The following is a 72,089-nucleotide window of genomic DNA, read 5'->3' on the forward strand; positions in this document are numbered from 1 at the left end:
CTCGCAGGCGGAGGGTGGGGTGCTGGGGCCAGTGCACACAAGGCCTTTGCAGACCCCATCCGCCTTCTCCATGAAGGAGAGCACGTTTGGAGGTGGTTTCCAGCTCCGGTGACCCTCAGCCAAGCAGCGGCGCACAGGGAACAAGAGGCAGCCCAGACCCTCCTCGGCCGAAGGGAGAGCACAGGCCTAGGGGCGAAACCGGCAAGCGCTGCTTTGCTGAGCAAACACGCACTGGGGCTGAGCTTGCTTTCCCGAGGAGAGTTTCCCTTTCGAGAAGGCAGCTCCCAGAAGCTCGTTTTGTGCCCTCTCTGAGATGGGCCCTAGGTGGGTCCCTCCCTCGCAGGCGGAGGGTGGGGTGCTGGGGCCAGTGCACACAAGGCCTTTTCAGACCCCATCCGCCTTCTCCCTGAAGGAGAGCACGTTTGGAGGTGGTTTCCAGCTCCGGTGACCCTCGGCCAAGCAGCGGCGCACAGGGAACGAGAGGCAGCCCAGACCCTCCTCGGCCGAAGGGCGAGCACAGGCCTAGGGGCGAAACCGGCAAGCGCTGCTTTGCTGAGCACACACGCACTGGGGCTGAGCTTGCTTTCCCGAGGAGAGTTTCCCTTTTGAGAAGGCAGCTCCCAGAAGCTCGTTTTGTGCCCTTTCTGAGATGGGCCCTAGGTGGGTCCCTCCCGAGCAGGCGGAGTGTGGGGTGCTGGGGCCAGTGCACACAAGGCCTTTTCAGACCCCATCCGCCTTCTCCCTGAAGGAGAGCACGTTTGGAGGTGGTTTCCAGCTCCGGTGACCCTCGGCCAAGCACCGGTGCACAGGGAGCGTGAGGCAGCCCAGACCCTCCTAGGCCGAAGGGCGAGCACAGGCCTAGGGGCGAAACCGGCAAGCGCTGCTTTGCTGAGCACACACGCACTGGGGCTGAGCTTGCTTTCCCGAGGAGAGTTTCCCTTTCGAGAAGGCAGCTCCCAGAAGCTCGTTTTGTGCCCTTTCTGAGATGGGCCCTAGGTGGGTCCCTCCCTCGCAGGCGGAGGGTGGGGTGCTGGGGCCAGTGCACACAAGGCCTTTTCAGACCCCATCCGCCTTCTCCCTGAAGGAGAGCACGTTTGGAGGTGGTTTCCAGCTCCGGTGACCCTCAGCCAAGCAGCGGCGCACAGGGAACAAGAGGCAGCCCAGACCCTCCTCGGCCGAAGGGAGAGCACAGGCCTAGGGGCGAAACCGGCAAGCGCTGCTTTGCTGAGCAAACACGCACTGGGGCTGAGCTTGCTTTCCCGAGGAGAGTTTCCCTTTCGAGAAGGCAGCTCCCAGAAGCTCGTTTTGTGCCCTTTCTGAGATGGGCCCTAGGTGGGTCCCTCCCTAGCAGGCGGAGGGTGGGGTGCTGGGGCCAGTGCACACAAGGCCTTTTCAGACCCCATCCGCCTTCTCCCTGAAGGAGAGCACGTTTGGAGGTGGTTTCCAGCTCCGGTGACCCTCGGCCAAGCACCGGTGCACAGGGAGCGTGAGGCAGCCGAGACCCTCCTAGGCATAAGGGCGAGCACAGGCCTAGGGGCGAAACCGGCAAGCGCTGCTTTGCTGAGCACACACGCACTGGGGCTGAGCTTGCTTTCCCGAGGAGAGTTTCCCTTTCGAGAAGGCAGCTCCCAGAAGCTCGTTTTGTGCCCTTTCTGAGATGGGCCCTAGGTGGGTCCCTCCCTCGCAGGCGGAGGGTGGGGTGCTGGGGCCAGTGCACACAAGGCCTTTGCAGACCCCATCCGCCTTCTCCATGAAGGAGAGCACGTTTGGAGGTGGTTTCCAGCTCCGGTGACCCTCAGCCAAGCAGCGGCGCACAGGGAACAAGAGGCAGCCCAGACCCTCCTCGGCCGAAGGGAGAGCACAGGCCTAGGGGCGAAACCGGCAAGCGCTGCTTTGCTGAGCACACACGCACTGGGGCTGAGCTTGCTTTCCCGAGGAGAGTTTCCCTTTCGAGAAGGCAGCTCCCAGAAGCTCGTTTTGTGCCCTTTCTGAGATGGGCCCTAGGTGGGTCCCTCCCTAGCAGGCGGAGGGTGGGGTGCTGGGGCCAGTGCACACAAGGCCTTTTCAGACCCCATCCGCCTTCTCCCTGAAGGAGAGCACGTTTGGAGGTGGTTTCCAGCTCCGGTGACCCTCGGCCAAGCAGCGGCGCACAGGGAACGAGAGGCAGCCCAGACCCTCCTCGGCCGAAGGGCGAGCACAGGCCTAGGGGCGAAACCGGCAAGCGCTGCTTTGCTGAGCAAACACGCACTGGGGCTGAGCTTGCTTTCCCGAGGAGAGTTTCCCTTTTGAGAAGGCAGCTCCCAGAAGCTCGTTTTGTGCCCTTTCTGAGATGGGCCCTAGGTGGGTCCCTCCCGAGCAGGCGGAGTGTGGGTTGCTGGGGCCAGTGCACACAAGGCCTTTTCAGACCCCATCCGCCTTCTCCCTGAAGGAGAGCACGTTTGGAGGTGGTTTCCAGCTCCGGTGACCCTCGGCCAAGCACCGGTGCACAGGGAGCGTGAGGCAGCCCAGACCCTCCTAGGCCGAAGGGCGAGCACAGGCCTAGGGGCGAAACCGGCAAGCGCTGCTTTGCTGAGCACACACGCACTGGGGCTGAGCTTGCTTTCCCGAGGAGAGTTTCCCTTTCGAGAAGGCAGCTCCCAGAAGCTCGTTTTGTGCCCTTTCTGAGATGGGCCCTAGGTGGGTCCCTCCCTCGCAGGCGGAGGGTGGGGTGCTGGGGCCAGTGCACACAAGGCCTTTTCAGACCCCATCCGCCTTCTCCCTGAAGGAGAGCACGTTTGGAGGTGGTTTCCAGCTCCGGTGACCCTCGGCCAAGCACCGGCGCACAGGGAGCGGGAGGCAGCCCAGACCCTCCTAGGCCGAAGGGCGAGCACAGGCCTAGGGGCGAAACCGGCAAGCGCTGCTTTGCTGAGCAAACACGCACTGGGGCTGAGCTTGCTTTCCCGAGGAGAGTTTCCCTTTCGAGAAGGCAGCTCCCAGAAGCTCGTTTTGTGCCCTCTCTGAGATGGGCCCTAGGTGGGTCCCTCCCTCGCAGGCGGAGGGTGGGGTGCTGGGGCCAGTGCACACAAGGCCTTTTCAGACCCCATCCGCCTTCTCCCTGAAGGAGAGCACGTTTGGAGGTGGTTTCCAGCTCCCTTGACCCTCGGCCAAGCACCGGCGCACAGGGAGCGGGAGGCAGCCCAGACCCTCCTAGGCCGAAGGGCGAGCACAGGCCTAGGGGCGAAACCGGCAAGCGCTGCTTTGCTGAGCAAACACGCACTGGGGCTGAGCTTGCTTTCCCGAGGAGAGTTTCCCTTTCGAGAAGGCAGCTCCCAGAAGCTCGTTTTGTGCCCTTTCTGAGATGGGCCCTAGGTGGGTCCCTCCCTAGCAGGCGAAGGGTGGGGTGCTGGGGCCAGTGCACACAAGGCCTTTTCAGACCCCATCCGCCTTCTCCCTGAAGGAGAGCACGTTTGGAGGTGGTTTCCAGCTCCGGTGACCCTCGGCCAAGCACCGGCGCACAGGGAGCGGGAGGCAGCCCAGACCCTCCTAGGCCGAAGGGCGAGCACAGGCCTAGGGGCGAAACCGGCAAGCGCTGCTTTGCTGAGCAAACACGCACTGGGGCTGAGCTTGCTTTCCCGAGGAGAGTTTCCCTTTCGAGAAGGCAGCTCCCAGAAGCTCGTTTTGTGCCCTTTCTGAGATGGGCCCTAGGTGGGTCCCTCCCTAGCAGGCGGAGGGTGGGGTGCTGGGGCCAGTGCACACAAGGCCTTTTCAGACCCCATCCGCCTTCTCCCTGAAGGAGAGCACGTTTGGAGGTGGTTTCCAGCTCCGGTGACCCTCGGCCAAGCACCGGCGCACAGGGAGCGGGAGGCAGCCCAGACCCTCCTAGGCCGAAGGGCGAGCACAGGCCTAGGGGCGAAACCGGCAAGCGCTGCTTTGCTGAGCACACACGCACTGGGGCTGAGCTTGCTTTCCCGAGGAGAGTTTCCCTTTTGAGAAGGCAGCTCCCAGAAGCTCGTTTTGTGCCCTCTCTGAGATGGGCCCTAGGTGGGTCCCTCCCTCGCAGGCGGAGGGTGGGGTGGTGGGGCCAGTGCACACAAGGCCTTTGCAGACCCCATCTGCCTTCTCCCTGAAGGAGAGCACGTTTGGAGGTGGTTTCCAGCTCCGGTGACCCTCAGCCAAGCAGCGGCGCACAGGGAACAAGAGGCAGCCCAGACCCTCCTCGGCCGAAGGGCGAGCACAGGACTAGGGGCGAAACCGGCAAGCGCTGCTTTGCTGAGCACACACGCACTGGGGCTGAGCTTGCTTTCCCGAGGAGAGTTTCCCTTTCGAGAAGGCAGCTCCCAGAAGCTCGTTTTGTGCCCTTTCTGAGATGGGCCCTAGGTGGGTCCCTCCCGAGCAGGCGGAGGGTGGGGTGCTGGGGCCAGTGCACACAAGGCCTTTGCAGACCCCATCCGCCTTCTCCCTGAAGGAGAGCACGTTTGGAGGTGGTTTCCAGCTCCGGTGACCCTCAGCCAAGCAGCGGCGCACAGGGAACAAGAGGCAGCCCAGACCCTCCTCGGCCGAAGGGCGAGCACAGGCCTAGGGGCGAAACCGGCAAGCGCTGCTTTGCTGAGCACACACGCACTGGGGCTGAGCTTGCTTTCCCGAGGAGAGTTTCCCTTTCGAGAAGGCAGCTCCCAGAAGCTCGTTTTGTGCCCTTTCTGAGATGGGCCCTAGGTGGGTCCCTCCCTCGCAGGCGGAGGGTGGGGTGCTGGGGCCAGTGCACACAAGGCCTTTTCAGACCCCATCCGCCTTCTCCCTGAAGGAGAGCACGTTTGGAGGTGGTTTCCAGCTCCGGTGACAATCAGCTAAGCAGCGGCGCACAGGGAACGAGAGGCAGCCCAGACCCTCCTCGGCCGAAGGGCGAGCACAGGCCTAGGGGCGAAACCGGCAAGCGCTGCTTTGCTGAGCAAACACGCACTGGGGCTGAGCTTGCTTTCCCGTGGAGAGTTTCCCTTTCGAGAAGGCAGCTCCCAGAAGCTCGTTTGGTGCCCTTTCTGAGATGGGCCCTAGGTGGGTCTCTCCCTAGCAGGCGAAGGATGGGGTGCTGGGGCCAGTGCACACAAGGCCTTTGCAGACCCCATCCGCCTTCTCCCTGAAGGAGAGCACGTTTGGAGGTGGTTTCCAGCTCCGGTGACCCTCGGCCAAGCAGCAGCGCACAGGGAACAAGAGGCAGCCCAGACCCTCCTCGGCCAAAGGGAGAGCACAGGCCTAGGGGCGAAACCCGCAAGCGCTGCTTTGCTGAGCAAACACGCACTGGGGCTGAGCTTGCTTTCCCGAGGAGAGTTTCCCTTTCGAGAAGGCAGCTCCCAGAAGCTCGTTTTGTGCCCTTTCTGAGATGGGCCCTAGGTGGGTCCCTCCCTCGCAGGCGGAGGGTGGGGTGCTGGGGCCAGTGCACACAAGGCCTTTGCAGACCCCATCCGCCTTCTCCCTGAAGGAGAGCACGTTTGGAGGTGGTTTCCAGCTCCTGTGACCCTCGGCCAAGCACCGGCGCACAGGGAACGAGAGGCAGCCCAGACCTCCTAGGCCGAAGGGCGAGCACAGGCCTAGGGGCGAAACCGGCAAGCGCTGCTTTGCTGAGCACACACGCACTGGGGCTGAGCTTGCTTTCCCGAGGAGAGTTTCCCTTTCGAGAAGGCAGCTCCCAGAAGCTCGTTTTGTGCCCTCTCTGAGATGGGCCCTAGGTGGGTCCCTCCCTCGCAGGCGGAGGGTGGGGTGCTGGGGCCAGTGCACACAAGGCCTTTTCAGACCCCATCCGCCTTCTCCCTGAAGGAGAGCACGTTTGGAGGTGGTTTCCAGCTCCGGTGACAATCAGCTAAGCAGCGGCGCACAGGGAACGAGAGGCAGCCCAGACCCTCCTCGGCCGAAGGGCGAGCACAGGCCTAGGGGCGAAACCGGCAAGCGCTGCTTTGCTGAGCAAACACGCACTGGGGCTGAGCTTGCTTTCCCGAGGAGAGTTTCCCTTTCGAGAAGGCAGCTCCCAGAAGCTCGTTTTGTGCCCTTTCTGAGATGGGCCCTAGGTGGGTCCCTCCCGAGCAGGCGGAGTGTGGGGTGCTGGGGCCAGTGCACACAAGGCCTTTTCAGACCCCATCCGCCTTCTCCCTGAAGGAGAGCACGTTTGGAGGTGGTTTCCACCTCCGGTGTCCCTCGGCCAAGCACCGGTGCACAGGGAGCGTGAGGCAGCCCAGACCCTCCTAGGCCGAATGGCGAGCACAGGCCTAGGGGCGAAACCGGCAAGCGCTGCTTTGCTGAGCACACACGCACTGGGGCTGAGCTTGCTTTCCCGAGGAGAGTTTCCCTTTCGAGAAGGCAGCTCCCAGAAGCTCGTTTTGTGCCCTCTCTGAGATGGGCCCTAGGTGGGTCCCTCCCTCGCAGGCGGAGGGTGGGGTGCTGGGGCTAGTGCACACAAGGCCTTTTCAGACCCCATCCGCCTTCTCCCTGAAGGAGAGCACGTTTGGAGGTGGTTTCCAGCTCCGGTGACCCTCAGCCAAGCAGCGGCGCACAGGGATCGGGAGGCAGCCCAGACCCTCCTAGGCCGAAGGGCGAGCACAGGCCTAGGGGCGAAACCGGCAAGCGCTGCTTTGCTGAGCAAACACGCACTGGGGCTGAGCTTGCTTTCCCGAGGAGAGTTTCCCTTTCGAGAAGGCAGCTCCCAGAAGCTCGTTTTGTGCCCTCTCTGAGATGGGCCCTAGGTGGGTCCCTCCCTCGCAGGCGGAGGGTGGGGTGCTGGGGCCAGTGCACACAAGGCCTTTTCAGACCCCATCCGCCTTCTCCCTGAAGGAGAGCACGTTTGGAGGTGGTTTCCAGCTCCGGTGACAATCAGCTAAGCAGCGGCGCACAGGGAACGAGAGGCAGCCCAGACCCTCCTCGGCCGAAGGGCGAGCACAGGCCTAGGGGCGAAACCGGCAAGCGCTGCTTTGCTGAGCAAACACGCACTGGGGCTGAGCTTGCTTTCCCGAGGAGAGTTTCCCTTTCGAGAAGGCAGCTCCCAGAAGCTCGTTTTGTGCCCTTTCTGAGATGGGCCCTAGGTGGGTCCCTCCCGAGCAGGCGGAGTGTGGGGTGCTGGGGCCAGTGCACACAAGGCCTTTTCAGACCCCATCCGCCTTCTCCCTGAAGGAGAGCACGTTTGGAGGTGGTTTCCACCTCCGGTGTCCCTCGGCCAAGCACCGGTGCACAGGGAGCGTGAGGCAGCCCAGACCCTCCTAGGCCGAATGGCGAGCACAGGCCTAGGGGCGAAACCGGCAAGCGCTGCTTTGCTGAGCACACACGCACTGGGGCTGAGCTTGCTTTCCCGAGGAGAGTTTCCCTTTCGAGAAGGCAGCTCCCAGAAGCTCGTTTTGTGCCCTCTCTGAGATGGGCCCTAGGTGGGTCCCTCCCTCGCAGGCGGAGGGTGGGGTGCTGGGGCTAGTGCACACAAGGCCTTTTCAGACCCCATCCGCCTTCTCCCTGAAGGAGAGCACGTTTGGAGGTGTTTTCCAGCTCCGGTGACCCTCAGCCAAGCAGCGGCGCACAGGGATCGGGAGGCAGCCCAGACCCTCCTAGGCCGAAGGGCGAGCACAGGCCTAGGGGCGAAACCGGCAAGCGCTGCTTTGCTGAGCAAACACGCACTGGGGCTGAGCTTGCTTTCCCGAGGAGAGTTTCCCTTTCGAGAAGGCAGCTCCCAGAAGCTCGTTTTGTGCCCTTTCTGAGATGGGCCCTAGCTGGGTCCCTCCCTCGCAGGCGGAGTGTGGGGTGCTGGGGCCAGTGCACACAAGGCCTTTTCAGACCCCATCTGCCTTCTCCCTGAAGGAGAGCACGTTTGGAGGTGGTTTCCAGCTCCGGTGACCGTCAGCCAAGCAGCGGCGCACAGGGAACAAGAGGCAGCCCAGACCCTCCTCGGCCGAATGGAGAGCACAGGCCTAGGGGCGAAACCGGCAAGCGCTGCTTTGCTGAGCAAACACGCACTGGGGCTGAGCTTGCTTTCCCGTGGAGAGTTTCCCTTTCGAGAAGGCAGCTCCCAGAAGCTCGTTTGGTGCCCTTTCTGAGATGGGCCCTAGGTGGGTCCCTCCCTCGCAGGCGAAGGATGGGGTGCTGGGGCCAGTGCACACAAGGCCTTTGCAGACCCCATCCGCCTTCTCCCTGAAGGAGAGCACGTTTGGAGTTCTAATCTATTCTATTCTATTCTATTCTATTCTATTCTATTCTATTCTATTCTATTCTGTTCTATTCTTTTCTATTCTATTCTATTCTATTCCATTCTATTCCATTCTATTCTATTCTATTCTATTCTATTCTATTCTATTCTATTCTATTCTATTCTATTCTATTCTATTCTATTCTATTCTATTCTGTTTTATTCTTTTCTAGTCAATTCTATTCTGTTCTGTTTTATTTTATTCTATTCAATTCTATTCTGTTCTATTCTATTCGGTTCTATTCTGTTCTATTCTATTCTATTCTGTTCTGTTTTATTCTATTCTATTCTGTTCTATTATATTCTATTCTGTTCTGTTCTATTCTATTCTATTCTATTCTATTCTATTCTATTCTATTCTATTCTATTCTGTTCTATTCTATTCTAGTCCATTCTATTCTATTCTGTTCTATTCTATTCTGTTCTATTCTATTCTGTTCTATTCTATTCTATTCTGTTCTATTCTGTTCTGTTCTATTCTGTTCTATTCTATTCTATTCTGTTCTGTTCTGTTCTGTTCTGTTCTGTTCTATTCGGTTCTGTTCTGTTCTATTCTATTCTATTCTATTCTGTTCTATTCTGTTCTTTTCTATTCTATTCTATTCTATTCTATTCTGTTCTGTTTTATTCTATTCTATTCTATTCTGTTCTGTTCTATTCTATTCTATTCTGTTCTATTATATTCTATTTTGTTCTGTTCTATTCTATTCTATTCTATTCTGTTCTATTCTATTCTAGTCCATTCTATACTATTCTGTTCTATTCTATTCTGTTCTATTCTATTCTGTTCTATTCTATTTTATTCTGTTCTATTCTGTTCTGTTCTATTCTGTTCTATTCTATTCTATTCTGTTCTGTTCTGTTCTGTTCTGTTCTATTCGGTTCTGTTCTGTTCTATTCTATTCTATTCTATTCTGTTCTATTCTGTTCTTTTCTATTCTATTCTATTCTATTCTATTCTATTCTATTCTATTCTATTCTATTCTATTCTATTCTGTTCTGTTCTGTTCTATTCTATTCTATTCTGTTCTGTTCTGTTCTATTCTATTCTATTCTATTCTATTCTGTTCTATTCTGTTCTTTTCTATTCTACTCTATTCTATTCTATTCTATTCTGTTCTATTGTATTCTGTTCAATTCTGTTCTGTTCTATTCTATTCTATTCTATTCTGTTCTATTCTATTCTAGTCCATTTTATTCTATTCTGTTCTATTCTATTCTGTTCTGTTCTATTCTGTTCTATACTATACTATTCTGTTCTGTTCTGTTCTGTTCTGTTCTGTTCTGTTCTGTTCTATTCTGTTCTGTTCTGTTCTGTTCTATTCTATTCTATTCTATTCTATTCTATTCTATTCTATTCTGTTCTATTCTATTGTATTCTATTCTGTTCTGTTCTATTCCATTCTATTCTTTTGTTGTATTTTCTTCTGTTCTGTTCTTTTCTGTTGTGTTCTATTGCATTCTATTCTATTCTTTTCTATTCTGTTCTATTCTACTCTGCTCTATTCTGTTCTATTGTATTCTATTCTATTCTGTTCTGTTCTATTCTGTTCTATTCTATTCTATTCTATTCTATTCTAATCTATTCTATTCTATTCTGTTCTGTTCTATTCCATTCTGTTCTGTTCTATTCTGTTCTATTCTATTCTACTCTATTCTAGTCTCTTCTATTCTGTTCTACTCTGTTCTGTTCTGTTCTATTCTATTCTGTTGTATTCTATTGTATTCTATTCTATTCTATTCTATTATGTTCTTTTCTGTTCTATCCTATTCTATTCTTTTCTGTCCTATTCTATTCTATTCTGTTCTATTCTATTCTATTCTTTCAATTCTATTCAGTTCTATTCTATTCTATTTTTTTCTAATCTATTCTACTCTGTTCGTTTCTATTCTATTCTATTCTATTCAATCTGTTCTGTTCTATTCTATTCTATTCTATTCTATTCTATTCTATTCTATTCTATTCTATTCTATTCTATTCTATTCTATTCTATTCTATTCTATTCTGTTCTATTCTATTCTATTCTGTTCTATTCTTTTCTATTCTATTCTCTTCTGTTCTGTTCTATTCTATTCTATTCTTTTGTTTTATTTTCTTCTGTTCTGTTCTTTTCTGTTCTGTTCTATTCCATTGTATTCTATTCTATTCTATTCTATTCTGTTCTATTCTACTCTGCTCTATTCTGTTCTATTCTATTCTATTCTATTCTGTTCTATTCTATTCTGTTCTATTCTATTCTATTCTATTCTATTCTATTCTATTCTATTCTATTCTGTTCTGTTCTATTCCATTCTGTTCTGTTCTATTCTGTTCTATTCTATTCTACTCTATTCTAGTCTCTTCTATTCTGTTCTACTCTGTTCTGTTCTGTTCTATTCTATTCTGTTGTATTCTATTGTATTCTATTCTATTATGTTCTTTTCTGTTCTATCATATTCTAATCTTTTCTGTCCTATTCTATTCTATTCTGTTCTATTCTATTCTATTCTTTCAATTCTATGCTGTTCTATTCTATTCTATTCTTTTCTAATCTATTCTACTCTGTTCGTTTCTATTCTATTCTATTCTCTTCTGTTCTATTCTGTTGTGTTCTATTCTATTCTATTCTATTCTATTCTATTCTATTCTGTTCTATTCTTTTCTATTCTATTCTCTTCTGTTGTGTTCTATTCTGTTGTATTCTATTCTATTCTATTCTATTCTGTTCTGTTCTATTCTATTCTATTCTATTCTATTCTGTTCTGTTCTATTCTATTCTATTATATTCAATTCTGTTCCATTCTATTCTATTCTGTTGTATTCTATGTTATTCTATTCTGTTCTATTCTGTTCTTTTCTATTCTATTCTATTCTATTCTATTCTATTCTATTCTATTCTATTCTCTTCTGTTCTATTCTATTCTAGTCAATTCTATTCTGTTCTGTTTTATTCTATTCTATTCAATTATATTCTATTCTATTCTGGTCTGTTCTATTCTATTCTATTCTAACCTATTCTATTCTGTTCTGTTCTAATCTATTCTATTCTGATCCATTCTATTTTGTTCTGTTCTATTCTATTCTATTATGTTCTGTTCTATCCTATTCTATTCTGTTCTATTCTATTCTGTTCTGTTCCCTTCTGTTCTATTCTGTTCTGTTCTATTCTATTCTATTCTATTCTATTCTGTTCTGTTCTATTCTATTCTATTCTGCTCTATTCTATTCTATTCTGATTTATTCTGTTCTATTCTATTCTATTCTGTTCTGTTCTATTCTATTCTATTCTGTTCTGTTCTATTCTACTCTATTCTGTTCTGTTCTATTCTATTCTATTCTATTCTATTATGTTCTATTCTATTCTGGTCCATTCTATTCTTTTCTGTTCTATTCTATTCTGTTCTATTCTATTCTATTCTGTTCTATTCTGTTCTGTTCTATTCTGTTCTATTCTATTCTATTCTGTTCTGTTCTGTTTTGCTCTGTTCTATTCGGTTCTGTTCTGTTCTATTCTTTTCTATTCTATTCTGTTCTATTCTGTTCTTTTCTATTCTATTCTATTCTATTCTATTCTATTCTATTCTATTCTATTCTATTCTATTCTATTCTGTTATGTTCTATTCTATTCTATTCTGTTCTGTTCTATTCTATTCTATTCTGTTCTATTCTGTTCTTTTCTATTCTACTCTATTCTATTCTATTCTATTCTGTTCTATTGTATTCTCTTCTATTCTGTTCTGTTCTATTCTATTCTATTCTATTCTATTCTATTCTATTCTATTCTGTTCTATTCTATTCTAGTCCATTTTATTCTATTCTGTTCTATTCTATTCTGTTCGATTCTCTTCTATTTTGTTCTATTCTGTTCTTTTCTATTCTGTTCTATACTATTCTATTCTGTTCTGTTCTGTTCTGTTCTGTTCTGTTCTATTCTGTTCTGTTCTGTTCTATTCTATTCTATTCTATTCTATTCTATTCTATTCTATTCTATTCTGTTCTGTTCTATTCCATTCTATTCTTTTGTTGTATGTTCTTCTGTTCTGTTCTTTTCTGTTGTGTTCTATTGCATTCTATTCTATTCTATTCTATTCTGTTCTATTCTACTCTGCTCTATTCTGTTCTATTGTATTCTATTGTATTCTGTTCTGTTCTATTCCGTTATATTCTATTCTATTCTATTCTATTCTATTCTATTCTATTCTATTCTATTCTGTTCTGTTCTATTCCATTCTGTTCTGTTCTACTCTGTTCTATTCTATTCTGTTCTATTCTTTTCTATTCTGTTCCATTCTATTCTGGTCTGTTCTATTCTATTCTATTCTAACCTATTCTATTCTGTTCTGTTCTAATCTATTCTATTTTGTTCTACTCTGTTCTACTCTGTTCTGTTCTGTTCTATTCTATTCTGTTGTATTCTATTGTATTCTATTCTATTCTATTCTATTATGTTCTTTTCTGTTCTATCCTATTCTATTCTTTTCTGTCCTATTCTATTCTATTCTGTTCTATTCTATTCTATTTTTTCAATTCTATTCAGTTATATTCTATTCTATTTTTTTCTAATCTATTCTACTCTGTTCGTTTCTATTCTATTCTATTCTATTCTATCTGATCTGTTCTATTTTATTCTATTCTATTCTATTCTATTCTATTCTATTCTATTCTATTCTGTTCTGTTCTATTCTATTCTATTCTGTTCTATTCTTTTCTATTCTATTCTCTTCTGTTCTGTTCTATTCTATTCTATTCTATTCTTTTGTTTTATTTTCTTCTGTTCTGTTCTTTTCTGTTCTGTTCTATTCCATTCTATTCTATTCTATTCTATTCTGTTCTATTCTACTCTGCTCTATTCTGTTCTATTCTATTCTATTCTATTCTGTTCTGTTCTATTCTATTCTATTCTGTTCTATTCTTTTCTATTCTATTCTCTTCTGTTGTGTTCTATTCTGTTGTATTCTATTCTATTCTGTTCTATTCTATTCTATTCTATTCTATTCTATTCCGTTCTGTTCTATTCTATTCTATTATATTCAATTCTGTTCCATTCTATTCTATTCTGTTGTATTCTGTGTTATTCTATTCTGTTCTATTCTGTTCTTTTATATTCTATTCCATTCTATTCTATTCTATTCTATTCTATTCTATTCTATTCTATTCTCTTCTGTTCTATTCTATTCTAGTCAATTCTATTCTGTTCTGTTTTATTCTATTCTATTTAATTCTATTCTGTTCTATTCTATTCTGTTCTATTCTGTTCTTTTCTATTCTATTCTATTCTATTCTATTCTATTCTATTCTCTTCTGTTCTATTCTTCTAGTCAATTCTATTCTAGTCAATTCTATTCTGTTCTGTTTTATTCTATTCTATTCAATTCTGTTCTGTTCTATTCTATTCTGTTCTATTCTGTTTTATTCTATTCTATTCTGTTTTATTCTACTCCGTTCTATTCTATTCTGTTCTATTCTATTCTATTCTGTTTTATTCTATTCTGGTCTGTTCTATTCTATTCTATTCTAACCTATTCTATTCTGTTCTGTTCTAATCTATTCTATTCTGATCCATTCTATTTTGTTCTGTTCTATTCTATTCTATTATGTTCTGTTCTATCCTATTCTATTCTGTTCTATTCTATTCTGTTCTGTTCCCTTCTGTTCTATTCTATTCTATTCTATTCTGTTCTGTTCTATTCTATTCTATTCTGCTCATTCTATTCTATTCTATTCTGTTCTGTTCTATTCTATTCTATTCTGTTCTGTTCTATTCTACTCTATTCTGTTCTGTTCTATTCTATTCTATTCTATTCTATTATGTTCTATTCTATTCTAGTCCATTCAATTCTATTCTGTTCTATTCTATTCTGTTCTATTCTATTCTGTTCTATTCTATTCTATTCTGTTCTATTCTGTTCTGTTCTATTCTGTTCTATTCTATTCTATTCTGTTCTGTTCTGTTCTGCTCTGTTCTATTCGGTTCTGTTCTGTTCTATTCTATTCTATTCTATTCTGTTCTATTCTGTTCTTTTCTATTCTATTCTATTCTATTCTATTCTATTCTATTCTATTCTATTCTATTCTATTCTATTCTATTCTATTCTAGTCCATTTTATTCTATTCTGTTCTATTCTATTCTCTTCTATTCTCTTTTATTTTGTTCTATTCTGTTCTTTTCTATTCTGTTCTGTTCCTTTCTGTTTTGTTCTGTTCTATTCTGTTCTGTTCTGTTCTATTCTATTCTATTCTATTCTATTCTATTCTATTCTATTCTATTCTATTCTATTCTATTCTATTCTATTGTATTCTATTCTATTCTGTTCTGTTCTATTCCATTCTATTCTTTTGTTGTATTTTCTTCTGTTCTTTTCTTTTCTGTTGTGTTCTATTGCATTCTATTCTATTCTATTCTATTCTGTTCTATTCTACTCTGCTCTATTCTGTTCTATTGTATTCTATTGTATTCTGTTCTGTTCTATTCTGTTCTATTCTATTTTATTCTATTCTATTCTATTCTGTTCTGTTCTATTCCATTCTGTTCTGTTCTATTCTGTTCTATTCTACTCTACTCTATTCTAGTCTCTTCTATTCTGTTCTACTCTGTTCTGTTCTGTTCTATTCTATTCTGTTGTATTCTATTCTATTCTATTCTATTATGTTCTTTTCTCTTCTATCCTATTCTATTCTTTTCTGTCCTATTCTATTCTATTCTATTTTTTCAATTCTATTCAGTTCTATTCTATTCTATTTTTTTCTAATCTATTCTACTCTGTTCGTTTTCATTCTATTCTATTCTATTCTATTCTATCTGTTCTGTTCTATTCTATTCTATTCTATTCTATTCTATTCTATTCTATTCTATTCTATTCTGTTCTGTTCTGTTCTGTTCTATTCTATTCTATTCTGTTCTATTCTTTTCTATTCTATTCTCTTCTGTTCTGTTCTATTCTATTCTATTCTATTCTTTTGTTTTATTTTCTTCTGTTCTGTTCTTTTCTGTTCTGTTCTATTCCATTCTATTCTATTCTATTCTATTCTGTTCCATTCTACTCTGCTCTATTCTGTTCTATTCTATTCTATTCTATTCTGTTCTGTTCTATTCTATTCTATTCAGTTCTATTCTTTTCTATTCTATTCTCTTCTGTTGTGTTCTATTCTGTTGTATTCTATTCTATTCTATTCTATTCTGTTCTGTTCTATTCTATTCTATTCTATTCTATTCCGTTCTGTTCTATTCTATTCTATTATATTCAATTCTGTTCCATTCTATTCTATTCTGTTGTATTCTATGTTATTCTATTCTGTTCTATTCTGTTCTTTTCTATTCTATTCTATTCCATTCTATTCTATTCTATTCTATTCTATTCTCTTCTGTTCTATTCTATTCTAGTCAATTCTATTCTGTTCTGTTTTATTCTATTCTATTTAATTCTATTCTGTTCTATTCTATTCTGTTCTATTCTGTTCTTTTCTATTCTATTCTATTCTATTCTATTCTATTCTATTCTATTCTATTCTATTCTATTCTCTTCTGTTCTATTCTTCTAGGCAATTCTATTCTAGTCAATTCTATTCTGTTCTGTTTTATTCTATTCTATTCAATTCTGTTCTGTTCTATTCTATTCTGTTCTATTCTGTTCTATTCTATTCTATTCTGTTTTATTCTATTCTAGTCCATTCTATTCTATTCTGTACTATTCTATTCTGTTCTATTCTATTCTGTTCGTTTCTCTTCTATTTTGTTCTATTCTGTTCTTTTCTATTCTGTTCTATCCTATTCTATTCTATTCTATTCTATTCTATTCTGTTATGTTCTATTCTATTCTGTTCTGTTCTGTTCTTCTCTGTTCTATTCGGTTCTGTTCTGTTCTATTCTATTCTATTCTATTCTGTTCTATTCTGTTCTTTTCTATTCTATTCTATTCTATTCTATTCTATTCTATTCTATTCTATTCTATTCTATTCTATTCTATTCTGTTATGTTCTATTCTATTCTATTCTCTTCTGTTCTATTCTATTCTATTCTGTTCTATTCTGTTCTTTTCTATTCTACTCTATTCTATTCTATTTTATTCTATTCTAATGTATTCTATTCTGTTCTGTTCTATTCCATTCTATTCTTTTGTTGTATTTTCTTCTGTTCTGTTCTTTTCTGTTGTGTTCTATTGCATTCTATTCTATTCTATTCTATTCTATTCTGTTCTATTCTAGTCTGCTCTATTCTGTTCTATTGTATTCTATTGTATTCTATTCTGTTCTATTCTGTTATATTTTATTCTATTCTATTCTATTCTATTCTATTCTATTCTGTTCTGTTCTATTCCATTCTGTTCTGTTCTACTCTGTTCTATTCTATTCTGTTCTATTCTTTTCTATTCTGTTCTATTCTATTCTGGTCTGTTCTATTCTATTCTATTCTAACCTATTCTATTCTGTTCTGTTCTAATCTATTCTATTCTGTTCTACTCTGTTCTGTTCTGTTCTGTTGTATTCTATTGTATTCTATTCTATTCTATTCTATTATGTTCTTTTCTGTTCTATCCTATTCCATTCTTTTCTGTCCTATTCTATTCTATTCTGCTCTATTCTATTCTATTCTTTCAATTCTATTCAGTTCTATTCTATTCTATTTTTTTCTAATCTATTCTACTCTGTTCGTTTCTATTCTATTCTTTTCTATTCTATCTGTTCTGTTCTATTCTATTCTATTCTATTCTATTCTATTCTATTCTATTCTATTCTATTCTATTCTGTTCTGTTCTACACTTTTCTATTCTATTCTCTTCTGTTCTGTTCTATTCTATTCTATTCTTTTCTTTTATTTTCTTCTGTTCTGTTCATTTCTGTTCTGTTCTATTCCATTCTATTCTATTCTATTCTATTCTGTTCTATTCTACTCTGCTCTATTCTGTTCTATTCTATTCTATTCTATTCTGTTCTATTCTATTCTGTTCTATTATATTCTATTCTACTCTATTCTATTCTGTTCTGTTCTATTCCATTCTGTTCTGTTCTATTCTGTTCTATTCTATTCTACTCTATTCTAGTCTCTTCTATTCTGTTCTACTCTGTTCTGTTGTGTTCTATTCTATTCTGTTGTATTCTATTGTATTGTTTTCTATTCTATTCTATTATGTTCTTTTCTGTTCTATCCTATTCTAATCTTTTCTGTCCTATTCTATTCTATTCTGTTCTATTCTATTCTATTCTTTCAATTCTATTCTGTTCTATTCTATTCTATTCTTTTCTAATCTATTCTACTCTGTTCGTTTCTATTCTATTCTATTCTATTCTATTCTATTCTGTTCTGTTCTGTTCTATTCTATTCTATTCTATTCTATTCTATTCTGTTCTGTTCTATTCTATTCTATTCTGTTCTATTCTTTTCTATACTATTCTCTTCTGTTGTGTTCTATTCTATTGTATTCTATTCTATTCTATTCTGTTCTGTTCTATTCTATTCTATTCTATTCTATTCCGTTCTGTTCTATTTTATTCTATTATATTCAATTCTGTTCCATTCTATTCTATTCTGTTGTATTCTATGTTATTCTATTCTGTTCTATTCTGTTCTATTCTATTCTATTCTATTCTATTCTCTTCTGTTCTATTCTATTCTGTTCTATTCTATTCTAGTCAATTCTATTCTGTTCTGTTTTATTCTATTCTATTAAATTCTATTCTGTTCTATTCTATTCTGTTCTATTCTCTTCTATTCTATTCTATTCTGTTTTATTCTACTCTGTTCTATTCTATTCTGTTGTATTCTATTCTATTCTGTTCTATTCTATTCTGGTCTGTTCTATTCTATTCTATTCTAACCTATTCTATTCTGTTCTGTTCTATTCTATTCTATTCTGATCCATTCTATTTTGTTCTGTTCTATTCTATTCTATTATGATCTGTTCTATCCTATTCTATTCTGTACTATTCTATTCTGTTCTGTTCCCTTCTGTTCTATTCTTTTCTGTCCTATTCTATTCTATTCTCTTCTATTCTATTCTATTCTTTTCTAACCTATTCTACTTTGTTCGTTTCTATTCTATTCTATTCTATTCTGTTCTGTTCTGTTCTATTCTATTCTATTCTATTCTATTCTATTCTATTCTATTCTGTTCTATTCTATTCTATTCTATTCTATTCTCTTCTGTTCTATTCTGTTGTGTTCTATTCTATTCTATTCTATTCTATTCTGTTCTGTTCTATTCTATTCTATTCTATTCTATTCTATTCTATTCTATTCTATTCTATTCTATTCTGTTCTATTCTATTCTATTATATTCTATTCTGTTCCATTCTATTCTATTCTGTTGTATTCTATGCTATTCTATTCTGTTCTAATCTATTCTATTCTATTCTGTTCTATTCTATTCTATTCTATTCTATTCTATTCTATTCTATTCTATTCTAAACTATTATATTCTGTTCTATTCTGTTCTTTACTATTCTATTCTATTCTATTCTGTTCTATTCTATTCTATTCTATTCTGTTCTCTTCTATTCTATTCTAGTCCATTCTATTCGGTTCTGTTCTGTTCTATTCTATTCTATTCTGTTCTGTTCTATTCTGTTCTGTTCTATTCTCTTCTATTCTATTCTGTTATGTTCTATTGCATTCTATTTTATTCTCATCTATTGCATTCTGTTCTGTTCTGTTCTGTTCTGTTCTATTGTATTTTGTTCTATTCTCTTCTGTTCTGTTCTGTTCTATTCCATTCTATTCTATTCTATTCTATTTTCTTCTATTCTACTCTGCTCTATTCTGTTCTATTCTATTCTATTCTATTCTGTTCTATTCTATTCTGTTCTATTCTATTCTATTCTATTCTATTCTATTCTATTCTATTCTATTCTATTCTATTCTATTCTATTCTGTTCTGTTTTGTTCTATTCTATTCTATTCTCTTCTATTCTATTCTATTATATTCTGTTCTATTCTGTTCTATTCTATTCTATTCTATTCTATTTTGTTGTTCTGTTTTATTCCATTCAATTCTATTCGTTTCTATTCAATTCGACACTATTCTATTGTATTCTATTCTATTCGACTCTATTCGACTCTATTCGATTCTATTCGATTCTATTCTGTTCTGTGCAGTTCTAGTCTATTCTATTCTGTTCTCTTCTATTCTATTCTATTCTAAACTATTCTATTCTGTTCTATTCTGTTCTTTTCTATTCTATTCTATTCTATTCTATTCTATTCTGTTCTATTCTATTCTATTCTGTTCTGTTCTATTCTATTCTGTTCCATTCTCTTCTGTTCTGTTCTATTCTATTCTATTCTGATCTGTTGTATTCCTTTCTGTTCTATTTTATTCTATTCTGTTCTGTTCTGTTCTGTTCTGTTCTATTCTATTCTATTCTGTTCCATTCTATTTTGTTCTGTTCTATTCTATTCTATTCTGTCTGTTCTATCCTATTATGTTCTATTCTATTCTGTTCTGTTTTGTTCTGTTCTATTCTATTCTATTCTCTTCTATTCTATTCTATTCTATTCTATTCTATTCTATTCTATTCTATTCTATTTTGTTCTATTCTACTCTGCTCTATTCTGTTCTATTCTATTCTATTCTATTCTGTTCTATTCGATTCTGTTCTATTCTATTTTATTCTCTTCTATTCTATTCTGTTCTGTTTTGTTCTATTCTATTCTATTCTGTTATATTCTATTCTATTATATTCTGTTCTATTCTCTTCTATTCTATTCTGTTCTGTTGTTCTGTTTTATTCTATTCAATTCTATTCGATTCTATTCGATTCGACACTATTCTATTGTATTCTATTCTATTCGACTCTATTCGACTCTATTCGATTCTATTCGATTCTATTCTGTTCTGTTCTGTTCTACTCTATTCTATTCTATTCTGATCTATTCTATTCTATTCTATTCTGTTGTGTTCTATTCTATTCTATTCTATTCTGTTCTATTCTATTCTATTCTATTCTATTCTATTCTATTCTATTCTATTCAGTTCTCTTCTATTCTATTCGTTTCTGTTCTATTCTATTCTGTTCTATTCTGTTCTATTCTATTCTATTCTATTCTGTTCTGTTCTAATCTATTCTATTCTGTTCTATTCTATTCTATTCTATTCTGTTCTATTCTGTTCTATTCTATTCTATTCTATTCTCTTCTGTTCTATTCTATTCTATTCTGTTCTGTTCTATTCTATTTTATTCTGTTCTATTCTATTCTATTCTATTCTATTCTATTCTATTCTATTCTATTCTATTCTATTCTATTCTATTCCATTCTGTTCTGTTCTATTCTGTTCTATTCTATTCTACTCTATTCTAGTCTCTTCTATTCTGTTCTACTCTGTTCTGTTCTGTTTTATTCTATTCTGTTGTATTCTATTCTATTCTATATTATTCTATTTTGTTCTTTTGTGTTCTATCCTATTCTATTCTATTCTTTTCTGTCCTATTCTATTCTATTCTGTTCTATTCTATTCTATTCTTTTCTATCCTATTCTACTCTGTTCGTTTCTATTCTATTGTATTCTATTCTGTTCTGTTCTGTTCTATTCTATTCTATTCTATTCTATTCTATTCTATTCTATTCTTTTCTGTTCTGTTCTAATCTGTTGTGTTCTATTGTATTCTATTCTATTCTGTTCTGTTCTGTTCTATTCTATTCTATTCTATTCTATTCTATTCTATTCTATTCTATTCTATTCTGTTCTGTTCTATTCTATTCTATTATATTCTATTCTGTTCCATTCTATTCTATTCTGTTGTATTCTATGCTATTCTATTCTGTTCTAATCTATTCTATTCTATTCTGTTCTATTCTATTCTATTCTATTCTATTCTAAACTCTTATATTCTGTTCTATTCTGTTCTTTACTCTTCTATTCTATTCTATTCTGTTCTATTCTATTCTATTCTATTCTGTCCGCTTCTATTCTATTCTAGTCCATTCTATTCGGTTCTGTTCTGTTCTATTCTATTCTATTCTGTTCTGTTCTATTCTGTTCTGTTCTATTCTATTCTATTTTCTTCTGTTCTGTTCTATTGCATTCTATTTTATTCTCATCTATTGCATTCTGTTCTGTTCTGTTCTGTTCTGTTCTGTTCTGTTCTATTCTATTTTGTTCTATTCTCTTCTGTTCTGTTCTGTTCTATTCCATTCTATTCTATTCTATTCTATTTTGTTCTATTCTATTCTGCTCTTCTGTTCTATTCTATTCTATTCTATTCTGTTCTATTCTATTCTGTTCTATTCTATTTTATTCTATTCTCTTCTATTCTGTTCTGTTTTGTTCTATTCTATTCTATTCTCTTCTATTCTATTCTATTATATTCTCTTCTATTCTGTTCTATTCTATTCTATTCTATTCTGTTCTGTTGTTCTGTTTTATTCTATTCGATTCTATTCAATTCGACACTATTCTATTGTATTCTATTCTATTCGACTCTATTCGATTCTGTTCGATTCTATTCTGTTCTGTGCAGTTCTAGTCTATTCTATTCTGTTCTCTTCTATTCTATTCTATTCTAAACTATTCTATTCTGTTCTATTCTGTTCTTTTCTATTGTATTCTATTGTATTCTATTCTGTTCTATTCTATTCTATTCTGTTCTGTTCTGTTCTATTCTATTCTATTCTGATCTGTTGTATTCCTTTCTGTTCTATTTTATTCTATTCTGTTCTGTTCTGTTCTGTTCTGTTCTGTTCTATTCTATTCTATTCTGTTCCATTCTATTTTGTTCTGTTCTATTCTATTCTATTCTGTCTGTTCTATCCTATTATGTTCTATTCTATTCTGTTCTGTTTTGTTCTGTTCTATTCTATTCTGTTCTATTCCATTCTATTTTATTCTCATGTATTGCATTCTGTTCTGTTCTGTTCTGTTCTGTTCCATTCTATTCTCTTTTGTTCTATTCTCTTCTGTTCTGTTCTGTTCTGTTTTGTTCTATTCCATTCTATTCTATTCTCTTCTATTCTATTCTATTCTATTCTATTCTATTCTATTCTATTCTATTCTATTCTATTCTATTCTATTTTGTTCTATTCTACTCTGCTCTATTCTGTTCTATTCTATTCTATTCTATTCTGTTCTATTCGATTCTGTTCTATTCTAATTTATTCTCTTCTATTCTATTCTGTTCTGTTTTGTTCTATTCTATTCTATTCTGTTATATTCTATTCTATTATATTCTGTTCTATTCTCTTCTATTCTATTCTGTTCTGTTGTTCTGTTTTATTCTATTCAATTCTATTCGATTCTATTCGATTCGACACTATTCTATTGTATTCTATTCTATTCGACTCTATTCGACTCTATTCGATTCTATTCGATTCTATTCTGTTCTGTTCTGTTCTACTCTATTCTATTGTATTCTGAACTATTCTATTCTATTCTATTCTGTTCTGTTCTATTCTATTCTATTCTATTCTGTTCTATTCTATTCTATTCTATTCTATTCTATTCTATTCTATTCTATTCAGTTCTCTTCTATTCTATTCGTTTCTGTTCTATTCTATTCTGTTCTATTCTGTTCTATTCTATTCTATTCTGTTCTGTTCTGTTCTAATCTATTCTATTCTGTTCTATTCTATTCTATTCTATTCTGTTCTATTCTGTTCTATTCTATTCTATTCTATTCTGTTCTGTTCTATTCTATTCTGTTCTATTCTATTCTATTCTATTCTGTTCTGTTCTATTCTATTTTATTCTGTTCTATTCTATTCTATTCTATTCTATTCTATTCTATTCTATTCTATTCTATTCTATTCTATTCTATTCTGTTCTATTCCATTCTGTTCTGTTCTATTCTGTTCTATTCTATTCTACTCTATTCTAGTCTCTTCTATTCTGTTCTACTCTGTTCTGTTCTGTTTTATTCTATTCTGTTGTATTCTATTCTATTCTATACTATTCTATTATGTTCTTTTGTGTTCTATCCTATTCTATTCTATTCTTTTCTGTCCTATTCTATTCTATTCTGTTCTATTCTATTCTATTCTTTTCTAACCTATTCTACTCTGTTCGTTTCTATTCTATTCTATTCTATTCTGTTCTGTTCTGTTCTGTTCTATTCTATTCTATTCTATTCTATTCTATTCTATTCTTTTCTGTTCTGTTCTATTCTGTTGTGTTCTATTGTATTCTATTCTATTCTGTTCTGTTCTATTCTATTCTATTCTATTCTGTTCTGTTCTATTCTATTCTATTATATTCTATTCTGTTCCATTCTATTCTATTCTGTTGTATTCTATGCTATTCTATTCTGTTCTATTCTATTCTATTCTGTTCTGTTCTATTCTGTTCTGTTCTATTCTATTCTATTTTATTCTGTTCTGTTCTATTGCATTCTATTTTATTCTCATCTATTGCATTCTGTTCTGTTCTGTTCTGTTCTGTTCTGTTCTATTCTATTTTGTTCTATTCTCTTCTGTTCTGTTCTGTTCTATTCCATTCTATTCTATTCTATTCTATTTTGTTCTATTCTATTCTGCTCTTCTGTTCTATTCTATTCTATTCTATTCTGTTCTATTCTATTCTGTTCTATTCTATTTTATTCTATTCTCTTCTATTCTGTTCTGTTTTGTTCTATTCTATTCTATTCTCTTCTATTCTATTCTATTATATTCTGTTCTATTCTGTTCTATTCTATTCTATTCTATTCTGTTCTGTTGTTCTGTTTTATTCTATTCGATTCTATTCAATTCGACACTATTCTATTGTATTCTATTCTATTCGACTCTATTCGATTCTATTCGATTCTATTCTGTTCTGTGCAGTTCTAGTCTATTCTATTCTGTTCTCTTCTATTCTATTCTATTCTAAACTATTCTATTCTGTTCTATTCTGTTCTTTTCTATTCTATTCTATTGTATTCTATTCTGTTCTATTCTATTCTATTCTGTTCTGTTCTATTCTATTCTGTTCCATTCTCTTCTGTTCTGTTCTATTCTATTCTATTCTGATCTGTTGTATTCCTTTCTGTTCTATTTTATTCTATTCTGTTCTGTTCTGTTCTGTTCTGTTCTGTTCTATTCTATTCTATTCTGTTCCATTCTATTTTGTTCTGTTCTATTCTATTCTATTCTGTCTGTTCTATCCTATTATGTTCTATTCTATTATGTTCTGTTTTGTTCTGTTCTATTCTATTCTGTTCTATTCCATTCTATTTTATTCTCATGTATTGCATTCTGTTCTGTTCTGTTCTGTTCTGTTCCATTCTATTCTCTTTTGTTCTATTCTCTTCTGTTCTGTTCTGTTCTGTTTTGTTCTATTCCATTCTATTCTATTCTCTTCTATTCTATTCTATTCTATTCTATTCTATTCTATTCTATTCTATTCTATTCTATTCTATTCTATTTTGTTCTATTCTACTCTGCTCTATTCTGTTCTATTCTATTCTATTCTATTCTGTTCTATTCGATTCTGTTCTATTCTAATTTATTCTCTTCTATTCTATTCTGTTCTGTTTTGTTCTATTCTATTCTATTCTGTTATATTCTATTCTATTATATTCTGTTCTATTCTCTTCTATTCTATTCTGTTCTGTTGTTCTGTTTTATTCTATTCAATTCTATTCGATTCTATTCGATTCGACACTATTCTATTGTATTCTATTCTATTCGACTCTATTCGACTCTATTCGATTCTATTCGATTCTATTCTGTTCTGTTCTGTTCTACTCTATTCTATTGTATTCTGAACTATTCTATTCTATTCTATTCTGTTCTGTTCTATTCTATTCTATTCTATTCTGTTCTATTCTATTCTATTCTATTCTATTCTATTCTATTCTATTCTATTCTATTCTATTCTATTCTATTCAGTTCTCTTCTATTCTATTCGTTTCTGTTCTATTCTATTCTGTTCTATTCTGTTCTATTCTATTCTATTCTGTTCTGTTCTGTTCTAATCTATTCTATTCTGTTCTATTCTATTCTATTCTATTCTGTTCTATTCTGTTCTATTCTATTCTATTCTATTCTGTTCTGTTCTATTCTATTCTGTTCTATTCTATTCTATTATATTCTGTTCTGTTCTATTCTATTTTATTCTGTTCTATTCTATTCTATTCTATTCTATTCTATTCTATTCTATTCTATTCTATTCTATTCTATTCTATTCTATTCTGTTCTATTCCATTCTGTTCTGTTCTATTCTGTTCTATTCTATTCTACTCTATTCTAGTCTCTTCTATTCTGTTCTACTCTGTTCTGTTCTGTTTTATTCTATTCTGTTGTATTCTATTCTATTCTATACTATTCTATTATGTTCTTTTGTGTTCTATCCTATTCTATTCTATTCTCTTCTGTCCTATTCTATTCAATTCTGTTCTATTCTATTCTATTCTTTTCTAACCTATTCTACTCTGTTCGTTTCTATTCTATTCTATTCTATTCTGTTCTGTTCTGTTCTGTTCTATTCTATTCTATTCTATTCTATTCTATTCTTTTCTGTTCTGTTCTATTCTGTTGTGTTCTATTGTATTCTATTCTATTCTGTTCTGTTCTATTCTATTCTATTCTATTCTGTTCTGTTCTATTCTATTCTATTATATTCTATTCTGTTCCATTCTATTCTATTCTGTTGTATTCTATGCTATTCTATTCTGTTCTAATCTATTCTATTCTATTCTGTTCTATTCTATTCTATTCTATTCTACTCTAAACTCTTATATTCTGTTCTATTCTGTTCTTTACTCTTCTATTCTATTCTATTCTGTTCTATTCTATTCTGTTCTATTCTGTCCTCTTCTATTCTATTCTAGTCCATTCTATTCGGTTCTGTTCTGTTCTATTCTATTCTATTCTGTTCTGTTCTATTCTGTTCTGTTCTATTCTATTCTATTCTATTCTGTTCTGTTCTATTGCATTCTATTTTATTCTCATCTATTGCATTCTGTTCTGTTCTGTTCTGTTCTGTTCTGTTCTATTCTATTTTGTTCTATTCTCTTCTGTTCTGTTCTGTTCTATTCCATTCTATTCTATTCTATTCTATTTTGTTCTATTCTATTCTGCTCTATTCTGTTCTATTCTATTCTATTCTATTCTATTCTGTTCTGTTCTGTTCTGTTCTATTCTATTTTGTTCTATTCTCTTCTGTTCTGTTCTGTTCTATTCCATTCTATTCTATTCTATTCTATTTTGTTCTATTCTATTCTGCTCTATTCTGTTCTATTCTATTCTATTCTATTCTGTTCTATTCTATTCTGTTCTATTCTATTTTATTCTATTCTCTTCTATTCTGTTCTGTTTTGTTCTATTCTATTCTATTCTCTTCTATTCTATTCTATTATATTCTGTTCTATTCTGTTCTACTCTATTCTATTCTATTCGGTTCTGTTGTTCTGTTTTATTCTATTCGATTCTATTCAATTCGACACTATTCTATTGTATTCTATTCTATTCGACTCTATTCGATTCTATTCGATTCTATTCTGTTCTGTGCAGTTCTAGTCTATTCTATTCTGTTCTCTTCTATTCTATTCTATTCTAAACGATTCTATTCTGTTCTATTCTGTTCTTTTCTATTCTATTCTATTCTATTCTATTCTATTCTATTCTATTCTATTCTATTCTATTCTATTCTATTCTGTTCTGTTCTATTCTATTCTATTCTGTTCTGTTCTATTCTATTCTGTTCCATTCTCTTCTGTTCTGTTCTATTCTATTCTATTCTGATCTGTTGTATTCCTTTCTGTTCTATTTTATTCTATTCTGTTCTGTTCTGTTCTGTTCTGTTCTGTTCTATTCTATTCTATTCTGTTCCATTCTATTTTGTTCTGTTCTATTCTATTCTATTCTGTTCTGTTCTATCCTATTATGTTCTATTCTATTCTGTTCTGTTTTGTTCTGTTCTATTCTATTCTGTTCTATTCCATTCTATTTTATTCTCATGTATTGCATTCTGTTCTGTTCTGTTCTGTTCTGTTCCATTCTATTCTCTTTTGTTCTATTCTCTTCTGTTCTGTTCTGTTCTGTTTTGTTCTATTCCATTCTATTCTATTCTATTCTATTCTATTCTATTCTATTCTATTCTATTCTATTCTATTCTATTCTATTCTATTCTATTCTATTCTATTCTATTCTATTTTGTTCTATTCTACTCTGCTCTATTCTGTTCTATTCTATTCTATTCTATTCTGTTCTATTCGATTCTGTTCTATTCTATTTTATTCTCTTCTATTCCATTCTGTTCTGTTTTGTTCTATTCTATTCTATTCTGTTATATTCTATTCTATTATATCCTGTTCTATTCTCTTCTATTCTATTCTGTTCTGTTGTTCTGTTTTATTCTATTCAATTCTATTCGATTCTATTCGATTCGACACTATTCTATTGTATTCTATTCTATTCGACTCTATTCGATTCTATTCGATTCTATTCTGTTCTGTTCTGTTCTACTCTATTCTATTCTATTCTGATCTATTCTATTCTATTCTATTCTGTTGTGTTCTATTCTATTCTATTCTATTCTGTTCTATTCTATTCTATTCTATTCTATTCTATTCTATTCTATTCTATTCTATTCTATTCAGTTCTCTTCTATTCTATTCGTTTCTGTTCTATTCTATTCTGTTCTATTCTGTTCTATTCTATTCTATTCTATTCTGTTCTGTTCTAATCTATTCTATTCTGTTCTATTCTATTCTATTCTATTCTGTTCTATTCTGTTCTATTCTATTCTATTCTATTCTCTTCTGTTCTATTCTATTCTATTCTGTTCTGTTCTATTCTATTTTATTCTGTTCTATTCTATTCTATTCTATTCTATACTATTCTATTCTATTCTATTCTATTCTATTCTATTCTATTCCATTCTGTTCTGTTCTATTCTGTTCTATTCTATTCTACTCTATTCTAGTCTCTTCTATTCTGTTCTACTCTGTTCTGTTCTGTTTTATTCTATTCTGTTGTATTCTATTCTATTCTATATTATTCTATTTTGTTCTTTTGTGTTCTATCCTATTCTATTCTATTCTTTTCTGTCCTATTCTATTCTATTCTGTTCTATTCTATTCTATTCTTTTCTATCCTATTCTACTCTGTTCGTTTCTATTCTATTGTATTCTATTCTGTTCTGTTCTGTTCTATTCTATTCTATTCTATTCTATTCTATTCTATTCTTTTCTGTTCTGTTCTAATCTGTTGTGTTCTATTGTATTCTATTCTATTCTGTTCTGTTCTATTCTATTCTATTCTATTCTATTCTATTCTATTCTATTCTATTCTATTCTATTCTATTCTGTTCTGTTCTATTCTATTCTATTATATTCTATTCTGTTCCATTCTATTCTATTCTGTTGTATTCTATGCTATTCTATTCTGTTCTAATCTATTCTATTCTATTCTGTTCTATTCTATTCTATTCTATTCTATTCTAAACTCTTATATTCTGTTCTATTCTGTTCTTTACTCTTCTATTCTATTCTATTCTGTTCTATTCTATTCTGTTCTATTCTGTCCGCTTCTATTCTATTCTAGTCCATTCTATTCGGTTCTGTTCTGTTCTATTCTATTCTATTCTGTTCTGTTCTATTCTGTTCTGTTCTATTCTATTCTATTTTATTCTGTTCTGTTCTATTGCATTCTATTTTATTCTCATCTATTGCATTCTGTTCTGTTCTGTTCTGTTCTGTTCTGTTCTGTTCTATTCTATTTTGTTCTATTCTCTTCTGTTCTGTTCTGTTCTATTCCATTCTATTCTATTCTATTCTATTTTGTTCTATTCTATTCTGCTCTTCTGTTCTATTCTATTCTATTCTATTCTGTTCTATTCTATTCTGTTCTATTCTATTTTATTCTATTCTCTTCTATTCTGTTCTGTTTTGTTCTATTCTATTCTATTCTCTTCTATTCTATTCTATTATATTCTCTTCTATTCTGTTCTATTCTATTCTATTCTATTCTGTTCTGTTGTTCTGTTTTATTCTATTCGATTCTATTCAATTCGACACTATTCTATTGTATTCTATTCTATTCGACTCTATTCGATTCTGTTCGATTCTATTCTGTTCTGTGCAGTTCTAGTCTATTCTATTCTGTTCTCTTCTATTCTATTCTATTCTAAACTATTCTATTCTGTTCTATTCTGTTCTTTTCTATTGTATTCTATTGTATTCTATTCTGTTCTATTCTATTCTATTCTGTTCTGTTCTATTCTATTCTGTTCCATTCTCTTCTGTTCTGTTCTATTCTATTCTATTCTGATCTGTTGTATTCCTTTCTGTTCTATTTTATTCTATTCTGTTCTGTTCTGTTCTGTTCTGTTCTGTTCTATTCTATTCTATTCTGTTCCATTCTATTTTGTTCTGTTCTATTCTATTCTATTCTGTCTGTTCTATCCTATTATGTTCTATTCTATTCTGTTCTGTTTTGTTCTGTTCTATTCTATTCTGTTCTATTCCATTCTATTTTATTCTCATGTATTGCATTCTGTTCTGTTCTGTTCTGTTCTGTTCCATTCTATTCTCTTTTGTTCTATTCTCTTCTGTTCTGTTCTGTTCTGTTTTGTTCTATTCCATTCTATTCTATTCTCTTCTATTCTATTCTATTCTATTCTATTCTATTCTATTCTATTCTATTCTATTCTATTCTATTCTATTCTATTCTATTTTGTTCTATTCTACTCTGCTCTATTCTGTTCTATTCTATTCTATTCTATTCTGTTCTATTCGATTCTGTTCTATTCTAATTTATTCTCTTCTATTCTATTCTGTTCTGTTTTGTTCTATTCTATTCTATTCTGTTATATTCTATTCTATTATATTCTGTTCTATTCTCTTCTATTCTATTCTGTTCTGTTGTTCTGTTTTATTCTATTCAATTCTATTCGATTCTATTCGATTCGACACTATTCTATTGTATTCTATTCTATTCGACTCTATTCGACTCTATTCGATTCTATTCTGTTCTGTTCTGTTCTACTCTATTCTATTGTATTCTGAACTATTCTATTCTATTCTATTCTGTTCTGTTCTATTCTATTCTATTCTATTCTGTTCTATTCTATTCTATTCTATTCTATTCTATTCTATTCTATTCTATTCTATTCTATTCTATTCTATTCAGTTCTCTTCTATTCTATTCGTTTCTGTTCTATTCTATTCTGTTCTATTCTGTTCTATTCTATTCTATTCTGTTCTGTTCTGTTCTAATCTATTCTATTCTGTTCTATTCTATTCTATTCTATTCTGTTCTATTCTGTTCTATTCTATTCTATTCTATTCTGTTCTGTTCTATTCTATTCTGTTCTATTCTATTCTATTCTATTCTGTTCTGTTCTATTCTATTTTATTCTGTTCTATTCTATTCTATTCTATTCTATTCTATTCTATTCTATTCTATTCTATTCTATTCTATTCTATTCTATTCTATTCTGTTCTATTCCATTCTGTTCTGTTCTATTCTGTTCTATTCTATTCTACTCTATTCTAGTCTCTTCTATTCTGTTCTACTCTGTTCTGTTCTGTTTTATTCTATTCTGTTGTATTCTATTCTATTCTATACTATTCTATTATGTTCTTTTGTGTTCTATCCTATTCTATTCTATTCTTTTCTGTCCTATTCTATTCTATTCTGTTCTATTCTATTCTATTCTTTTCTAACCTATTCTACTCTGTTCGTTTCTATTCTATTCTATTCTATTCTGTTCTGTTCTGTTCTGTTCTATTCTATTCTATTCTATTCTATTCTATTCTATTCTATTCTTTTCTGTTCTGTTCTATTCTGTTGTGTTCTATTGTATTCTATTCTGTTCTGTTCTGTTCTAATCTATTCTATTCTGTTCTATTCTATTCTATTCTATTCTGTTCTATTCTGTTCTGTTCTATTCTATTCTATTCTATTCTGTTCTGTTCTATTCTATTCTATTATATTCTATTCTGTTCCATTCTATTCTATTCTGTTGTATTCTATGCTATTCTATTCTGTTCTATTCTATTCTATTCTGTTCTGTTCTATTCTGTTCTGTTCTATTCTATTCTATTTTATTCTGTTCTGTTCTATTGCATTCTATTTTATTCTCATCTATTGCATTCTGTTCTGTTCTGTTCTGTTCTGTTCTGTTCTATTCTATTTTGTTCTATTCTCTTCTGTTCTGTTCTGTTCTATTCCATTCTATTCTATTCTATTCTATTTTGTTCTATTCTATTCTGCTCTTCTGTTCTATTCTATTCTATTCTATTCTGTTCTATTCTATTCTGTTCTATTCTATTTTATTCTATTCTCTTCTATTCTGTTCTGTTTTGTTCTATTCTATTCTATTCTCTTCTATTCTATTCTATTATATTCTGTTCTATTCTGTTCTATTCTATTCTATTCTATTCTGTTCTGTTGTTCTGTTTTATTCTATTCGATTCTATTCAATTCGACACTATTCTATTGTATTCTATTCTATTCGACTCTATTCGATTCTATTCGATTCTATTCTGTTCTGTGCAGTTCTAGTCTATTCTATTCTGTTCTCTTCTATTCTATTCTATTCTAAACTATTCTATTCTGTTCTATTCTGTTCTTTTCTATTCTATTCTATTGTATTCTATTCTGTTCTATTCTATTCTATTCTGTTCTGTTCTATTCTATTCTGTTCCATTCTCTTCTGTTCTGTTCTATTCTATTCTATTCTGATCTGTTGTATTCCTTTCTGTTCTATTTTATTCTATTCTGTTCTGTTCTGTTCTGTTCTGTTCTGTTCTATTCTATTCTATTCTGTTCCATTCTATTTTGTTCTGTTCTATTCTATTCTATTCTGTCTGTTCTATCCTATTATGTTCTATTCTATTCTGTTCTGTTTTGTTCTGTTCTATTCTATTCTGTTCTATTCCATTCTATTTTATTCTCATGTATTGCATTCTGTTCTGTTCTGTTCTGTTCTGTTCCATTCTATTCTCTTTTGTTCTATTCTCTTCTGTTCTGTTCTGTTCTGTTTTGTTCTATTCCATTCTATTCTATTCTCTTCTATTCTATTCTATTCTATTCTATTGTATTCTATTCTATTCTATTCTATTCTATTTTGTTCTATTCTACTCTGCTCTATTCTGTTCTCTTCTATTCTATTCTATTCTGTTCTATTCGATTCTGTTCTATTCTAATTTATTCTCTTCTATTCTATTCTGTTCTGTTTTGTTCTATTCTATTCTATTCTGTTATATTCTATTCTATTATATTCTGTTCTATTCTCTTCTATTCTATTCTGTTCTGTTGTTCTGTTTTATTCTATTCAATTCTATTCGATTCTATTCGATTCGACACTATTCTATTGTATTCTATTCTATTCGACTCTATTCGACTCTATTCGATTCTATTCGATTCTATTCTGTTCTGTTCTGTTCTACTCTATTCTATTGTATTCTGAACTATTCTATTCTATTCTATTCTGTTCTGTTCTATTCTATTCTATTCTATTCTGTTCTATTCTATTCTATTCTATTCTATTCTATTCTATTCTATTCTATTCTATTCTATTCTATTCTATTCTATTCAGTTCTCTTCTATTCTATTCGTTTCTGTTCTATTCTATTCTGTTCTATTCTGTTCTATTCTATTCTATTCTGTTCTGTTCTGTTCTAATCTATTCTATTCTGTTCTATTCTATTCTATTCTATTCTGTTCTATTCTGTTCTATTCTATTCTATTCTATTCTGTTCTGTTCTATTCTATTCTGTTCTATTCTATTCTATTATATTCTGTTCTGTTCTATTCTATTTTATTCTGTTCTATTCTATTCTATTCTATTCTATTCTATTCTATTCTATTCTATTCTATTCTGTTCTATTCCATTCTGTTCTGTTCTATTCTGTTCTATTCTATTCTACTCTATTCTAGTCTCTTCTATTCTGTTCTACTCTGTTCTGTTCTGTTTTATTCTATTCTGTTGTATTCTATTCTATTCTATACTATTCTATTATGTTCTTTTGTGTTCTATCCTATTCTATTCTATTCTCTTCTGTCCTATTCTATTCAATTCTGTTCTATTCTATTCTATTCTTTTCTAACCTATTCTACTCTGTTCGTTTCTATTCTATTCTATTCTATTCTGTTCTGTTCTGTTCTGTTCTATTCTATTCTATTCTATTCTATTCTATTCTATTCTTTTCTGTTCTGTTCTATTCTGTTGTGTTCTATTGTATTCTATTCTATTCTGTTCTGTTCTATTCTATTCTATTCTATTCTGTTCTGTTCTATTCTATTCTATTATATTCTATTCTGTTCCATTCTATTCTATTCTGTTGTATTCTATGCTATTCTATTCTGTTCTAATCTATTCTATTCTATTCTGTTCTATTCTATTCTATTCTATTCTACTCTAAACTCTTATATTCTGTTCTATTCTGTTCTTTACTCTTCTATTCTATTCTATTCTGTTCTATTCTATTCTATTCTATTCTGTCCTCTTCTATTCTATTCTAGTCCATTCTATTCGGTTCTGTTCTGTTCTATTCTATTCTATTCTGTTCTGTTCTATTCTGTTCTGTTCTATTCTATTCTATTCTATTCTGTTCTGTTCTATTGCATTCTATTTTATTCTCATCTATTGCATTCTGTTCTGTTCTGTTCTGTTCTGTTCTGTTCTATTCTATTTTGTTCTATTCTCTTCTGTTCTGTTCTGTTCTATTCCATTCTATTCTATTCTATTCTATTTTGTTCTATTCTATTCTGCTCTATTCTGTTCTATTCTATTCTATTCTATTCTATTCTGTTCTGTTCTGTTCTGTTCTATTCTATTTTGTTCTATTCTCTTCTGTTCTGTTCTGTTCTATTCCATTCTATTCTATTCTATTCTATTTTGTTCTATTCTATTCTGCTCTATTCTGTTCTATTCTATTCTATTCTATTCTGTTCTATTCTATTCTGTTCTATTCTATTTTATTCTATTCTCTTCTATTCTGTTCTGTTTTGTTCTATTCTATTCTATTCTCTTCTATTCTATTCTATTATATTCTGTTCTATTCTGTTCTACTCTATTCTATTCTATTCGGTTCTGTTGTTCTGTTTTATTCTATTCGATTCTATTCAATTCGACACTATTCTATTGTATTCTATTCTATTCGACTCTATTCGATTCTATTCGATTCTATTCTGTTCTGTGCAGTTCTAGTCTATTCTATTCTGTTCTCTTCTATTCTATTCTATTCTAAACTATTCTATTCTGTTCTATTCTGTTCTTTTCTATTCTATTCTATTCTATTCTATTCTATTCTATTCTATTCTATTCTGTTCTGTTCTATTCTATTCTATTCTGTTCTGTTCTATTCTATTCTGTTCCATTCTCTTCTGTTCTGTTCTATTCTATTCTATTCTGATCTGTTGTATTCCTTTCTGTTCTATTTTATTCTATTCTGTTCTGTTCTGTTCTGTTCTGTTCTGTTCTATTCTATTCTATTCTGTTCCATTCTATTTTGTTCTGTTCTATTCTATTCTATTCTGTTCTGTTCTATCCTATTATGTTCTATTCTATTCTGTTCTGTTTTGTTCTGTTCTATTCTATTCTGTTCTATTCCATTCTATTTTATTCTCATGTATTGCATTCTGTTCTGTTCTGTTCTGTTCTGTTCCATTCTATTCTCTTTTGTTCTATTCTCTTCTGTTCTGTTCTGTTCTGTTTTGTTCTATTCCATTCTATTCTATTCTATTCTATTCTATTCTATTCTATTCTATTCTATTCTATTCTATTCTATTCTATTCTATTCTATTTTGTTCTATTCTACTCTGCTCTATTCTGTTCTATTCTATTCTATTCTATTCTGTTCTATTCGATTCTGTTCTATTCTATTTTATTCTCTTCTATTCCATTCTGTTCTGTTTTGTTCTATTCTATTCTATTCTGTTATATTCTATTCTATTATATCCTGTTCTATTCTCTTCTATTCTATTCTGTTCTGTTGTTCTGTTTTATTCTATTCAATTCTATTCGATTCTATTCGATTCGACACTATTCTATTGTATTCTATTCTATTCGACTCTATTCGACTCTATTCGATTCTATTCGATTCTATTCTGTTCTGTTCTGTTCTACTCTATTCTATTCTATTCTGATCTATTCTATTCTATTCTATTCTGTTGTGTTCTATTCTATTCTATTCTATTCTGTTCTATTCTATTCTATTCTATTCTATTCTATTCTATTCTATTCTATTCTATTCTATTCTATTCTATTCTATTCTATTCAGTTCTCTTCTATTCTATTCGTTTCTGTTCTATTCTATTCTGTTCTATTCTGTTCTATTCTATTCTATTCTATTCTGTTCTGTTCTAATCTATTCTATTCTGTTCTATTCTATTCTATTCTATTCTGTTCTATTCTGTTCTATTCTATTCTATTCTATTCTGTTCTGTTCTATTCTATTCTGTTCTATTCTATTCTATTCTATTCTGTTCTGTTCTATTCTATTCTATTCTGTTCTATTCTATTCTATTCTATTCTATTCTATTCTGTTCTGTTCTATTCCATTCTGTTCTGTTCTATTCTGTTCTATTCTATTCTACTCTATTCTAGTCTCTTCTATTCTGTTCTACTCTGTTCTGTTCTGTTTTATTCTATTCTGTTGTATTCTATTCTATTCTTTTCTGTCCTATTCTATTCTATTCTGTTCTATTCTATTCTATTCTATTCTTTTCTGTCCTTTCTATTATATTCTGTTCTATTCTATTCTATTCTTTTCTAACCTATTCTACTCTGTTCGTTTCTATTCTATTCTATTCTATTCTGTTCTGTTCTGTTCTATTCTATTCTATTCTATTCTATTCTATTCTATTCTATTCTGTTCTGTTCTATTCTATTCTATTCTATTCTATTCTATTCTATTCTATTCTATTCTATTCTATTCTATTCTGTTCTATTCTGTTGTGTTCTATTCTATTCTATTCTATTCTGTTCTGTTCTATTCTATTCTATTCTATTCTATTCTATTCTATTCTATTCTATTCTATTCTGTTCTGTTCTGTTCTATTCTATTCTATTATATTCTATTCTGTTCCATTCTATTCTATTCTGTTGTATTCTATGCTATTCTATTCTGTTCTAATCTATTCTATTCTATTCTGTTCTATTCTATTCTATTCTATTCTATTCTAAACTATTATATTCTGTTCTATTTTGTTCTTTACTATTCTATTCTATTCTATTCTGTTCTATTCTATTCTATTCTATTCTATTCTGTTCTCTTCTATTCTATTCTAGTCCATTCTATTCGGTTCTGTTCTGTTCTATTTTATTCTATTCTGTTCTGTTCTATTCTGTTCTGTTCTATTCTATTGTATTCTATTCTGTTCTGTTCTATTGCATTCTATTTTATTCTCATCTATTGCATTCTGTTCTGTTCTGTTCTGTTCTGTTCTATTCTATTTTGTTCTATTCTCTTCTGTTCTGTTCTGTTCTGTTCTGTTCTATTCCATTCTATTCTATTCTATTCTATTTTGTTCTATTCTACTCTGCTCTATTCTGTTCTATTCTATTCTATTCTATTCTGTTCTATTCTATTCTGTTCTATTCTATTCTATTCTATTCTATTCTATTCTATTCTATTCTATTCTGTTCTGTTTTGTTCTATTCTATTCTATTCTCTTCTATTCTATTCTATTATATTCTGTTCTATTCTGTTCTATTCTATTCTATTCTATTCTGTTCTGTTGTTCTGTTTTATTCTATTCGATTCTATTCGATTCTATTCAATTCGACTCTATTCTATTGTATTCTATTCTATTCGACTCTATTCGACTCTATTCGATTCTATTCGATTCTATTCTGTTCTGTGCAGTTCTAGTCTATTCTATTCTGTTCTCTTCTATTCTATTCTATTCTAAACTATTCTATTCTGTTCTATTCTGTTCTTTTCTATTCTATTCTATTCTATTCTATTCTATTCTATTCTGTTCTATTCTATTCTATTCTGTTCTGTTCTATTCTATTCTGTTCCATTCTCTTCTGTTCTGTTCTATTCTATTCTATTCTGATCTGTTGTATTCCTTTCTGTTCTATTTTATTCTATTCTGTTCTGTTCTGTTCTGTTCTGTTCTATTCTATTCTATTCTGTTCCATTCTATTTTGTTCTGTTCTACTCTATTCTATTCTGTTCTATCCTATTATGTTCTATTCTATTCTGTTCTGTTTTGTTCTGTTCTATTCTATTCTGTTCTATTCCCTTCTATTTTATTCTCATGTATTGCATTCTGTTCTGTTCTGTTCTGTTCTGTTCTATTCTATTCTCTTTTGTTCTATTCTCTTCTGTTCTGTTCTGTTCTGTTTTGTTCTATTCCATTCTATTCTATTCTATTCTATTCTATTCTATTCTATTCTATTCTATTCTATTCTATTCTATTCTATTTTGTTCTATTCTACTCTGCTCTATTCTGTTCTATTCTATTCTATTCTATTCTGTTCTATTCTGTTGTGTTCTATTCTATTCTATTCTATTCTGTTCTGTTCTATTCTATTCTATTCTATTCTATTCTGTTCCATTCTATTCTATTCTGTTGTATTCTATGCTCTTCTATTCTGTTCTATTCTATTCTATTCTATTCTGTTCTATTCGATTCTGTTCTATTCTATTTTATTCTCTTCTATTCTATTCTGTTCTGTTTTGTTCTATTCTATTCTATTCTCTTCTATTCTATTCTATTATATTCTGTTCTATTCTCTTCTATTCTATTCTGTTCTGTTGTTCTGTTTTATTCTATTCAATTCTACTCGATTCTATTCGATTCGACACTATTCTATTGTATTCTATTCTATTCGACTCTATTCGACTCTATTCGATTCTATTCGATTCTATTCTGTTCTGTTCGGTTCTACTCTATTCTATTCTATTCTGATCTATTCTATTCTATTCTATTCTATTCTATTCTATTCTATTCTATTCTATTCTATTCTAAACTATTCTATTCTGTTCTATTCTGTTCTTTTCTATTCTATTCTATTCTATTCTATTCTATTCTATTCTATTCTATTCTATTCTGTTCTGTTCTGTTCTGTTCTATTCTATTCTATTCTGTTCTGTTCTATTCTATTCTGTTCCATTCTCTTCTGTTCTGTTCTATTCTATTCTATTCTGATCTGTTGTATTCCTTTCTGTTCTATTTTATTCTATTCTGTTCTGTTCTGTTCTGTTCTGTTCTGTTCTATTCTATTCTATTTTGTTCCATTCTATTTTGTTCTGTTCTATTCTATTCTATTCTGTTCTGTTCTATCCTATTATGTTCTATTCTATTCTGTTTTGTTTTGTTCTTTTCTATTCTATTCTGTTCTATTCCATTCTATTTTATTCTCATGTATTGCATTCTGTTCTGTTCTGTTCTGTTCTGTTCCATTCTATTCTCTTTTGTTCTATTCTCTTCTGTTCTGTTCTGTTCTGTTTTGTTCTATTCCATTCTATTCTATTCTATTCTATTCTATTCTATTCTATTCTATTCTATTCTATTCTATTCTATTCTATTCTATTTTGTTCTATTCTACTCTGCTCTATTCTGTTCTATTCTATTCTATTCTATTCTGTTCTATTCGATTCTGTTCTATTCTATTTTATTCTCTTCTATTCCATTCTGTTCTGTTTTGTTCTATTCTATTCTATTCTGTTATATTCTATTTTGTTATATCCTGTTCTATTCTCTTCTATTCTATTCTGTTCTGTTGTTCTGTTTTATTCTATTCAATTCTATTCGATTCTATTCGATTCGACACTATTCTATTGTATTCTATTCTATTCGACTCTATTCGACTCTATTCGATTCTATTCGATTCTATTCTGTTCTGTTCTGTTCTACTCTATTCTATTCTATTCTGATCTATTCTATTCTATTCTATTCTGTTGTGTTCTATTCTATTCTATTCTATTCTGTTCTATTCTATTCTATTCTATTCTATTCTATTCTATTCTATTCTATTCTATTCTATTCTATTCTATTCAGTTCTCTTCTATTCTATTCGTTTCTGTTCTATTCTATTCTGTTCTATTCTGTTCTATTCTATTCTATTCTATTCTGTTCTGTTCTAATCTATTCTATTCTGTTCTATTCTATTCTATTCTATTCTGTTCTATTCTGTTCTATTCTATTCTATTCTATTCTGTTCTGTTCTATTCTATTCTGTTCTATTCTATTCTATTCTATTCTGTTCTGTTCTATTCTATTCTATTCTGTTCTATTCTATTCTATTCTATTCTATTCTGTTCTGTTCTATTCCATTCTGTTCTGTTCTATTCTGTTCTATTCTATTCTACTCTATTCTAGTCTCTTCTATTCTGTTCTACTCTGTTCTGTTCTGTTTTATTCTATTCTGTTGTATTCTATTCTATTCTTTTCTGTCCTATTCTATTCTATTCTGTTCTATTCTATTCTATTCTATTCTATTCTTTTCTGTCCTTTCTATTCTATTCTGTTCTATTCTATTCTATTCTTTTCTAACCTATTCTACTCTGTTCGTTTCTATTCTATTCTATTCTATTCTGTTCTGTTCTGTTCTATTCTATTCTATTCTATTCTATTCTATTCTATTCTATTCTATTCTGTTCTGTTCTATTCTATTCTATTCTATTCTATTCTATTCTATTCTATTCTATTCTATTCTATTCTATTCTATTCTACTCTGTTCTATTCTGTTGTGTTCTATTCTATTCTATTCTATTCTGTTCTGTTCTATTCTATTCTATTCTATTCTATTCTATTCTATTCTATTCTATTCTATTCTGTTCTATTCTATTCTATTATATTCTATTCTGTTCCATTCTATTCTATTCTGTTGTATTCTATGCTATTCTATTCTGTTCTAATCTATTCTATTCTATTCTGTTCTATTCTATTCTATTCTATTCTATTCTAAACTATTATATTCTGCTCTATTTTGTTCTTTACTATTCTATTCTATTCTATTCTGTTCTATTCTATTCTATTCTATTCTGTTCTCTTCTATTCTATTCTAGTCCATTCTATTCAGTTCTGTTCTGTTCTATTTTATTCTATTCTGTTCTGTTCTATTCTGTTCTGTTCTATTCTATTGTATTCTATTCTGTTCTGTTCTATTGCATTCTATTTTATTCTCATCTATTGCATTCTGTTCTGTTCTGTTCTATTCTATTTTGTTCTATTCTCTTCTGTTCTGTTCTGTTCTGTTCTGTTCTATTCCATTCTATTCTATTCTATTCTATTTTGTTCTATTCTACTCTGCTCTATTCTGTTCTATTCTATTCTATTCTATTCTGTTCTATTCTATTCTGTTCTATTCTATTCTATTCTATTCTATTCTATTCTATTCTATTCTATTCTATTCTATTCTGTTCTGTTTTGTTCTATTCTATTCTATTCTCTTCTATTCTATTCTATTATATTCTGTTCTATTCTGTTCTATTCTATTCTATTCTATTCTGTTCTGTTGTTCTGTTTTATTCTATTCGATTCCATTCGATTCTATTCAATTCGACTCTATTCTATTGTATTCTATTCTATTCGACTCTATTCGACTCTATTCGATTCTATTCGATTCTATTCTGTTCTGTGCAGTTCTAGTCTATTCTATTCTGTTCTCTTCTATTCTATTCTATTCTAAACTATTCTATTCTGTTCTATTCTGTTCTTTTCTATTCTATTCTATTCTATTCTATTCTATTCTATTCTGTTCTATTCTATTCTATTCTGTTCTGTTCTATTCTATTCTGTTCCATTCTCTTCTGTTCTGTTCTATTCTATTCTATTCTGATCTGTTGTATTCCTTTCTGTTCTATTTTATTCTATTCTGTTCTGTTCTGTTCTGTTCTGTTCTATTCTATTCTATTCTGTTCCATTCTATTTTGTTCTGTTCTACTCTATTCTATTCTGTTCTATCCTATTATGTTCTATTCTATTCTGTTCTGTTTTGTTCTGTTCTATTCTATTCTGTTCTATTCCCTTCTATTTTATTCTCATGTATTGCATTCTGTTCTGTTCTGTTCTGTTCTGTTCTATTCTATTCTCTTTTGTTCTATTCTCTTCTGTTCTGTTCTGTTCTGTTTTGTTCTATTCCATTCTATTCTATTCTCTTCTATTCTATTCTATTCTATTCTATTCTATTCTATTCTATTCTATTCTATTCTATTCTATTTTGTTCTATTCTACTCTGCTCTATTCTGTTCTATTCTATTCTATTCTATTCTGTTCTATTCGATTCTGTTCTATTCTATTTTATTCTCTTCTATTCTATTCTGTTCTGTTTTGTTCTATTCTATTCTATTCTCTTCTATTCTATTCTATTATATTCTGTTCTATTCTCTTCTATTCTATTCTGTTCTGTTGTTCTGTTTTATTCTATTCAATTCTACTCGATTCTATTCGATTCGACACTATTCTATTGTATTCTATTCTATTCGACTCTATTCGACTCTATTCGATTCTATTCGATTCTATTCTGTTCTGTTCGGTTCTACTCTATTCTATTCTATTCTGATCTATTCTATTCTATTCTATTCTGTTCTGTTCTATTCTATTCTATTCTGTTCTATCCTATTATGGTCTATTCTATTCTGTTCTGTTTTGTTCTGTTCTATTCTATTCTGTTCTATTCCCTTCTATTTTATTCTCATGTATTGCATTCTGTTCTGTTCTGTTCTGTTCTGTTCCATTCTATTCTTTTTTGTTCTATTCTCTTCTGTTCTGTTCTGTTCTGTTTTGTTCTATTCCATTCTATTCTATTCTCTTCTATTCTATTCTATTCTATTCTATTCTATTCTATTCTATTCTATTTTGTTCTATTCTACTCTGCTCTATTCTGTTCTATTCTATTCTATTCTATTCTGTTCTATTCGATTCTGTTCTATTCTATTTTATTCTCTTCTATTCTATTCTGTTCTGTTTTGTTCTATTCTATTCTATTCTCTTCTATTCTATTCTATTATATTCTGTTCTATTCTCTTCTATTCTATTCTGTTCTGTTGTTCTGTTTTATTCTATTCAATTCTACTCGATTCTATTCGATTCGACACTATTCTATTGTATTCTATTCTATTCGACTCTATTCGACTCTATTCGATTCTATTCGATTCTATTCTGTTCTGTTCTGTTCTACTCTATTCTATTCTATTCTGATCTATTCTATTCTATTCTATTCTGTTCTGTTCTATTCTATTCTATTCTATTCTGTTCTGTTCTATTCTATTCTATTCTGTTCTATTCTATTCTATTCTATTCTATTCTGTTCTGTTCTATTCTGTTGTGTTCTATTCTATTCTATTCTATTCTGTTCTGTTCTATTCTATTCTATTCTTCTGTTCTGTTCTATTCTATTCTATTCTATTCTATTCTGTTCCATTCTATTCTATTCTGTTGTATTCTATGCTATTCTATTCTGTTCTAATCTATTCTATTCTATTCTGTTCTATTCTATTCTATTCTATTCTATTCTATTCTAAACTATTATATTCTGTTCTATTCTGTTCTTTACTATTCTATTCTATTCTATTCTCTTCTATTCTATTCTAGTCCATTCTATTCGGTTCTGTTCTGTTCTATTCTATTCTATTCTGTTCTGTTCTATTCTGTTCTGTTCTATTGTATCTATTCTATTCTGTTCTGTTCTATTGCATTCTATTTTATTCTCATCTATTGCATTCTGTTCTGTTCTGTTCTGTTCTGTTCTGTTCTATTCTATTTTGTTCTATTCTCTTCTGTTCTGTTCTGTTCTGTTCTGTTCTGTTCTATTCCATTCTATTCTATTCTATTCTATTTTGTTCTATTCTACTCTGCTCTATTCTGTTCTATTCTATTCTATTCTATTCTGTTCTATTCGATTCTGTTCTATTCTATTTTATTCTCTTCTATTCTATTCTGTTCTGTTTTGTTCTATTCTATTCTATTCTCTTCTATTCTACTCTATTATATTCTGTTCTATTCTGTTCTATTCTATTCTATTCTATTCTGTTCTGTTGTTCTGTTTTATTCTAATCGATTCTATTCGATTCTATTCAATTCGACACTATTCTATTGTATTCTATTCTATTCGACTCTATTCGACTCTATTCGATTCTATTCGATTCTATTCTGTTCTGTGCAGTTCTAGTCTATTCTATTCTGTTCTGTTCTATTCTATTCTATTCTAAACTATTCTATTCTGTTCTTTTCTATTCTATTCTATTCTATTCTGTTCTATTCTATTCTATTCTGTTCTGTTCTATTCTATTCTGTTCCATTCTCTTCTGTTCTGTTCTATTCTATTCTATTCTGATCTGTTGTATTCCTTTCTGTTCTATTCTATTCTATTCTGTTCTCTTCTGTTCTGTTCTGTTCTATTCTATTCTATTCTGTTCCATTCTATTTTGTTCTGTTCTATTCTATTCTATTCTGTTCTGTTCTATCCTATTATGTTCTATTCTATTCTGTTCTGTTTTGTTCTGTTCTATTCTATTCTGTTCTATTCCATTCTATTTTATTCTCATGTATTGCATTCTGTTCTGTTCTGTTCTGTTCTGTTCTATTCTATTCTCTTTTGTTCTATTCTCTTCTGTTCTGTTCTGTTCTGTTTTGTTCTATTCCATTCTATTCTATTCTCTTCTATTCTATTCTATTCTATTCTATTCTATTTTGTTCTATTCTACTCTGCTCCATTCTGTTCTATTCTATTCTATTCTATTCTGTTCTATTCGATTCTGTTCTATTCTATTTTATTTTCTTCTATTCTATTCTGTTCTGTTTTGTTCTATTCTGTTCTCTTCTCTTCTATTCTATTCTATTATATTCTGTTCTATCTCTTCTATTCTATTCTGTTCTGTTGTTCTGTTTTATTCTATTCAATTCTACTCGATTCTATTCGATTCGACACTATTCTATTCTATTCGACTCTATTCGATTCTATTCGATTCTATTCTGTTCTGTTCTGTTCTACTCTATTCTATTCTATTCTGATCTATTCTATTCTATTCTATTCTGTTCTGTTCTGTTCTATTCTATTCTATTCTATTCTGTTCTATTCTATTCTATTCTATTCTATTCTATTCTATTCTATTCTATTCTATTCTATTCTATTCAGTTCTCTTCTATTCTATTCGGTTCTGTTCTATTCTATTCTGTTCTATTCTGTTCTATTCTATTCTATTCTATTCTGTTCTGTTCTAATCTATTCTATTCTGTTCTATTCTATTCTATTCTATTCTGTTCTATTCTGTTCTATTCTATTCTATTCTATTCTATTCTGTTCTGTTCAATTCTATTCTGTTCTATTCTATTCTATTCTATTCTGATCTGTTCTATTCTATTCTATTCTGTTCTATTCTATTCTATTCTATTCTATTCTTTTCTATTCTATTCTGTTCTGTTCTATTCCATTCTGTTCTGTTCTATTCTGTTCTATTCTATTCTACTCTATTCTAGTCTCTTCTATTCTGTTCTACTCTGTTCTGTTCTGTTTTATTCTATTCTGTTGTATTCTATTCTATTCTATACTATTCTATTATGTTCTTTTGTGTTCTATCCTATTCTATTCTATTCTTTTCTGTCCTATTCTATTCTATTCTGTTCTATTCTATTCTATTCTTTTCTAACCTATTCTACTCTGTTCGCTTCTATTCTATTCTATTCTATTCTGTTCTGTTCTGTTCTATTCTTCTATTCTATTGTATTCTATTCTATTCTATTCTGTTCTATTCTATTCTATTCTATTCTATTCTCTTCTGTTCTATTCTGTTGTGTTCTATTCTATTCTATTCTATTCTGTTCTGTTCTATTCTATTCTGTTCTATTCTGTTCTGTTCTATTCTATTCTATTATATTCTATTCTGTTCCATTCTATTCTATTCTGTTGTATTCTATGCTATTCTATTCTGTTCTAATCTATTCTATTCTATTCTGTTCTATTCTATTCTATTCTATTCTATTCTAAACTATTATATTCTGTTCTATTCTGTTCTTTACTATTCTATTCTATTCTATTCTGTTCTATTCTATTCTATTCTATTCTGTTCTCTTCTATTCTATTCTATTCCATTCTATTCGGTTCTGTTCTGTTGTATTCTATTCTATTCTGTTCTGTTTTATTGCATTCTATTTTAATCTCATCTATTGCATTCTGTTCTGTTCTGTTCTGTTCTGTTCTGTTCTATTCTATTTTGTTCTCTTCTCTTCTGTTCTGTTCTGTTCTGTTCTGTTCTATTCCATTCTATTCTATTCTATTCTATTTTGTTCTGTTCTACTTTGCTCTATTCTGTTCTATTCTATTCTATTCTATTCTGTTCTATTCTATTCTGTTCTATTCTATTTTATTCTATTCTATTCTATTCTGTTCTGTTTTGTTCTATTCTCTTCTATTCTCTTCTATTCTATTCTATTATATTCTGTTCTATTCTGTTTTTTCTATTCTATTCTATTCTGTTCTGTTGTTCTGTTTTATTCTATTCGATTCTATTCGATTCTATTCAATTCGACACTATTCTATTGTATTCTATTCTATTCGACTCTATTCGACTCTATTCGATTCTATTCGATTCTATTCTGTTCTGTGCAGTTCTAGTCTATTCTATTCTGTTCTGTTGTATTCTATTCTATTCTAAACTATTCTATTCTGTTCTTTTCTATTCTATTCTATTCTATTCTGTTCTATTCTATTCTATTCTGTTCTGTTCTATTCTATTCTGTTCCATTCTCTTCTGTTCTGTTCTATTCTATTCTATTCTGATCTGTTGTATTCCTTTCTGTTCTATTCTATTCTATTCTGTTCTGTTGTTCTGTTTTATTCTATTCGATTCTATTCGATTCTAGTCAATTCGACACTATTCTATTGTATTCTATTCTATTCGACTCTATTCGACTCTATTCGATTCTATTCGATTCTATTCTGTTCTGTTCTATTCTATTCTGTTCCATTCTATTTTGTTCTGTTCTATTCTATTCTATTCTGTCTGTTCTATCCTATTATGTTCTATTCTATTCTGTTCTATTCTATTCTGTTCTGTTCTATTCTATTCTGTTCTATTCTATTCTATTCTATTCTGATCTGTTCTATTCTATTCTATTCTGTTCTATTCTATTCTATTCTATTCTATTCTTTTCTATTCTATTCTGTTCTGTTCTATTCCATTCTGTTCTGTTCTATTCTGTTCTATTCTATTCTACTCTATTCTAGTCTCTTCTATTCTGTTCTACTCTGTTCTGTTCTGTTTTATTCTATTCTGTTGTATTCTATTCTATTCTATACTATTCTATTATGTTCTTTTGTGTTCTATCCTATTCTATTCTATTCTTTTCTGTCCTATTCTATTCTATTCTGTTCTATTCTATTCTATTCTTTTCTAACCTATTCTACTCTGTTCGTTTCTATTCTATTCTATTCTATTCTGTTCTGTTCTGTTCTGTTCTATTCTATTCTATTCTATTCTTTTCTGTTCTGTTCTATTCTGTTGTGTTCTATTGTATTCTATTCTATTCTGTTCTGTTCTATTCTATTCTATTCTATTCTATTCTATTCTATTCTGTTCTGTTCTATTCTATTCTATTATATTCTATTCTGTTCCATTCTATTCTATTCTGTTGTATTCTATGCTATTCTATTCTGTTCTAATCTATTCTATTCTATTCTGTTCTATTCTATTCTATTCTATTCTACTCTAAACTCTTATATTCTGTTCTATTCTGTTCTTTACTCTTCTATTCTATTCTATTCTGTTCTATTCTATTCTATTCTATTCTGTCCTCTTCTATTCTATTCTAGTCCATTCTATTCGGTTCTGTTCTGTTCTATTCTATTCTATTCTGTTCTGTTCTATTCTGTTCTGTTCTATTCTATTCTATTCTATTCTGTTCTATTCTATTCTATTCTATTCTACTCTAAACTCTTATATTCTGTTCTATTCTGTTCTTTACTCTTCTATTCTATTCTATTCTGTTCTATTCTATTCTATTCTATTCTGTCCTATTCTATTCTATTCTAGTCCATTCTATTCGGTTCTGTTCTGTTCTATTCTATTCTATTCTGTTCTGTTCTATTCTGTTCTGTTCTATTCTATTCTATTCTATTCTGTTCTGTTCTATTGCATTCTATTTTATTCTCATCTATTGCATTCTGTTCTGTTCTGTTCTGTTCTATTCTATTTTGTTCTATTCTCTTCTGTTCTGTTATGTTCTATTCCATTCTATTCTATTCTATTCTATTTTGTTCTATTCTATTCTGCTCTTCTGTTCTATTCTATTCTATTCTATTCTGTTCTATTCTATTCTGTTCTATTCTATTTTATTCTATTCTCTTCTATTCTGTTCTGTTTTGTTCTATTCTATTCTATTCTCTTCTATTCTATTCTATTATATTCTGTTCTATTCTGTTCTATTCTATTCTATTCTATTCTGTTCTGTTGTTCTGTTTTATTCTATTCGATTCTATTCAATTCGACACTATTCTATTGTATTCTATTCTATTCGACTCTATTCGATTCTATTCGATTCTATTCTGTTCTGTGCAGTTCTAGTCTGTTCTATTCTGTTCTCTTCTATTCTATTCTATTCTAAACTATTCTATTCTGTTCTATTCTGTTCTTTTCTATTCTATTCTATTGTATTCTATTCTGTTCTATTCTATTCTATTCTGTTCTGTTCTATTCTATTCTGTTCCATTCTCTTCTGTTCTGTTCTATTCTATTCTATTCTGATCTGTTGTATTCCTTTCTGTTCTATTTTATTCTATTCTGTTCTGTTCTGTTCTGTTCTGTTCTGTTCTATTCTATTCTATTCTGTTCCATTCTATTTTGTTCTGTTCTATTCTATTCTATTCTGTCTGTTCTATCCTATTATGTTCTATTCTATTCTGTTCTGTTTTGTTCTGTTCTATTCTATTCTGTTCTATTCCATTCTATTTTATTCTCATGTATTGCATTCTGTTCTGTTCTGTTCTGTTCTGTTCCATTCTATTCTCTTTTGTTCTATTCTCTTCTGTTCTGTTCTGTTCTGCTTTGTTCTATTCCATTCTATTCTATTCTTCTATTCTATTCTATTCTATTCTATTCTATTCTATTCTATTCTATTCTATTCTATTCTATTCTATTTTGTTCTATTCTACTCTGCTCTATTCTGTTCTATTCTATTCTATTCTATTCTGTTCTATTCGATTCTGTTCTATTCTATTTTATTCTCTTCTATTCTATTCTGTTCTGTTTTGTTCTATTCTATTCTATTCTGTTATATTCTATTCTATTATATTCTGTTCTATTCTCTTCTATTCTATTCTGTTCTGTTGTTCTGTTTTATTCTATTCAATTCTATTCGATTCTATTCGATTCCACACTATTCTATTGTATTCTATTCTATTCGACTCTATTCGACTCTATTCGATTCTATTCGATTCTATTCTGTTCTGTTCTGTTCTACTCTATTCTATTGTATTCTGAACTATTCTATTCTATTCTATTCTGTTCTGTTCTATTCTATTCTATTCTATTCTGTTCTATTCTATTCTATTCTTTTCTATTCTATTCTATTCTATTCTATTCTATTCTATTCTATTCAGTTCTCTTCTATTCTATTCGTTTCTGTTCTATTCTATTCTGTTCTATTCTGTTCTATTCTATTCTATTCTCTTCTGTTCTGTTCTAATCTATTCTATTCTGTTCTATTCTATTCTATTCTATTCTGTTCTATTCTGTTCTGTTCTATTCTATTCTGTTCTATTCTATTCTATTCTATTCTGTTCTGTTCTATTCTATTTTATTCTGTTCTATTCTATTCTATTCTATTCTATTCTGTTCTATTCCATTCTGTTCTGTTCTATTCTGTTCTATTCTATTCTACTCTATTCTAGTCTCTTCTATTCTGTTCTACTCTGTTCTGTTCTGTTTTATTCTATTCTGTTGTATTCTATTCTATTCTATACTATTCTATTATGTTCTTTTGTGTTCTATACTATTCTATTCTATTCTTTTCTGTCCTATTCTATTCTATTCTGTTCTATTCTATTCTATTCTTTTCTAACCTATTCTACTCTGTTCGTTTCTATTCTATTCTATTCTATTCTGTTCTGTTCTGTTCTGTTCTATTCTATTCTATTCTATTCTATTCTATTCTTTTCTGTTCTGTTCTATTCTGTTGTGTTCTATTGTATTCTATTCTATTCTGTTCTGTTCTATTCTATTCTATTCTATTCTGTTCTGTTCTATTCTATTCTATTATATTCTATTCTGTTCCATTCTATTCTATTCTGTTGTATTCTATGCTATTCTATTCTGTTCTAATCTATTCTATTCTATTCTGTTCTATTCTATTCTATTCTATTCTACTCTAAACTCTTATATTCTGTTCTATTCTGTTCTTTTCTATTCTATTCTATTCTGTTCTATTCTATTCTATTCTATTCTGTCCTCTTCTATTCTATTCTAGTCCATTCTATTCGGTTCTGTTCTGTTCTATTCTATTCTATTCTGTTCTGTTCTATTCTGTTCTGTTCTATTCTATTCTATTCTATTCTGTTCTGTTCTATTGCATTCTATTTTATTCTCATCTATTGCATTCTGTTCTGTTCTGTTCTGTTCTGTTCTATTCTATTTTGTTCTATTCTCTTCTGTTCTGTTCTGTTCTATTCCATTCTATTCTATTCTATTCTATTTTGTTCTATTCTATTCTGCTCTATTCTGTTCTATTCTATTCTATTCTATTCTGTTCTGTTCTGTTCAGTTCTATTCTATTTTGTTCTATTCTCTTCTGTTCTGTTCTGTTCTATTCCATTCTATTCTATTCTATTCTATTTTGTTCTATTCTATTCTGCTCTATTCTGTTCTATTCTATTCTATTCTATTCTGTTCTATTCCATTCTGTTCTATTCTATTTTATTCTATTCTCTTCTATTCTGTTCTGTTTTGTTCTATTCTATTCTTTCTCTTCTATTCTATTCTATTATATTCTGTTCTATTCTGTTCTACTCTATTCTATTCTATTCGGTTCTGTTGTTCTGTTTTATTCTATTCGATTCTATTCAATTCGACACTATTCTATTGTATTCTATTCTATTCGACTCTATTCGATTCTATTCGATTCTATTCTGTTCTGTGCAGTTCTAGTGTATTCTATTCTGTTCTCTTCTATTCTATTCTATTCTAAACTATTCTATTCTGTTCTATTCTGTTCTTTTCTATTCTATTCTATTCTATTCTATTCTAATCTATTCTATTCTATTCTATTCTGTTCTGTTCTATTCTATTCTATTCTGTTCTGTTCTATTCTATTCTGTTCCATTCTCTTCTGTTCTGTTCTATTCTATTCTATTCTGATCTGTTGTATTCCTTTCTGTTCTATTTTATTCTATTCTGTTCTGTTCTGTTCTGTTCTGTTCTATTCTTTTCTATTCTGTTCCATTCTATTTTGTTCTGTTCTATTCTATTCTCTTCTGTTCTATTCGATTCTGTTCTATTCTATTTTATTCTCTTCTATTCCATTCTGTTCTGTTTTGTTCTATTCTATTCTATTCTGTTATATTCTATTCTATTATATTCTGTTCTATTCTCTTCTATTCTATTCTGTTCTGTTGTTCTGTTTTATTCTATTCAATTCTATTCGATTCTATTCGATTCGACACTATTCTATTGTGTTCTATTCTATTTGACTCTATTCGACTCTATTCGATTCTATTCGATTCTATTCTGTTCTGTTCTGTTCTACTCTATTCTATTCTATTCTGATCTATTCTATTCTATTCTATTCTGTTGTGTTCTATTCTATTCTATTCTATTCTGTTCTATTCTACTCTATTCTATTCTATTCTATTCTATTCTATTCTATTCTATTCTATTCTATTCTATTCAGTTCTCTTCTATTCTATTCGTTTCTGTTCTATTCTATTCTGTTCTATTCTGTTCTATTCTATTCTATTCTATTCTGTTCTGTTCTAGTCTATTCTATTCTGTTCTATTCTATTCTATTCTATTCTGTTCTATTCTATTCTATTCTATTCTGTTCTGTTCTATTCTATTCTGTTCTATTCTATTCTATTCTATTCTGTTCTGTTCTATTCTATTCTATTCTGTTCTATTCTATTCTATTCTATTCTATTCTATTCTGTTCTGTTCTATTCCATTCTGTTCTGTTCTATTCTGTTCTATTCTATTCTACTCTATTCTAGTCTCTTCTATTCTGTTCTACTCTGTTCTGTTCTGTTTTATTCTATTCTGTTGTATTCTATTCTATTCTTTTCTGTCCTATTCTATTCTATTCTGTTCTATTCTATTCTATTCTATTCTTTTCTGTCCTATTCTATTCTATTCTGTTCTATTCTATTCTATTCTTTTCTAACCTATTCTACTCTGTTCGTTTCTATTCTATTCTATTCTATTCTGTTCTGTTCTGTTCTATTCTATTCTATTCTATTCTATTCTATTCTATTCTATTCTGTTCTGTTCTATTCTATTCTATTCTATTCTATTCTATTCTATTCTGTTCTATTCTGTTGTGTTCTATTCTATTCTATTCTATTCTGTTCTGTTCTATTCTATTCTATTCTATTCTATTCTATTCTATTCTGTTCTGTTCTATTCTATTCTATTATATTCTATTCTGTTCCATTCTATTCTATTCTGTTCCATTCTATTCTATTCTGTTGTATTCTATGCTATTCTATTCTGTTCTAATCTATTCTATTCTATTCTGTTCTATTCTATTCTATTCTATTCTATTCTAAACTATTATATTCTGTTCTATTTTGTTCTTTACTATTCTATTCTATTCTATTGTGTTCTATTCTATTCTATTCTATTCTGTTCTCTTCTATTCTATTCTAGTCCATTCTATTCGGTTCTGTTCTGTTCTATTTTATTCTATTCTGTTCTGTTCTATTCTGTTCTGTTCTATTCTATTGTATTCTATTCTGTTCTGTTCTATTGCATTCTATTTTATTCTCATCTATTGCATTCTGTTCTGTTCTGTTCTGTTCTGTTCTATTCTATTTTGTTCTATTCTCTTCTGTTCTGTTCTGTTCTGTTCTGTTCTATTCCATTCTATTCTATTCTATTCTATTTTGTTCTATTCTACTCTGCTCTATTCTGTTCTATTCTATTCTATTCTATTCTGTTCTATTCTATTCTGTTCTATTCTATTCTATTCTATTCTATTCTATTCTGTTCTGTTTTGTTCTATTCTATTCTATTCTCTTCTATTCTATTCTATTATATTCTGTTCTATTCTGTTCTATTCTATTCTATTCTATTCTGTTCTGTTGTTCTGTTTTATTCTATTCGATTCTATTCGATTCTATTCAATTCGACTCTATTCTATTGTATTCTATTCTATTCGACTCTATTCGACTCTATTCCATTCTATTCGATTCTATTCTGTTCTGTGAAGTTCTAGTCTATTCTATTCTGTTCTCTTCTATTCTATTCTATTCTAAACTATTCTATTCTGTTCTATTCTGTTCTTTTCTATTCTATTCTATTCTATTCTATTCTATTCTATTCTATTCTATTCTATTCTATTCTATTCTATTCTGTTCTATTCTATTCTATTCTGTTCTGTTCTATTCTATTCTGTTCCATTCTCTTCTGTTCTTTTCTATTCTATTCTATTCTGATCTGTTGTATTCCTTTCTGTTCTATTTTATTCTATTCTGTTCTGTTCTGTTCTGTTCTGTTCTATTCTATTCTATTCTGTTCCATTCTATTTTGTTCTGTTCTACTCTATTCTATTCTGTTGTATCCTATTATGTTCTATTCTATTCTGTTCTGTTTTGTTCTGTTCTATTCTATTCTGTTCTATTCCCTTCTATTTTATTCTCATGTATTGCATTCTGTTCTGTTCTGTTCTGTTCTGTTCTATTCTATTCTCTTTTGTTCTATTCTCTTCTGTTCTGTTCTGTTCTGTTTTGTTCTATTCCATTCTATTCTATTCTCTTCTATTCTATTCTATTCTATTCTATTCTATTCTATTCTATTTTGTTCTATTCTACTCTGCTCTATTCTGTTCTATTCTATTCTATTCTATTCTGTTCTATTCGATTCTGTTCTATTCTATTTTATTCTCTTCTATTCTATTCTGTTCTGTTTTGTTCTATTCTATTCTATTCTCTTCTATTCTATTCTATTATATTCTGTTCTATTCTCTTCTATTCTATTCTGTTCTGTTGTTCTGTTTTATTCTATTCAATTCTACTCGATTCTATTCGATTCGACACTATTCTATTGTATTCTATTCTATTCGACTCTATTCGACTCTATTCGATTCTATTCGATTCTATTCTGTTCTGTTCGGTTCTACTCTATTCTATTCTATTCTGATCTATTCTATTCTATTCTATTCTGTTCTGTTCTATTCTATTCTATTCTGTTCTATCCTATTATGTTCTATTCTATTCTGTTCTGTTTTGTTCTGTTCTATTCTATTCTGTTCTATTCCCTTCTATTTTATTCTCATGTATTGCATTCTGTTCTGTTCTGTTCTGTTCTGTTCCATTCTATTCTTTTTTGTTCTATTCTCTTCTGTTCTGTTCTGTTCTGTTTTGTTCTATTCCATTCTATTCTATTCTCTTCTATTCTATTCTATTCTATTCTATTCTATTCTATTCTATTCTATTCTATTTTGTTCTATTCTACTCTGCTCTATTCTGTTCTATTCTATTCTATTCTATTCTGTTCTATTCGATTCTGTTCTATTCTATTTTATTCTCTTCTATTCTATTCTGTTCTGTTTTGTTCTATTCTATTCTATTCTCTTCTATTCTATTCTATTATATTCTGTTCTATTCTCTTCTATTCTATTCTGTTCTGTTGTTCTGTTTTATTCTATTCAATTCTACTCGATTCTATTCGATTCGACACTATTCTATTGTATTCTATTCTATTCGACTCTATTCGACTCTATTCGATTCTATTCGATTTTATTCTGTTCTGTTCTGTTCTACTCTATTCTATTCTATTCTGATCTATTCTATTCTATTCTATTCTGTTCTGTTCTATTCTATTCTATTCTATTCTGTTCTGTTCTATTCTATTCTATTCTGTTCTATTCTATTCTATTCTATTCTATTCTCTTCTGTTCTATTCTGTTGTGTTCTATTCTATTCTATTCTATTCTGTTCTGTTCTATTCTATTCTATTCTATTCTGTTCTGTTCTATTCTATTCTGTTCCATTCTATTCTATTCTGTTGTATTCTATGCTATTCTATTCTGTTCTAATCTATTCTATTCTATTCTGTTCTATTCTATTCTATTCTATTCTATTCTAAACTATTATATTCTGTTCTATTCTGTTCTTTACTATTCTATTCTATTCTATACTCTTCTATTCTATTCTAGTCCATTCTATTCGGTTCTGTTCTGTTCTATTCTATTCTATTCTGTTCTGTTCTATTCTGTTCTGTTCTATTGTATCTATTCTATTCTGTTCTGTTCTATTGCATTCTATTTTATTCTCATCTATTGCATTCTGTTCTGTTCTGTTCTGTTCTGTTCTGTTCTGTTCTATTCTATTTTGTTCTATTCTCTTCTGTTCTGTTCTGTTCTGTTCTGTTCTGTTCTGTTCTATTCCATTCTATTCTATTCTATTCTATTTTGTTCTATTCTACTCTGCTCTATTCTGTTCTATTCTATTCTATTCTATTCTGTTCTATTCTATTTTATTCTATTCTATTGTATTCTGTTCTGTTTTGTTCTATTCTATTCTATTCTCTTCTATTCTACTCTATTATATTCTGTTCTATTCTGTTCTATTCTATTCTATTATATTCTGTTCTGTTGTTCTGTTTTATTCTATTCGATTCTATTCGATTCTATTCAATTCGACACTATTCTATTATATTCTATTCTATTCGACTCTATTCGACTCTATTCGATTCTATTCGATTCTATTCTGTTCTGTGCAGTTCTAGTCTATTCTATTCTGTTCTGTTCTATTCTATTCTATTCTAAACTATTCTATTCTGTTCTTTTCTATTCTATTCTATTCTATTCTGTTCTATTCTATTCTATTCTGTTCTGTTCTATTCTATTCTGTTCCATTCTCTTCTGTTCTGTTCTATTCTATTCTATTCTGATCTGTTGTATTCCTTTCTGTTCTATTTTATTCTATTCTGTTCTGTTCTGTTCTGTTCTGTTCTGTTCTATTCTATTCTATTCTGTTCCATTCTATTTTGTTCTGTTCTATTCTATTCTATTCTGTCTGTTCTATCCTATTATGTTCTATTCTATTCTGTTCTGTTTTGTTCTGTTCTATTCTATTCTGTTCTATTCCATTCTATTTTATTCTCATGTATTGCATTCTGTTCTGTTCTGTTCTGTTCTGTTCCATTCTATTCTCTTTTGTTCTATTCTCTTCTGTTCTGTTCTGTTCTGTTTTGTTCTATTCCATTCTATTCTATTCTCTTCTATTCTATTCTATTCTATTCTATTCTATTCTATTCTATTCTATTCTATTCTATTCTATTTTGTTCTATTCTACTCTGCTCTATTCTGTTCTATTCTATTCTATTCTATTCTGTTCTATTCGATTCTGTTCTATTCTATTTTATTCTCTTCTATTCTATTCTGTTCTGTTTTGTTCTATTCTATTCTATTCTGTTATATTCTATTCTATTATATTCTGTTCTATTCTCTTCTATTCTATTCTGTTCTGTTGTTCTGTTTTATTCTATTCAATTCTATTCGATTCTATTCGATTCGACACTATTCTATTGTATTCTATTCTATTCGACTCTATTCGACTCTATTCGATTCTATTCGATTCTATTCTGTTCTGTTCTGTTCTACTCTATTCTATTCAATTCTGATCTATTCTATTCTATTCTATTCTGTTGTGTTCTATTCTATTCTATTCTATTCTGTTCTATTCTATTCTATTCTATTCTATTCTATTCTATTCTATTCTATTCTATTCTATTCAGTTCTCTTCTATTCTATTCGTTTCTGTTCTATTCTATTCTGTTCTATTCTGTTCTATTCTATTCTATTCTATTCTGTTCTGTTCTAATCTATTCTATTCTGTTCTATTCTATTCTATTCTATTCTGTTCTATTCTGTTCTATTCTATTCTATTCTATTCTATTCTGTTCTGTTCTATTCTATTCTGTTCTATTCTATTCTATTCTATTCTCATCTGTTCTATTCTATTCTATTCTGTTCTATTCTATTCTATTCTATTCTATTCTATTCTTTTCTATTCTATTCTGTTCTGTTCTATTCCATTCTGTTCTGTTCTATTCTGTTCTATTCTATTCTACTCTATTCTAGTCTCTTCTATTCTGTTCTACTCTGTTCTGTTCTGTTTTATTCTATTCTGTTGTATTCTATTCTATTCTATACTATTCTATTATGTTCTTTTGTGTTCTATCCTATTCTATTCTATTCTTTTCTGTCCTATTCTATTCTATTCTGTTCTATTCTATTCTATTCTTTTCTAACCTATTCTACTCTGTTCGTTTCTATTCTAATCTATTCTATTCTGTTCTGTTCTGTTCTATTCTATTCTATTCTATTCTATTCTATTCTATTCTATTCTATTCTATTCTATTCTATTCTTTTCTGTTCTATTCTGTTGTGTTCTATTGTATTCTATTCTATTCTGTTCTGTTCTATTCTATTCTATTCTATTCTATTCTATTCTGTTCTGTTCTATTCTATTCTATTATATTCTATTCTGTTCCATTCTATTCTATTCTGTTGTATTCTATGCTATTCTATTCTGTTCTAATCTATTCTATTCTATTCTGTTCTATTCTATTCTATTCTATTCTACTCTAAACTCTTATATTCTGTTCTATTCTGTTCTTTACTCTTCTATTCTATTCTATTCTGTTCTATTCTATTCTATTCTATTCTGTCCTCTTCTATTCTATTCTAGTCCATTCTATTCGGTTCTGTTCTGTTCTATTCTATTCTATTCTGTTCTGTTCTATTCTGTTCTGTTCTATTCTATTCTATTCTATTCTGTTCTGTTCTATTGCATTCTATTTTATTCTCATCTATTGCATTCTGTTCTGTTCTGTTCTGTTCTGTTCTGTTTTGTTCTATTCTATTTTGTTCTATTCTCTTCTGTTCTGTTATGTTCTATTCCATTCTATTCTATTCTATTCTATTTTGTTCTATTCTATTCTGCTCTTCTGTTCTATTCTATTCTATTCTATTCTGTTCTATTCTATTCTGTTCTATTCTATTTTATTCTATTCTCTTCTATTCTGTTCTGTTTTGTTCTATTCTATTCTATTCTCTTCTATTCTATTCTATTATATTCTGTTCTATTCTGTTCTATTCTATTCTATTCTATTCTGTTCTGTTGTTCTGTTTTATTCTATTCGATTCTATTCAATTCGACACTATTCTATTGTATTCTATTCTATTCGACTCTATTCGATTCTATTCGATTCTATTCTGTTTTGTGCAGTTCTAGTCTATTCTATTCTGTTCTCTTCTATTCTATTCTATTCTAAACTATTCTATTCTGTTCTATTCTGTTCTTTTCTATTCTATTCTATTGTATTCTATTCTGTTCTATTCTATTCTATTCTATTCTATTCTGTTCTGTTCTATTCTATTCTGTTCCATTCTCTTCTGTTCTGTTCTATTCTATTCTATTCTGATCTGTTGTATTCCTTTCTGTTCTATTTTATTCTATTCTGTTCTGTTCTGTTCTGTTCTGTTCTGTTGTATTCTATTCTATTCTGTTCCATTCTATTTTGTTCTGTTCTATTCTATTCTATTCTGTCTGTTCTATCCTATTATGTTCTATTCTATTCTGTTCTGTTTTGTTCTGTTCTATTCTATTCTGTTCTATTCCATTCTATTTTATTCTCATGTATTGCATTCTGTTCTGTTCTGTTCTGTTCTGTTCCATTCTATTCTCTTTTGTTCTATTCTCTTCTGTTCTGTTCTGTTCTGTTTTGTTCTATTCCATTCTATTCTATTCTCTTCTATTCTATTCTATTCTATTCTATTCTATTCTATTCTATTCTATTCTATTCTATTCTATTCTATTTTGTTCTATTCTACTCTGCTCTATTCTGTTCTATTCTATTCTATTCTATTCTGTTCTATTCGATTCTCTTCTATTCTATTTTATTCTCTTCTATTCTATTCTGTTCTGTTTTGTTCTATTCTATTCTATTCTGTTATATTCTATTCTATTATATTCTGTTCTATTCTCTTCTATTCTATTCTGTTCTGTTGTTCTGTTTTATTCTATTCAATTCTATTCGATTCTATTCGATTCGACACTATTCTATTGTATTCTATTCTATTCGACTCTATTCGACTCTATTCGATTCTATTCGATTCTATTCTGTTCTGTTCTGTTCTACTCTATTCTATTGTATTCTGAACTATTCTATTCTATTCTATTCTGTTCTGTTCTATTCTATTCTATTCTATTCTGTTCTATTCTATTCTATTCTTTTCTATTCTATTCTATTCTATTCTATTCTATTCAGTTCTCTTCTATTCTATTCGTTTCTGTTCTATTCTATTCTGTTCTATTCTGTTCTATTCTATTCTATTCTCTTCTGTTCTGTTCTAATCTATTCTATTCTGTTCTATTCTATTCTATTCTCTTCTGTTCTATTCTGTTCTGTTCTATTCTATTCTGTTCTATTCTATTCTATTCTATTCTGTTCTGTTCTATTCTATTTTATTCTGTTCTATTCTATTCTATTCTATTCTATTCTATTCTGTTCTATTCCATTCTGTTCTGTTCTATTCTGTTCTATTCTATTCTACTCTATTCTAGTCTCTTCTATTCTGTTCTACTCTGTTCTGTTCTGTTTTATTCTATTCTGTTGTATTCTATTCTATTCTATACTATTCTATTATGTTCTTTTGTGTTCTATCCTATTCTATTCTATGCTTTTCTGTCCTATTCTATTCTATTCTGTTCTATTCTATTCTATTCTTTTCTAACCTATTCTACTCTGTTCGTTTCTATTCTATTCTATTCTATTCTGTTCTGTTCTGTTCTGTTCTATTCTATTCTATTCTATTCTATTCTATTCTTTTCTGTTCTGTTCTATTCTGTTGTGTTCTATTGTATTCTATTCTATTCTGTTCTGTTCAATTCTATTCTATTCTATTCTGTTCTGTTCTATTCTATTGTATTATATTCTATTCTGTTCCATTCTATTCTATTCTGTTGTATTCTATGCTATTCTATTCTGTTCTAATCTATTCTATTCTATTCTGTTCTATTCTATTCTATTCTATTCTGTTCTGTTCTATTGCATTCTATTTTATTCTCATCTATTGCATTCTGTTCTGTTCTGTTCTGTTCTGTTCTGTTCTATTCTATTTTGTTCTATTCTCTTCTGTTCTGTTCTGTTCTATTCCATTCTATTCTATTCTATTCTATTTTGTTCTATTCTATTCTGCTCTATTCTGTTCTATTCTATTCTATTCTATTCTGTTCTGTTCTGTTCAGTTCTATTCTATTTTGTTCTATTCTCTTCTGTTCTGTTCTGTTCTATTCCATTCTATTCTATTCTATTCTATTTTGTTCTATTCTATTCTGCTCTATTCTGTTCTATTCTATTCTATTCTATTCTGTTCTATTCTATTCTGTTCTATTCTATTTTATTCTATTCTCTTCTATTCTGTTCTGTTTTGTTCTATTCTATTCTATTCTCTTCTATTCTATTCTATTATATTCTGTTCTATTCTGTTCTACTCTATTCTATTCTATTCGGTTCTGTTGTTCTGTTTTATTCTATTCGATTCTATTCAATTCGACACTATTCTATTGTATTCTATTCTATTCGACTCTATTCGATTCTATTCGATTCTATTCTGTTCTGTGCAGTTCTAGTCTATTCTATTCTGTTCTCTTCTATTCTATTCTATTCTAAACTATTCTATTCTGTTCTATTCTGTTCTTTTCTATTCTATTCTATTCTATTCTATTCTATTCTATTCTATTCTATTCTGTTCTATTCTATTCTATTCTGTTCTGTTCTATTCTATTCTGTTCCATTCTCTTCTGTTCTGTTCTATTCTATTCTATTCTGATCTGTTGTATTCCTTTCTGTTCTATTTTATTCTATTCTGTTCTGTTCTGTTCTTTTCTGTTCTATTCTATTCTATTCTGTTCCATTCTATTTTGTTCTGTTCTATTCTATTCTATTCTGTTCTGTTCTATCCTATTATGTTCTATTCTATTCTGTTTTGTTTTGTTCTTTTCTATTCTATTCTGTTCTATTCCATTCTATTTTATTCTCATGTATTGCATTCTGTTCTGTTCTGTTTTGTTCTATTCCATTCTATTCTATTCTCTTCTATTCTATTCTATTCTATTCTATTCTATTCTATTTTGTTCTATTCTACTCTGCTCTATTCTGTTCTATTCTATTCTATTCTATTCTGTTCTATTCGATTCTGTTCTATTCTATTTTATTCTCTTCTATTCCATTCTGTTCTCTTTTGTTCTATTCTATTCTATTCTGTTATATTCTATTCTATTATATTCTGTTCTATTCTCTTCTATTCTATTCTGTTCTGTTGTTCTGTTTTATTCTATTCAATTCTATTCGATTCTATTCGATTCGACACTATTCTATTGTATTCTATTCTATTCGACTCTATTCGACTCTATTCGATTCTATTCGATTCTATTCTGTTCTGTTCTTATCTACTCTATTCTATTCTATTCTGATCTATTCTATTCTATTCTATTCTGTTGTGTTCTATTCTATTCTATTCTATTCTGTTCTATTCTATTCTATTCTATTCTATTCTTTTCTATTCTATTCTATTCTATTCAGTTCTCTTCTATTCTATTCGTTTCTGTTCTATTCTATTCTGTTCTATTCTGTTCTATTCTATTCTATTCTATTCTGTTCTGTTCTAATCTATTCTATTCTGTTCTATTCTATTCTATTCTATTCTGTTCTATTCTGTTCTATTCTATTCTATTCTATTCTGTTCTGTTCTATTCTATTCTGTTCTATTCTATTCTATTCTATTCTGTTCTGTTCTATTCTATTCTATTCTGTTCTATTCTATTCTATTCTATTCTATTCTATTCTGTTCTGTTCTATTCCATTCTGTTCTGTTCTATTCTGTTCTATTCTATTCTACTCTATTCTAGTCTCTTCTATTCTGTTCTACTCTGTTCTGTTCTGTTTTATTCTATTCTGTTGTATTCTATTCTATTCTATACTATTCTATTATGTTCTTCTGTGTTCTATCCTATTCTATTCTATTCTTTTCTGTCCTATTCTATTCTATTCTGTTCTATTCTATTCTATTCTTTTCTAACCTATTCTACTCTGTTCGTTTCTATTCTATTCTATTCTATTCTGTTCTGTTCTGTTCTGTTCTATTCTATTCTATTCTATTCTATTCTATTCTATTCTTTTCTGTTCTGTTCTATTCTGTTGTGTTCTATTGTATTCTATTCTATTCTGTTCTGTTCTATTCTATTCTATTCTATTCTGTTCTGTTCTATTCTATTCTATTATATTCTATTCTGTTCCATTCTATTCTATTCTGTTGTATTCTATGCTATTCTATTCTGTTCTAATCTATTCTATTCTATTCTGTTCTATTCTATTCTATTCTATTCTGTTCTGTTCTATTGCATTCTATTTTATTCTCATCTATTGCATTCTGTTCTGTTCTGTTCTGTTCTGTTCTGTTCTATTCTATTTTGTTCTATTCTCTTCTGTTCTGTTCTGTTCTATTCCATTCTATTCTATTCTATTCTATTTTGTTCTATTCTATTCTGCTCTATTCTGTTCTATTCTATTCTATTCTATTCTGTTCTATTCTATTCTGTTCTATTCTATTTTATTCTATTCTCTTCTATTCTGTTCTGTTTTGTTCTATTCTATTCTATTCTCTTCTATTCTATTCTATTATATTCTGTTCTATTCTGTTCTACTCTATTCTATTCTATTCGGTTCTGTTGTTCTGTTTTATTCTATTCGATTCTATTCAATTCGACACTATTCTATTGTATTCTATTCTATTCGACTCTATTCGATTCTATTCGATTCTATTCTGTTCTGTGCAGTTCTAGTCTATTCTATTCTGTTCTCTTCTATTCTATTCTATTCTAAACTATTCTATTCTGTTCTATTCTGTTCTTTTCTATTCTATTCTATTCTATTCTATTCTATTCTATTCTATTCTATTCTGTTCTATTCTATTCTATTCTGTTCTGTTCTATTCTATTCTGTTCCATTCTCTTCTGTTCTGTTCTATTCTATTCTATTCTGATCTGTTGTATTCCTTTCTGTTCTATTTTATTCTATTCTGTTCTGTTCTGTTCTTTTCTGTTCTATTCTATTCTATTCTGTTCCATTCTATTTTGTTCTGTTCTATTCTATTCTATTCTGTTCTGTTCTATCCTATTATGTTCTATTCTATTCTGTTTTGTTTTGTTCTTTTCTATTCTATTCTGTTCTATTCCATTCTATTTTATTCTCATGTATTGCATTCTGTTCTGTTCTGTTCTGTTCTGTTCCATTCTATTCTCTTTTGTTCTATTCTCTTCTGTTCTGTTCTGTTCTGTTTTGTTCTATTCCATTCTATTCTATTCTCTTCTATTCTATTCTATTCTATTCTATTCTATTCTATTCTATTCTATTCTATTTTGTTCTATTCTACTCTGCTCTATTCTGTTCTATTCTATTCTATTCTATTCTGTTCTATTCGATTCTGTTCTATTCTATTTTATTCTCTTCTATTCCATTCTGTTCTCTTTTGTTCTATTCTATTCTATTCTGTTATATTCTATTCTATTATATTCTGTTCTATTCTCTTCTATTCTATTCTGTTCTGTTGTTCTGTTTTATTCTATTCAATTCTATTCGATTCTATTCGATTCGACACTATTCTATTGTATTCTATTCTATTCGACTCTATTCGATTCTATTCGATTCTATTCTGTTCTGTTCTTTTCTACTCTATTCTATTCTATTCTGATCTATTCTATTCTATTCTATTCTGTTGTGTTCTATTCTATTCTATTCTATTCTGTTCTATTCTATTCTATTCTATTCTATTCTTTTCTATTCTATTCTATTCTATTCAGTTCTCTTCTATTCTATTCGTTTCTGTTCTATTCTATTCTGTTCTATTCTGTTCTATTCTATTCTATTCTATTCTGTTCTGTTCTAATCTATTCTATTCTGTTCTATTCTATTCTATTCTATTCTGTTCTATTCTGTTCTATTCTATTCTATTCTATTCTGTTCTGTTCTATTCTATTCTGTTCTATTCTATTCTATTCTATTCTGTTCTGTTCTATTCTATTCTATTCTGTTCTATTCTATTCTATTCTATTCTATTCTGTTCTGTTCTATTCCATTCTGTTCTGTTCTATTCTGTTCTATTCTATTCTACTCTATTCTAGTCTCTTCTATTCTGTTCTACTCTGTTCTGTTCTGTTTTATTCTATTCTGTTGTATTCTATTCTATTCTTTTCTGTCCTATTCTATTCTATTCTGTTCTATTCTATTCTATTCTATTCTTTTCTGTCCTATTCTATTCTATTCTGTTCTATTCTATTCTATTCTTTTCTAACCTATTCTACTCTGTTCGTTTCTATTCTATTCTATTCTATTCTGTTCTGTTCTGTTCTGTTCTATTCTATTCTATTCTGTTCTATTCTATTCTTTTCTGTTCTGTTCTATTCTGTTGTGTTCTATTGTATTCTATTCTATTCTGTTCTGTTCTATTCTATTCTATTCTATTCTCTTCTGTTCTATTCTATTCTATTATATTCTATTCTGTTCCATTCTATTCTATTCTGTTGTATTCTATGCTATTCTATTCTGTTCTAATCTATTCTATTCTATTCTGTTCTATTCTATTCTATTCTATTCTGTTCTGTTCTATTGCATTCTATTTTATTCTCATCTATTGCATTCTGTTCTGTTCTGTTCTGTTCTGTTCTGTTCTATTCTATTTTGTTCTATTCTCTTCTGTTCTGTTCTGTTCTATTCCATTCTATTCTATTCTATTCTATTTTGTTCTATTCTATTCTGCTCTATTCTGTTCTATTCTATTCTATTCTATTCTGTTCTATTCTATTCTGTTCTATTCTATTTTATTCTATTCTCTTCTATTCTGTTCTGTTTTGTTCTATTCTATTCTATTCTCTTCTATTCTATTCTATTATATTCTGTTCTATTCTGTTCTACTCTATTCTATTCTATTCGGTTCTGTTGTTCTGTTTTATTCTATTCGATTCTATTCAATTCGACACTATTCTATTGTATTCTACTCTATTCGACTCTATTCGATTCTATTCGATTCTATTCTGTTCTGTGCAGTTCTAGTCTATTCTATTCTGTTCTCTTCTATTCTATTCTATTCTAAACTATTCTATTCTGTTCTATTCTGTTCTTTTCTATTCTATTCTATTCTATTCTATTCTATTCTGTTCTATTCTATTCTATTCTGTTCTGTTCTATTCTATTCTGTTCCATTCTCTTCTGTTCTGTTCTATTCTATTCTATTCTGATCTGTTGTATTCCTTTCTGTTCTATTTTATTCTATTCTGTTCTGTTCTGTTCTTTTCTGTTCTATTCTATTCTATTCTGTTCCATTCTATTTTGTTCTGTTCTATTCTATTCTATTCTGTTCTGTTCTATCCTATTATGTTCTATTCTATTCTGTTTTGTTTTGTTCTTTTCTATTCTATTCTGTTCTATTCCATTCTATTTTATTCTCATGTATTGCATTCTGTTCTGTTCTGTTCTGTTCTGTTCCATTCTATTCTCTTTTGTTCTATTCTCTTCTGTTCTGTTCTGTTCTGTTTTGTTCTATTCCATTCTATTCTATTCTCTTCTATTCTATTCTATTCTATTCTATTCTATTCTATTCTATTCTATTCTATTTTGTTCTATTCTACTCTGCTCTATTCTGTTCTATTCTATTCTATTCTATTCTGTTCTATTCGATTCTGTTCTATTCTATTTTATTCTCTTCTATTCCATTCTGTTCTCTTTTGTTCTATTCTATTCTATTCTGTTATATTCTATTCTATTATATTCTGTTCTATTCTCTTCTATTCTATTCTGTTCTGTTGTTCTGTTTTATTCTATTCAATTCTATTCGATTCTATTCGATTCGACACTATTCTATTGTATTCTATTCTATTCGACTCTATTCGACTCTATTCGATTCTATTCGATTCTATTCTGTTCTGTTCTTTTCTACTCTATTCTATTCTATTATGATCTATTCTATTCTATTCTATTCTGTTGTGTTCTATTCTATTCTATTCTATTCTGTTCTATTCTATTCTATTCTATTCTATTCTTTTCTATTCTATTCTATTCTATTCAGTTCTCTTCTATTCTATTCGTTTCTGTTCTATTCTATTCTGTTCTATTCTGTTCTATTCTATTCTATTCTATTCTGTTCTGTTCTAATCTATTCTATTCTGTTCTATTCTATTCTATTCTATTCTGTTCTATTCTGTTCTATTCTATTCTATTCTATTCTGTTCTGTTCTATTCTATTCTGTTCTATTCTATTCTATTCTATTCTATTCTGTTCTGTTCTATTCTATTCTATTCTGTTCTATTCTATTCTATTCTATTCTATTCTATTCTGTTCTGTTCTATTCCATTCTGTTCTGTTCTATTCTGTTCTATTCTATTCTACTCTATTCTAGTCTCTTCTATTCTGTTCTACTCTGTTCTGTTCTGTTTTATTCTATTCTGTTGTATTCTATTCTATTCTTTTCTGTCCTATTCTATTCTATTCTGTTCTATTCTATTCTATTCTATTCTTTTCTGTCCTATTCTATTCTATTCTGTTCTATTCTATTCTATTCTTTTCTAACCTATTCTACTCTGTTCGTTTCTATTCTATTCTATTCTATTCTGTTCTGTTCTGTTCTATTCTATTCTATTCTATTCTATTCTATTCTATTCTATTCTATTCTATTCTGTTCTATTGTATTCTATTCTATTCTATTCTATTCTATTCTATTCTATTCTATTCTGTTCTATTCTGTTGTGTTCTATTCTATTCTATTCTATTCTGTTCTGTTCTATTCTATTCTATTCTATTCTATTCTATTCTATTCTGTTCTGTTCTATTCTATTCTATTATATTCTATTCTGTTCCATTCTATTCTATTCTGTTGTATTCTATGCTATTCTATTCTGTTCTAATCTATTCTATTCTATTCTGTTCTATTCTATTCTATTCTATTCTATTCTAAACTATTATATTCTGTTCTATTTTGTTCTTTACTATTCTATTCTATTCTATTCTGTTCTATTCTATTCTATTCTATTCTGTTCTCTTCTATTCTATTCTAGTCCATTCTATTCGGTTCTGTTCTGTTCTATTTTATTCTATTCTGTTCTGTTCTATTCTGTTCTGTTCTATTCTATTGTATTCTATTCTGTTCTCTTCTATTGCATTCTATTTTATTCTCATCTATTGCATTCTGTTCTGTTCTGTTCTGTTCTATTCTATTTTGTTCTATTCTCTTCTGTTCTGTTCTGTTCTGTTCTGTTCTATTCCGTTCTATTCTATTCTATTCTATTTTGTTCTATTCTACTCTGCTCTATTCTGTTCTATTCTATTCTATTCTATTCTGTTCTATTCTATTCTGTTCTATTCTATTCTATTCTATTCTATTCTATTCTATTCTGTTCTGTTTTGTTCTATTCTATTCTATTCTCTTCTATTCTATTCTATTATATTCTGTTCTATTCTGTTCTATTCTATTCTATTCTATTCTGTTCTGTTGTTCTGTTTTATTCTATTCGATTCTATTCGATTCTATTCAATTCGACTCTATTCTATTGTATTCTATTCTATTCGACTCTATTCGACTCTATTCGATTCTATTCGATTCTATTCTGTTCTGTGCAGTTCTAGTCTATTCTATTCTGTTCTCTTCTATTCTATTCTATTCTAAACTATTCTATTCTGTTCTATTCTGTTCTTTTCTATTCTATTCTATTCTATTCTATTCTGTTCTATTCTATTCTATTCTGTTCTGTTCTATTCTATTCTGTTCCATTCTCTTCTGTTCTGTTCTATTCTATTCTATTCTGATCTGTTGTATTCCTTTCTGTTCTATTTTATTCTATTCTGTTCTGTTCTGTTCTGTTCTGTTCTATTCTATTCTATTCTGTTCCATTCTATTTTGTTCTGTTCTACTCTATTCTATTCTGTTCTATCCTATTATGTTCTATTCTATTCTGTTCTGTTTTGTTCTGTTCTATTCTATTCTGTTCTATTCCCTTCTATTTTATTCTCATGTATTGCATTCTGTTCTGTTCTGTTCTGTTCTGTTCTATTCTATTCTCTTTTGTTCTATTCTCTTCTGTTCTGTTCTGTTCTGTTTTGTTCTATTCCATTCTATTCTATTCTCTTCTATTCTATTCTATTCTATTCTATTCTATTCTATTCTATTCTGTTCTGTTCTGTTCTGTTCTATTCTATTCTATTCTATTCTATTCTATTCTATTCTATTCTATTCTGTTCTATTCTGTTGTGTTCTATTCTATTCTATTCTATTCTGTTCTGTTCTATTCTATTCTATTCTATTCTATTCTATTCTATTCTGTTCTGTTCTATTCTATTCTATTATATTCTATTCTGTTCCATTCTATTCTATTCTGTTGTATTCTATGCTATTCTATTCTGTTCTAATCTATTCTATTCTATTCTGTTCTATTCTATTCTATTCTATTCTATTCTAAACTATTATATTCTGTTCTATTTTGTTCTTTACTATTCTATTCTATTCTATTCTGTTCTATTCTATTCTATTCTATTCTGTTCTCTTCTATTCTATTCTAGTCCATTCTATTCGGTTCTGTTCTGTTCTATTTTATTCTATTCTGTTCTGTTCTATTCTGTTCTGTTCTATTCTATTGTATTCTATTCTGTTCTGTTCTATTGCATTCTATTTTATTCTCATCTATTGCATTCTGTTCTGTTCTGTTCTGTTGTGTTCTATTCTATTTTGTTCTATTCTCTTCTGTTCTGTTCTGTTCTGTTCTGTTCTATTCCATTCTATTCTATTCTATTCTATTTTGTTCTATTCTACTCTGCTCTATTCTGTTCTATTCTATTCTATTCTATTCTGTTCTATTCTATTCTGTTCTATTCTATTCTATTCTATTCTATTCTGTTCTGTTTTGTTCTATTCTATTCTATTCTCTTCTATTCTATTCTATTATATTCTGTTCTATTCTGTTCTATTCTATTCTATTCTATTCTGTTCTGTTGTTCTGTTTTATTCTATTCGATTCTATTCGATTCTATTCAATTCGACTCTATTCTATTGTATTCTATTCTATTCGACTCTATTCGACTCTATTCGATTCTATTCGATTCTATTCTGTTCTGTGCAGTTCTAGTCTATTCTATTCTGTTCTCTTCTATTCTATTCTATTCTAAACTATTCTATTCTGTTCTATTCTGTTCTTTTCTATTCTATTCTATTCTATTCTATTCTATTCTGTTCTATTCTATTCTATTCTGTTCTATTCTATTCTATTCTGTTCTGTTCTGTTCTGTTCTGTTCTATTCTATTCTATTCTGTTCCATTCTATTTTGTTCTGTTCTACTCTATTCTATTCTGTTCTATCCTATTATGTTCTATTCTATTCTGTTCTGTTTTGTTCTGTTCTATTCTATTCTGTTCTATTCCCTTCTATTTTATTCTCATGTATTGCATTCTGTTCTGTTCTGTTCTGTTCTGTTCTATTCTATTCTCTTTTGTTCTATTTTCTTCTGTTCTGTTCTGTTCTGTTTTGTTCTATTCCATTCTATTCTATTCTCTTCTATTCTCTTCTATTCTATTCTATTCTATTCTATTCTATTCTATTCTATTCTATTCTATTTTGTTCTATTCTACTCTGCTCTATTCTGTTCTATTCTATTCTATTCTATTCTGTTCTATTCGATTCTGTTCTATTCTATTTTATTCTCTTCTAATCTATTCTGTTCTGTTTTGTTCTATTCTATTCTATTCTCTTCTATTCTATTCTATTATATTCTGTTCTATTCTCTTCTATTCTATTCTGTTCTGTTGTTCTGTTTTATTCTATTCAATTCTACTCGATTCTATTCGATTCGACACTATTCTATTGTATTCTATTCTATTCGACTCTATTCGACTCTATTCGATTCTATTCGATTCTATTCTGTTCTGTTCGGTTCTACTCTATTCTATTCTATTCTGATCTATTCTATTCTATTCTATTCTGTTCTGTTCTATTCTATTCTATTCTGTTCTATCCTATTATGTTCTATTCTATTCTGTTCTGTTTTGTTCTGTTCTATTCTATTCTGTTCTATTCCCTTCTATTTTATTCTCATGTATTGCATTCTGTTCTGTTCTGTTCTGTTCTGTTCCATTCTATTCTTTTTTGTTCTATTCTCTTCTGTTCTGTTCTGTTCTGTTCTGTTTTGTTCTATTCCATTCTATTCTATTCTCTTCTATTCTATTCTATTCTATTCTATTCTATTCTATTTTGTTCTATTCTACTCTGCTCTATTCTGTTCTATTCTATTCTATTCTATTCTGTTCTATTCGATTCTGTTCTATTCTATTTTATTCTCTTCTATTCTATTCTGTTCTGTTTTGTTCTATTGTATTCTATTCTCTTCTATTCTATTCTATTATATTCTGTTCTATTCTCTTCTATTCTATTCTGTTCTGTTGTTCTGTTTTATTCTATTCAATTCTACTCGATTCTATTCGATTCGACACTATTCTATTGTATTCTATTTTATTCGACTCTATTCGACTCTATTCGATTCTATTCGATTTTATTCTGTTCTGTTCGGTTCTACTCTATTCTATTCTATTCTGATCTATTCTATTCTATTCTATTCTGTTCTGTTCTATTCTATTCTATTCTATTCTGTTCTGTTCTATTCTATTCTATTCTGTTCTATTCTATTCTATTCTATTCTATTCTCTTCTGTTCTATTCTGTTGTGTTCTATTCTATTCTATTCTATTCTGTTCTGTTCTATTCTATTCTATTCTATTCTGTTCTGTTCTATTCTATTCTGTTCCATTCTATTCTTTTCTGTTGTATTCTATGCTATTCTATTCTGTTCTAATCTATTCTATTCTATTCTGTTCTATTCTATTCTATTCTATTCTATTCTAAACTATTATATTCTGTTCTATTCTGTTCTTTACTATTCTATTCTATTCTATTCTGTTCTATTCTATTCTATTCTATTCTGTTCTCTTCTATTCTATTCTAGTCCATTCTATTCGGTTCTGTTCTGTTCTATTCTATTCTATTCTGTTCTGTTCTATTCTGTTCTGTTCTATTGTATCTATTCTATTCTGTTCTGTTCTATTGCATTCTATTTTATTCTCATCTATTGCATTCTGTTCTGTTCTGTTCTGTTGTGTTCTGTTCTGTTCTGTTCTATTCTATTTTGTTCTATTCTCTTCTGTTCTGTTCTGTTCTGTTCTGTTCTGTTCTATTCCATTCTATTCTATTCTATTCTATTCTGTTCTATTCTACTCTGCTCTATTCTGTTCTATTCTATTCTATTCTTTCAATTCTATTCTGTTCTATTTTATTCTATTCTTTTCTAATCTATTCTAATCTGTTCGTTTCTATTCTATTCTATTCTATTCTATTCTGTTCTGTTCTGTTATATTCTATTCTATTCTATTCTATTCTATTCTATTCTATTCTATTCTATTCTGCTCTATTCTATTCTATTCTGTTCTATTCTTTTCTATTCTATTCTCTTCTGTTGTGTTCTATTCTGTTGTATTCTATTCTATTCTATTCTATTCTGTTCTGTTCTATTCTATTCTATTCTATTCTATTCCGTTCTGTTCTATTCTATTCTATTATATTCAATTCTGTTCCATTCTATTCTATTCTGTTGTATTCTATGTTATTCTATTCTGTTCTATTCTGTTCTTTTCTATTCTATTCTATTCTATTCTCTTCTGTTCTATTCTATTCTGTTCTATTCTATTCTAGTCAATTCTATTCTGTTCTGTTTTATTCTATTCTATTCAATTCTATTCTGTTCTATTCTATTCTGTTCTATTCTGTTCTATTCTATTCTATTCTGTTTTATTCTACACTGTTCTATTCTATTCTGTTCTATTCTATTCTATTCTGTTCTATTCTTTTCTGGTCTGTTCTATTCTATTCTATTCTAAACTATTCTATTCTGTTCTGTTCTAATCTATTATATTCTGATCCATTCTATTTTGTTCTGTTCTATTCTATTCTATTATGTTCTGTTCTATCCTATTCTATTCTGGTCTATTCTATTCTGTTCTGTTCCCTTCTGTTCTATTCTGTTCTGTTCTATTCTATTCTATTCTATTCTGTTCTGTTCTCTCTATTCTATTCTTTCTATTCTATTCTATTCTGTTTTATTCTGTTCTATTCTATTCTATTCTGTTCTGTTCTATTCTATTCTATTCTGTTCTGTTCTATTCTATTCTGTTCCATTCTCTTCTGTTCTGTTCTATTCTATTCTATTCTGATCTGTTGTATTCCTTTCTGTTCTATTCTATTCTATTCTGTTCTGTTCTGTTCTGTTCTGTTCTATTATATTCTATTCTGTTCCATTCTATTTTGTTCTGTTCTATTCTATTCTATTCTGTTCTGTTGTTCTGTTTTATTCTATTCGATTCTATTCGATTCTATTCAATTCGACACTATTCTATTGTATTCTATTCTATTCGACTCTATTCGACTCTATTAGATTCTATTCGATTCTATTCTGTTCTGTGCAGTTCTATTCTATTCTGTTCTGTTCTATTCTATTCTATTCTAAACTATTCTATTCTGTTCTTTTCTATTCTATTCTATTCTATTCTGTTCTATTCTATTCTATTCTGTTCTGTTCTATTCTATTCTGTTCCATTCTCTTCTGTTCTGTTCTATTCTATTCTATTCTGATCTGTTGTATTCCTTTCTGTTCTATTCTATTCTATTCTGTTCTGTTCTGTTCTGTTCTGTTCTATTCTATTCTATTCTGTTCCATTCTATTTTGTTCTGTTCTATTCTATAATATTCTGTTCTGTTCTATCCTATTATGTTCTATTCTATTCTGTTCTGTTTTGTTCTGTTCTATTCTATTCTG

This window comes from Sus scrofa, chromosome 18 (assembly GCF_054392235.1).
Source record: "Sus scrofa isolate SSC_HxYL_T2T_F1_AM1 chromosome 18, Sscrofa_HxYL_maternal_Yorkshire_Landrace_v2.0, whole genome shotgun sequence".
Classification (NCBI taxonomy): domain Eukaryota; kingdom Metazoa; phylum Chordata; class Mammalia; order Artiodactyla; family Suidae; genus Sus; species Sus scrofa.